Genomic DNA, 72,089 nt, shown 5'->3' on the forward strand with positions numbered 1-72,089 from the left:
GCCATGGTGAGAAGTGGCTGGGTTCTGGATCTGTTTTAAAGGCAGTGTTAAACCAGATCTATTGACAGAATTCATGTGGTATGTCAGTGAAAATCAGAATAACTCCAAGTTTTTTGACCCAAGCAGCTGGAAGGATTAAGTTTCCACTAACTGAATGGGGGATGTTGCAGAAAGGACCAGTTTGGGGGGTTGGACGACAAAGAGCTCAGTTTTTACACATGTTGATTTTAAGATATCAGAGTTCCAAGTGAAGATGTCAAATCAGCAGAACATTGTAAGAGTTCAGAGTTGGAGAGAAAAATTCTAGAGGGAGGCAGAAATGTGGGAATCATGGGTCACACAGGTGGTAGAGGAAGACATGAAACCCAGATACTCAAACATTAAGATAACCTGGCATTAACCATAGAAGTTGTCCTTGAGGGCCTGCCTACTAGGTGTGGATATCAGTCCTATTTCCCAACCACTCGAATTTTATAAAGGAACTTACAAATGAATTCGTGCAAGACACTGCCTCCAGTGGGTGGATCCAGAGAAGGAGTGGGAGAATGGGATGCTGCACGCTACTCCTTACGGCAGAATATATGTGTGTGTGTGTGTGTGTGTACGCATGTTTGTGTGCACAGGGGGATGAGACATACCTAGCTTAAGAAAAAGAGCTAGTAAGTCTAGAAGCCGAAAGATGAAAGAAAATCCAGATCTGGTAGAGGGAAGAGGGGAAACACTGTGTACTGAAACACATATCCCCATACTGCCATTTCCCACCATCCTATCAGGAACACAGTTGGAAAGGGGGGAATTATGTAGATACGTGTGATGTACACAAACTTTCTGACTATGTAACACTGAACATCTACATATGTAGCAAGTTAATGATATTTATATCTGCTTCAAGTTTAATAACAAGTTCACAACAGAGGGAAAATAAAATATTGAGGACTGGTAGGAGTATCATAGAAGGACTTTCAACGCTCAGAATGGAAGCAAAATCAGCTTCACCCCACAAAGAATGTCATTAAGTGTCAAGAATGTTTATATTTGCTTAAGAAATTGAGAGTTACAGCTTCCTGCTTTAAAGAATTAACTTTAAGACAGATACCATACTATAAGCAACGTCTATACTGGAGCTTTCTTAAAGCTATTTTTAGTTTCTGCTTGTTCTGATGTACTCCAGACACTCTGCAAAGAAAACCTTCTTTTCAAAGGCTTAAAGGAATAAAAAAAGAAATAACACTGCATTCTTTTCAGTGTTCTATGTACTGAAAGACACTTGCAAATGAAGCACCCAGCCACAGGTCTACATTTTTAACAATAAAGTCGTTTGCGCAATTTTTCAATTGCTATGTGGCTTTGTGTCAGTCTCTCACTAAGAAGCAGAATGGAGTACCAGAAAATGACACATCAGGTCTAAAACTACAGATGTGGGAGATGAACCTACACCAGGAAACAGCTAAGTGGGAGGGTAAGGTTTACCTTTTAAGTTACCGTAAGTGCAGTTACACCTGCTCCCTGCTTCCCCTGTGAAGTGAAGAGCTAGTCTTTTCCAGAAAAGCTCTCATTCTGAGAACTGTCTTCTTTAAAATATTCGAAGATTCTCTTTTAAAGTTCTTTCATTTTTAAGTCTTTCCCCAACTCTACATCCCATAACAAGTGTAAAAATTATCCTATAGCCTATTGTTACAGAACATACTCTACAAAAGCTGAGGTTTCCCAGGGTTTGGATCCCAGAACTCTGCTACCAGATAATCCTAAAGCTTTCCTTCCATAACAGAGTCTTCTGCCAATTCCCAGCTGCGGGCAAATTCGGCTTCTCAGACCAGGTAACTTTCTAACTCTGCCTACGAACACTCTACTGCCAGGAAAGGAACTCTCAGACCGAAAGCACACAAAGCCCCTAGTGAGGGTTGCCTCCTTCAATCAATCAAGATGCCATCACCAAGCAAATATTTAAACCAACTGCAAAACCTCTGAAGACATCTTACAAACAATATACTTTCTATGGAGGCATACTATTTGCTCTGGAATAGTGATTTCCAATGGAAGGAACAAAGGACCACATGACCCAAGCAATTTTTTAAAACTGCACATAACTATCCCTCTTCATGTGAGGATTCAGGCAAGCCCGTCTTACAGGCCTAGGTGTAACAGAATGAGAGCACCTCTAGGAGTAGGATGAAAAGCATCGAGGTAGACTTCTAGTGAAAGGGGGTGATGTAACAGGGCCCATCGCCCACTTACCTCCCACCACAGGACAATCATCTCAGATCGAGAACAAACACTTTGGGAAACAGAGGTTGTTTATATTTTTATGGATTTCTGGTGGAAATAATGCCCTGAGTCATGTGAAGTTGTGGCTGCCAAATTGAACAGGGGACTGGACATTTTCACATTCAGGACAAAAATAGCCCCCGGATAGCCAACATATCTGCTCTCCCCTTTGCCTGTTCACCCCAAGAGCTGCAGGACTCTCCTGCTTGCAATGACACCCACCAATTCTCACAAATTCTTGCCAAGTTCACGTCATCAGCTGGTGGTGTCAAAGTCACTATTTGTACTGCTATGAAGTCCCTCCATTACTTTATATCCCTTCTATTTTCTCTCTTGTCTTCCTACCTACACTTGCATACACAAGATGGTTACTGCACTAACATTGCCTCTGTAATCAATCCAGGATATAGGAAGTAGAGATTCAACTGTAACCAGTCCCAGAATACTTGTCATGCCACTCTAGTGTCCCAAAAAATACTCTGGCATCCCTCATCTCACCCAAACAACCATTGCACTACTTAGAGGTTGTAAAATTAGAGGGCTTTCTCTACTGGGAAACACTGTGGCTTGTGGTAGAGTTGTGATTTCAGTTTTTGCAACTGGTTACAGGCAAAAAGACATGGTCCACAAAATTTCTTCAAGTGTTTGGAATTTAAACTTTCATTAGATACAGAGCCGGAGGACTAACCGTAATCTATGAACATATGGTCATATTATCAAATAATGTTCATGTCTACCTTACAGACATGTAAGAACTTGGATTACACCTGCAGCCTGTAGGCCTTTGGAATTGGATGTGAAGCATCCTGTGAAATAAAAACCTCCTATCCAGTCACAGAACACCTTAGAGGCAACATCACACTAATGTCACTGAATACATTAGTATAGTCCATGTATGGTTAAGTTACAAATCCAATTTCTCAGAGATGGAAAGCAGATGTCTAGAAAAGCTGGAAAAGCCCAATTACTAAAACAGCTCAAAAGTTAATGCAGACTCCTACACCTCCCAGAGCAGAGGGCGGAGGGGGCATTGCCCACCACTCTGTCCTTCCCCAGGACGTGGCATGTGGGGAAGCAGGCATGAATGGGTGGCTGGGACTCGGAGGTGGAGAGGTGATGAAAGCAAGAGTGGAACTGCTCTGGTCCTAGAACAACAGAGCTGTAAAATGCTCGGCTTCAGTACAACCCACTCCCTTTCCCACTTTCCCTCCCACCTATGTGACAAACAGAACATAACCAAGCACTTTCTGCCCATGATGGTGACTACTAGCAGGAAAGGGACCAAGATAAAAGCATGTCTTATAAAAGATGTCTGATTTTAAGGCTATGTTATAAACAATGATCAGAACTGTCAGAGTGGGACACTTGTGAGGCGCTCAAGTAGGGAGGAGGAGGTTGAGGATCCATTTCCAGCACTTAAATGTGTTTTGTCACTCCTATTTCTGACCTTTCCTTTGCCACTATTTGTAGCACTGCCATCACTGGCAGGTAAAGGGGCAGCAATGTGACTTGGCCGTTTGGCTGATGGGGCTACATTTCCCAGCACTGGAATGAAAAGGCACTGGAAGACGATCAGCTGGATGATGTGAACTGTGGTCCTGGCCTGTGCCAAACACTAACCAGGTGACCCTGGGTTAGGCTCTTAGTCTCTCTGGGCTTCCGGCTGTTTACTTATAAAAGAAGGTTTTGTCATTGCACAAATATATCCAATATGAAATGTAACGTGAAAGTCAAACATAATGACAATTCACCTGCTTGCCTCAGGAAACTGTACAAGCACTGAACACTATGAGAATGTAAATACAGACTTAAGAAAACTATTGAGGTAAAGCGATAAACTGAACATGGAGATAAAGTTTTATGGATTTTCTTACCTTTCTTTTTTAATTGCAACACTGAATTAATAGTTATTAGCTATAATCCACACCACCACCCTGCGAATAAATAAAGTAGGTAAGCACTGCCTGGATGCATGTTTTGTCCGATGCTAAGCAGGGTGAGGGGTATAAAGGAGGCTGAACAAGGTAGTCTTCTCCAGTTACCAGCTAAGTGAGGAAAAACATTGGAAACCACCCAGGGATGGTACCAAGTCAGTACTCAAAGCCAAGATTACAGGCTACTGATCATAAACAGTGCAGGAATACAAAGAGGAGCTAGAAGTATTTGGAGTAAATAGGGAAGACTCTATGAAGGGGATGGGGCTCCAACTAGTTCTCAGGGCAATTGTAATCTGTTTTAACTGAGGACTGGATAGGAAAAGGCTGGTGACTCCTGGTTTTTAATAAGGCACATGTTACCATAGGAGGCTAAGTTACATAATAATTGGAACATATAAGCTAAGTACAAAATGATGATGGGTCTAGACTACCTGACTGAGATCTGGTTGTGTTAACTCTTTGACTTGACTCTAGATGTTGGAGAGCCAAAACTGTAGGTTGACTGAAAGGGGGGGAGAGAATATCCAAGAATTCAGCAGAAGGAAACAATAACGTATCAGGGATGAAAGCTCTTCATCAGAGTATCAGCAATCAGAATAGACACTTGAAACCAAAAACATACAGTTCAAGAAGCTGACAAAATATGGAGGGTGGTGAGAAAAAGATAACTCAAAGACCACTCCAAGCCTTTGGGTATTTAAGACCGGAAGAATGATTATCCCACTGAATAAGTGGAGACGCTGCAAGAAGAAAGATTATGAAATCAGCTTTAGACATGTTGAATCTGACGTATGAGCTAAGAGTAGGTTTTCTCTAAGAAGCTCAAAATTCAAAACTGAAGCACAGATGTAGAGTACAGGCTTAAAGATGCAGATGGACAAGACATGATAAATCTCCTAAAAGAAAACATAGGCAAAACATTATCTGACATAAATCTTAGCAACATTCTCCTAGGGTAATCTACCAAGGCAATGGAAATAAGAGAAAAAAATAAACAAAAGGGACGTAATTAAACTCATAAATTTCTTCACAACAAAGACAACCATAAGTAAAACAAAAGTAAACAACAACCTACGAATGGGAGAAAATATTTGCAAATTATACGACTAACAAAGGCTTAATTTTCAGAATATATAAACAGCTCATACAACTTAATAACAAAAAAAAAACAGCTCAATCCTAAAATAGGCAGAAGACCTAAACAAGCATTTCTCCAATGAAGACACAATTGACCAATAGGCACAGGAAAAAATGCTCGATATCACTAATAAACCGAGGAATTCAAATCAAAACTACAATGAAGAATCAGCTCACACTAGTCAGAATGGCCATCGCTCAGAAGTTCATGAATGATAAATGCTAGAGAGGCTGTAGAGGGAAGGTTACCCTCTTACACTGCTGGTAGAAATCTAGTTTGGTGTAGTCATTATGGAAAGCATGGAAATCCCTGATAAAACTAAAAGTAGACTTACCCTATGACCCAGCAATTCCACATCTGTGTACATAACTGGAAATAACTCCAATGTGAAAAGATACCTGCTCACCAGTATTCACAGCACCACTGTATACAATAGCCGAGACATGGAGGCAAGTTAAATGTAGTAACAGATGACTGGGTAAAGAAGTTGCTGCATATTTATACACTGGAATACTACTCTACCATGAATAGGACAAAATAAAACCATTTGCAGCAACATGGATGGAGCTAGAGATGGTCATTCTAAGTGAAATCAGCCAGAAACAGAAAAATACCAAATGATACAACTCATATGTGCAATCTAAAAAAAGAGAGAAAAAGACAATGTAAACTCATCTGCAGAACAGAAACAGACTTGCAGACTTAGTAAACAATCTTAAGGTTACTAGGGAAAGGGGAGTTCGAGATTTACAAATGTTAGCCACTACATATAAAAAGAGATTTTAAATAAAGTTTCTTCTATATAGCACAGAAACCTATGTTCATTATCCAGCAATAACCTATAATGAAAAAGCCGATACAGCCACCAACTGAGGAAGCAAGAGAAGAAAGGAGAGTTAGTTATGCTGGGCTAGAGCCCACTTCTAAAATTCTTTTCAGCCACTGATGCTGCCCCGAGTACACTGAGCCTTCCTCCCAGGGACAGGCTGACATGACATGTGTCCTGCAAACCTGGGGCAGCAGAGGCCGTCCACAGGTCTGGCCCTGGGGGAGATGGGAGCAAGTCCACCTGCTTCCCTTGGGGCAGCATCCCTCCCCGCAGCCTCCGCCACCTGACTGCACCGCGCCTGCCTCTCAGGAAACCACTGGCTTGAAAACAAGTGATCCACGAACCTGGGGCAGCGGCAGGGAGATGGGCAGCGACCTGGCAAGCTGCCCCCATCTTCCCCACGGCCTGTCAAGGGCTCGGCCTCTGCTGCTCCAGGCACGGTCCCCAGGTCAGCCTGCTCCCGGGAAGAGGGCGCGGTGTGGTCGAAGGGAGTGGCGGGTTATGGAGTCTGACCATGGGGGCCCGTGGATTTGCTTCAAACTCCCCAGCGCATGGCCTGAGCTTGGCCTCTGCTGCCTCAGGTTCGTGGAACTCAGGTTACAGGTCAGCCTGCTCCTGGAAGGCGGGTGCTGTGCTGTCAGGGAAAGGTGGCGGCTGCTATGGCGGGATTGGGGCTGCCCTATGAGAGCGCGGGGTTTGCGACCATTTCCCGCTGCCGCTGCAGCCATCCCAGCACACTGATCACACCGAGCCCATCTCCCAGGAGCAGACTGACCTGTAACCTGAGTCCCACGAACCTGGGTCTTTAGAGGCCGCCCCCAAGGTCAGGCCGCGGGTTAAGATGGGAGCAAATCCAGGGGCTCTCATGGGGCAGCCCCCATTCCATCCGAGGACCCGCGACCGCACCGCACCCGCCTCCCAGGAGCAGGCCATGATCTGAGGGCCAATAGGAGATGCTCCGGAGCCGTCCGGCGCCCTCCCACCTCCCGGGGCTGTACCTGATTTCCTAAACCCGGGTTTAAGCTGCGGCACAAACGCGAGGTCCAGGAACTACTAATAGCGGGGTTACCACGAACCACAGCGGCGGCTGGGACCCGCCTCAGGGTCCTAACGGGACGCGCAGCCGGGACCTCACCTCCGCACCCCTCCCTGGGCGTCTCTTCAGCCGCACAGCCCAGGCATCACCCGCCGGCTCCCCGAGCAGCGCGCCCCCACCAGCGCCCTCTTAACTGTCCGGCAGCGGCAGCCGAGCCGCGGGCAAGCGGCGGCCCAGGCCCCAGGCCGTGTTCCTCTTCCAGGAGCTGGTCCAGGAGCAACCGGCTGCCGCCAGCTTCCACGCGTTCTGGGTGGGTTCCGGCGTCCGCGCGTCTGTCCGTCTGCGCGTGCGCGCCCCTCCTCCTCCCGCCCGCAGCGCAAACTGCTCGGGTGGGTCTCCTGCTTTACCGGCCCTGGCCGCTGGGGCCGGGAGGAGCCAGGTGGGGCCCCTCCTGCTTGTCCCGCCGGGTCTCCATCCCCAGAGCCTTCACCCAGCCACTGACTGGGTCCTGGCATTGAACTAGAACCACGACTGCCCTGGGCCAGGCCACACCCCGCCAGCCCCACTTCCCCTGCACACCTTTTCCTCCCTGTTACTACCTTCCCACCCCTGGCCAGGCCCAGTCTCCCACCAGACCTTGAAGACACTGCTCCTTCTCCTCACACCGAGGTCCCTGCCCTGACACTCCATCCTGCTAGGTCCTAACCTATGGCCCCTACACCCACAAGCTTACCCCTCATATCTCAGCACAGGACACCCAACATCCTGAAATTGTCCCCCTCACCTCTCAACCAGGTCAGTTCCAATCTGATCGGGCCCCACACCTCTCAACCTGTACCCCCTCACCATGGGATCCCCTTCATTCTGAGTGCACCCCTACCCTGAGCTCACTCCCCCACCCCTCACCCTGTGGTTGAGGTGGGGAAATCCGTGCTCCAGTAATGATTACTACTGCCACCAGTGGGGGATCCAGCCTAGTGTGCACATTCATAGTTAATGTCTGAGGCTACAGGGTGAGGCAGGCTGGGCTGAAGGTGGTTCCAATTCCCGCCTTGGCACCCTGATTCCCACAGCCTGTGCCTCAACTGACCCGATGGGTCAGGTTGATCCCAGGCTGCCAGGCACTGGCCTTGGGATTTGGGTGGTTGATGGTACTGATGGTGATCTGGACCCCTAAGGCGGAGGCATTGGGCACGCGGACCTTTGGGGTGGGGGAGTTCAGAGTTTGCACTTGAGCCCAGGGGTAGACAGCAGATGGTGGGCTGTGTGCATGGGGCTGTGTGCATGGCCTGGTCTCAGCCCAGGTGGGTGCAGGGACCTTGTTCATTCACACCAGGCCAGAGGGAAGAGGGAAGGAAGCTGTCAAGGCATCAAAGTGAGGAAGCCAAAGTTTTAGAGCAAAGTAGGAAGGTGCACTGGCCAGGCCACCATGGATCTCACCGCGACGCTGGTCCCTTGCATCAGGGGAGACTGGCAATTGACTGGCCAATGAGACATCCCCTGCTGTGGTATAGTTTACAGGCAATTGAAGGGATTTTGAGAGGTAATTTTAATCCAATAATTGTCACTTTCTCTGCAGTAGATTAGGTCCAAAGTCATGGTGAATCTGGCAGGGATCCTGCCTGAACTCCAGCCTTGGACAGTGGAGGACCCACCCAGGAATCATCCACTTAGCTCTCACCAAAAGTCACTGTAATAGAGAAGAACAAATCTGACTCCATATTGGATCTGTTCCTTTTCCTTTAACACTCTGCCGTGTTTTCTAGGCTTAGACTTGCTAGTTATGCACCTTTTGTAAAACAATGTTGCCTTTAGCCTGAAATAAACAGGAGAGCCTATTCCCAAAACTCTGAGCTTTAAGGATATAAATACTTTGCACTCCTATAAAGATAACAAGTGGCAGAATAGAAAAAGTTTGTTTTGTTGCAGGTTTTGCAGAAACACCATGATCTGACCCACGTGGACAGCTGCAAAGGATTCCAAGAACAAAGAATTTCTACACCAACAAGTTTGCAACAACCAACCACAGCCCCTCCCCTTTTTAGTAGAAAAGGAGCCTGAAGTTGACATGGGGAAGATGGTTCTCCAAGATATTAGTCCGCCATTATCTTGTTTTGCAGCTGTTTACGTAGACCAGGTCATAGTGCCTCTGTAAATCCTCTAACAAAACAAAAGTAGTTTTCTATTCTACAACCTGTTGTCTTTATACAAGTGCAAAAGTGTTAATATCCTTAAAGATCAGAGCCTTGAAAGTAGGCTCTCCTGTATATTTAAGGCTAAAGGCAACATTGTTATACAAAAGGTGCAGAGCTAGTAAAACTAAGCCTAGAAAAGAGGGCAAAGGGTTAAAGCCAAAAGGACAGATCTTCTATGGAGTCAGATTTTTTTCTTTTCTATTATACTATATTCTATTTTTGTTTTAAGTATATAAGAATAAAGTTTAGCCTTTTCCCATTTTAAATTGTGCAACTTTAAGGAGCATTAATTGCATTCACAGTGCTGTGAGACCAACACCACTGGTTTCAGACTATTTCCTTCGTCAAAGTAAAATCCTGTATACAAAGTGCACCCCACGTCCTACGTCCCCCAGCCCATGACAAGCCCTAATCCCCTTTCTCTCTCTATGTCTTTACCTATCCTGGAGGTTCCCTATCAATGAAATCATATAAAAGTTGGCTTTTTTTTGTTTGTCTGCCCACATATCTTAAGTAGGGATGGGTGAAATTTTAGCTTGTTTGTTTTCACGTGAATTAGCATTTTTGTATTTTGAGAGGAAAGTCCAGATGGATTAAAGATGAGACGTACCATATGAAGCCCTTTTAGTAACTCTGTGTATAATCTCGGGGTAGGCACTGCTGTTCTAAGTGTGAAATCAGAGCCAGAAGGGAGATGCTTAGCTCTTCTTGTGGCAAAATAAAACCAAACAAAAGCAGAAAACAAAGGCCAAGAAAGACAGCTGGAAAGACAAACCACAGCCTGGAAAAACCTTTCCTCATGACCCAAGGTCGGAGAAAAGCTTCACATCCCTGTGGTCCAAAACCCTCTTAAAGCCCAGTGTTCTGAAAAGAAACAAAACACACAGAGTCAGTTCCAACGAGAGGCGGTACATGTGGCCAGTGTCTGCTAGAGATGCTCGAACTCTCAGGTGAGGACACAGGTAGAAAGACAGACTGCAGAGACAGCATTGGCCACCATCACCCTGGCAGGTCTTTAGCCCGTTGACAACCAGCCCTGGTGACAACGTGAGCAGGCAGAGGCCCCAGGAGGTACTCTGGAAGGAAGAGCAAATGGACGCTCCTCTCCAGCAGAACAAGGTGCAGGATACATCAAAATTCCACAGGTGCATTCCTTCCCTAGCAGTGCTGAGCCTTAGAGAAGATCCCTCCAAAGTGCTTGCACAATTTTCAAAGATAATGTTTCTTCAGTAACATGAATTCAAAATAATCAATATGTCATCAAGGGATTTTCAGAAGTGACCTGCCCAGGACCCGAACAATACACACACATAAATACACACATATACACATAAATATATACACACATACATACAGGAAAAGAGACAGACAGACTGAAACACAGAGAAGCATGGGGAGACAGAGAAACAGACAGAGAGGCAAGTCAGAGAGAGAGGCACTGAGAGACAGAGACAGAGAGAAGGAACACTGGAGCTGGTAATGAGTGGAACTCACATACATTTTCACAAGTAAGTCTACGTGTCAGAACCTGGTCCCAAAGTCCATCCACCCTCCAGGTGAGGGTGTGGGGATCACACAAGGGTGTGGGAACAGAAGGCAAAAAATAGGAAGCCATTGACGGGCAGCCGAGGGCAGCACAGAGGCCGAGATGGGACACTGGGCCTGTATGTCAACATGACAGAATGACCTAGGAGGTTGTATTCCAGAGCCGACTATGTCAGAGTTGCATTTAATTTCAGTCTCACGACTGGGAGTGGGGAAGCAAGCAGCAAGGAAAGTGACTTTCTCCAGACACCAGGGGAGACCCCGGCCTGTGTGGCATGTGCTCTGCGCTCCGCCAGCCCTCTGTGGGGTCCTTCCTTTGCTGAGTCTGTGCACGAGCTCCCTTTGATGCCAGCCCGTGGGGGTGGCAGATGCAGTAAGTGTTTCTAGGTCTAGAGACAGGATGGCTTCTCTAGGAAGCAGGGGCCAGAATGATCCCCACTGTGCCGATGGGGGATTGGGGAGACCCTGAGAGTCACGTGGCTTGTCTAGGATGATAACACTGCTGAGTAGGGGGAGCCATGTCTGAACCCAGCTGTGTCTTCAGAGCTGCGGCACTGGTTGCATCCAGGCCTCCCCAGGGCTATGGAGGGGCTGAGTTGGTGTCACTGTGTGTGGACATGACATGGAGAGAGAAATGAGAGATTGGCAGCCCAGAAAGGCCCTTGAGGAGCTTTGTGTCAGGAGGAAGCTTGGATAAGTGGATCCCAGGAAGTGACCTCACTTCCCTGGCAATAGAGCCCAACAAAACTTGGAACCGAAGTCACCAGGCACCCACTCAGTAGAGAAGTCCCTACTCAGCTCACCTGGTTGGAGACAGAGGCATGTTCTGCTGCAACCCAATATCCCGAGGCCGCAGCCCCCGGAAAGCCCGCAGCAAGGGTCTCTACCAATGCTGCCGGCACTGGGTCAGGTCTCACCCAAGGCACCTCTGGCCTTTTGGCAAGAGAGACCCAAAGGTAACACAGGGAGGCCCAGGGCAGGCCCGCCCAGGCTGGGCCACCACTCAGATCCCACCCAGGTAGTCACACGGCCCCGTCCTGGCTGGTGGAGGTGGAGCAGTCATGTTGGGGATGGGTTTCTGCCTCCAGAAAGAGCAGGACAGAGGCCTGGGGGGCCCGGTCGCATAGACAGCCCAGGACAAAGCTGGCTGGCTGGGATATGGAGAGCCGGGGAAGGGTCCTGCTGCCCGAGGTGGAGCCCATGCTCTCTGGGTATGTATTTTCCCTCCCTGATGTCTGAGCTGAACAAGGTTCCGGTCTGATCTAGCAGCAGAGGGTAGAGTCGACAGAATCAGGAGTGTTCCTGGCCGGGCAGGGCTCTGAGACTTCCGTGCTGGGTCAGCTGCTGGTCACTATCATTGCAGAGCCAGATACCACATATTGAACAGAAGCTGATGAATAAGAACACCAACGCCCCCTCCCCAAGTGAAGGGCTAGTGTGCCACTCTTCTGAGGGCCAGCGCAGACTCCTGGTGGGTCTGGATATGGAGCGGTCCCCACCAACATGGCCCACAAATCAGTGGGGCAGGCCTCCGACCAAGACATCACCCAGGGCTCTCCCAGGGACCTACCCGGGGCTGACGGGTAGCTCAGCACACCCGGGTCTGACCTGGAACACCGTGCCCACCTCGCTGCAAGTCAGGTGGAGGACCAGGAGCCCCTGAAGCAGAGACCAAAGGTCAGAAAGGCAGGACTGGTGTATGAGTGTAGGTGAGGGAGGGGCGAGGGCTGGGCCACACAGGGAAGTGTCCCTAGAGGCTACTGTTGGGACCAGAAAAAAGAATGGCCTCAGACCACCTGTCTGGAAAAATTCAGTCACAGAACACATCCTGTGGGCACTTTCTGGGTGGGAGTTGTCTGGAAAGCTCTGGGAAGTTTTCTGTCCTTGAAGAGGCACATGGAAAGGGAGGTAGGTGCGTAAATTTTTCCTCTTTCACAGCATGAGCTCTTCCACAAGACTTAATACTGTCTCCACATCCAATAGTTACAGAGGAGGCAGGGGCAAGGGAAGATGTCAGAGGCCAGAAAAAGGACGATCTGGATCCAGCAGGAGACACCGAGCTCCCTCCTGCCTCTCCTGCAGCTCCTCCTGAACCTTAATCTGCAGCTGAACTGCTGGGTAACGGAGAACCAGTTCAGGAAACACCACCACTTGGGGCAGAGCCACCTCTGCACCCACCCACAACTTCTTCTCCAAAATGATCTCCAAAATCCCATCATCAGTCCCCTCCCCCTCTCAAACTTCACGTCACTTCCGCTGGAGATGTTTTTGTTTCATTTTCTTTAGTTTCCTTTGCTTCTTTCACATGATTTATGACATCCTTTATTTTTCTTTTCAGAGTTTCATGTAATAAAATATAGACTTTTCCCCTTTTAAATTGTGCAATTCAGGAGCATTAGGGGCATTCACAATGTTGTGCGACCATCACTATCATCTAGTTTCACACTATTTCTTTCCTCAAAGTGAAACCTTGGATCCAGAGCACGCACTCCCCTTCCTCCTCACCCAGCCCCTGACAAACCCAAGTCCTCTTTCTCTTTGCGTGTCTTTACCTCTACTGGTTCTTCCATGCCAATGAAATTTTAAAAAAGGGTTTTTTCCTCCCTGCCCACATGTTTTAAGCTGGGGCTGAGGACTTTTGTTTGTTTTCACTTGAAACAGCATTTTTATTATTTTCAAGGGTTATCCAGGGGGATTAAAGATGTGATGCACAAAATGAAGCCCTTTTAGTAACTCTGTGCATAATCTCATGGTAGACACTGCTGTTCCCCCTGTGACACCACAGCCAGAAGACACAAGGGAGATGCTTAGCTCTTCCTGTGGCAAAAACAAAACCAAACGAATCAAAAAAATTAGTAAAAGCCCAGAAAAATTGCTTGGAAGACAAACCACAACCTGGAAAATGCATTCCTCATAACGCAAGGTTGGAGAAATTTTTCCCATCCCTGTAGTCCAAAATCCTTTCGAAACCCAGTGTTCTAAACAGTAACAGAACAGGCATGGGCAGTTCCAATGAGAGGCAATGCAGGTGGCCAGTGTGTGTTAGAGATGCTTGACGTCTCAGGTGAGAACAGAGGCAGACGGAAACACTGCAGAGACAGCATTGGTCACCATCACACTGGCGGTTCTTTAGTCAGGTGACAACCAGCCCTGGTGACAATGTAAGCAGGCAGAGGCTCCAGCAGATCCCCTGGAGGGAAGAGTGAAGGGACGCTCCTCTTCAGGAGAACAGGGTGCAGGACGCATCAAAGGGCGGCAGATGCATCTCTTCCTCAGAAGATCTGATACTTACAGTTCATCCCGCTAAAATCCTTACACACCTATTCAAAGATGCCTTTTCAAGGGTGTTCATCACAGCACTGGTTGAAACAGTCGGAATTAAAGCAACAATAATATTGATGGAGAGGGGATGGGGTCCATTCTTTCTGGTTCATGTGGATGAATGAATGCTGTTCAGTTGGAAAAGTGGGTGCCTGGTCTCAACCCAATGTCAAGGGAGGCCTCAGGGTGGAAGTATGCAGACCCACTCTCTGCATCCAGGGTCCCATCTGCACGACCACATGTGTGTGAAATCAATATAGATGGAAATTGATCTGATTGTGAGTGTGTGAGAGACAGAGATGGAGAGAGACATACTGAGAGACACAGAGACTGAGACATAAGCACCAAATCATTCATGACAGACACCGCTGTGGGTGGGAATTACAAATCACTTCTTTTTTAGGCAATATTTCAATTTTTTGTACTGTGTCTGTATTACTCTACTAATTCTAAAAGGATTAAAATCCTATGCTAATGTGACCCATTCATTACTCATCTATGGAGTAATTAAAGTACATTAATCCTATTTTTAAAAGAATTTAAAGCCTTCTCAGGACTCAGTTCCATGTCAGCTCAGTGGAAGCAGAGGTTCTCCAGGAGGTCGTGTCTCTTCTGAATCAGCATCCAATACAGGTGAGCAAGAAGTACCCGACTTGGACACTGAAGACTACAATAGATGAGAGAGTCTGTTGAGAGAAATTAAGACCTAAATTCAAAGAGAATAATCCCATATTCATGGAGCAGAAGGCTTCATTCTACTAAGATGACAAAGGTCCATGAATAGATCTAAGGATTCAAAGAATGCCTACCCAAATCCCAGGTGGTATTTTGCAGGAATTGACAATCAATCTAAAATTCACGTGAAAAATCCAGGGGGTCAGAATACATGAGTGAATCTTGAAAAAGAAGAACAAAGTTCGAGGAATGGAAAGTCAGATGGAACCCACGGTTAATACAAAACCTCTTTAAGCTGAAAATAACTGAGATTCAAAAGATGCAGAAGAAAACCTGTCATGGAAGCCAATTCTCTCCTTTCCCTTTTCCCTATTAAGTTAGGTTGATAAAAAAGCCTTTAACTTTCACCATTTAACATGGTAGGTACTTTTCTGGTTGGCTCCTGCGTGTGTATAAATAAAACGTTTCTCTCGATCATCTCCTCTTTACTTCTGTGGGCTCTTTGGGAGGGACTCTGGATTATGGGGACCTGCTCTTTTCTCACCTTCTTTAGTGACATCTTTTGCCCATGGTGAAGTTCTTAAAAAAAAGAAAAGTCTCATTGGTTTTGGGTCAGATTTGGAACATGTATACCTTTGGAGACCCCCTGGAGGAACAAGGGGGTTCAATACTGCCTGGAGAATTCACTTGTCAAAATGCCTAACAAGACGCTATTTGCAAGGTTTTTTTTTTTTTAAAGATTCTTACCCTAAAACAAATCCCCTATCTAAACCTCTTGGATGATCAAATATAAAGAAAAAAGGAGAATCATGTCTGGCCTAAGAACACTTGCTGAACAAAACAGAAGGACAGAATCAGTTTCAGAGCAAAAATTAAAATGCATTTATACCATCAACCCTCCCACCCTTTTGTACACTGTCCTCATGTAATCTGCCAGATGGCCCCCTGGAGAAGGCCTTTTGCCCAGAACTCGTGCTCATTTTCAGAGCTCGGCCAAGTGGGAGGTTGGTCCCCAGGGCCTGAGAGGGGCTATGTGTGAAATCTTCTCTGCTGAGACCCAGTGGGCTGAAGGGAACTGTGTTTTCTGAGGGAGAGAGAGCACACCGAGCCTCTGTGGAGGCATCTCTGAGATCCACCCAAAGGCACACATCTCTAACTCTGGACACGGGAAATTTTGATTAGCATCTTAGTTGGAAATCTCCTCCTGGATAGAAAGAAGCAGATTCAAGATGTTGCAATTGGATGGGCAGGTCGGCCTCTCGAATTAGTCGATGAGGAGGACACGCAATTCTCTGCAGAAGTAGGAACACCCATCCCTGCTCGGCTGACGTCATGTACAGAGAAACAGACGCGACTCTAGGGGGAATTCAAAACCCACCAACCTTTCTTACCGACGTCAACATCCCCACTTTATTCTCCTGTCAGGTCTCTGCACAAAAACTGTGGCTCATCCCCAAATATCACATACCCATCACCCTGTACCACTCTGTGTCTGTGTCCAACTCGAGCATTAAGGCCTGTGACCGTTACTGTTAATTCGTGTCCCCCTTTCTGCCCGTCTCCCGCCATCATCCCAGTCCAACCTCGGTGTCTCTCTCCAGGTCAGCAGTACTCTTCCCACTGGCTTCCCATCAGCTTACCTTGCCCTGCTTCCATTGCTTATTCCCCATACGTTACCCACAACGGTCTTATTAAAGTATGAATCAGATCAAGTTGTTCCGCATTGCAAAATACTTTTGTGATTTTCCATTGTATTCAGAAGGATATCCAGAGTCCCTACCAAGGCCCTATGTGATCCGGGCCCTCACCGATCTCTGCAGCCTCAGCTCTCACCGTTCTGCTCCAGCCCATCTTCACCGCCCCGATGGTCCCCACCAGGACAGCTGCGTTTCTAACTCCAAGTCTAGTACTTACACTTCTTCCGGCCTGGGAGGCTTTTCTTGTCTGTTACATACGTGGCTTATTCTTTTGCTTTATTCAGGACTTTGTTCAAATTATTTACCCTCAGAGAGGACTTATCTGACCAGATTATTTAGAATAGCATGCACATATTTCCTATTCAAACATTTTCCCTCCTAAAATGCTTTATGTTTCTTTGTGGCAATTATTAGTACCTGGTAGTACATCATATATTTATTTGCTTATTGGTTTACTGTCTGTCTTTCTTACTAGACCTATATTCATGGAACCACAAATAACTGTTTTAACCAGTAACTTTCAAACCACCTTTAAATGAATTCTTTTATAAGATGAGAATTTCAGAGGCTTCCACGGGTTGCTTAGGGGAAAAAAGAAAAAGGATTCAGGTTGAAATAATTTATTAAGGACCTGAGAGTTGTTTATTTATTTTATACATAGTAGTGTGTACCTGTTAATCCCAAACTCCTAATCTAGCAAAAGACCTAGCTGACTACTATTTTTAAAGGAATTTTTTTTCTTTTTAAACTGGGGTTGTTTGAGATCTCTTTTCTTCTTCATTATTTTTCTTTTTTTAAAGATTTTTTCTTATTATTTTTTTACATTGAGGTTCCGCAAATTGAATCCAGCATGTACTCTACCCCTTGAACTATACCATCCCCTCCAAAGACAATTATTTTTATACTTTGACAATACCATATTGAATTAAGATTTTTGTTCCATTTTCCCTTCATAAAGTTTATAACTGAGGGAGAGAGTCAGAGGAAGCCCTGGGCCAACCCTTCCTTCTCAGCGGGTCACTACACAGCAGAGGAGCTTGGCTGTCTCCAGGCCCAGCTCACCTTTCTGCTCTGAGGGCCGACTCAGGCCACTTCTCTTAAAAGCGGCGTGTTAGAAGCAGCAGAAAGCCAACTAGCGAGCAACAATGACAAAACTGACCCACCTGCAGTTGGACATCATCTGCTCTGAAACGAACCTCTTAAATTTCTTCTTATTAGTGGATGGTTTTCAAAAATATTCCCAAGGAGATGAATCTCACTCCATTTTTCTGGATTTCTTAGGCCTTCTATGACTTTAACTGCAGGCTTCATTTTCTGCACAACATCTGCAGGGAAGCCAGGCAGAAAACGTGAACAGACCCTGCAGGCCGCGGCTGAGGCCTCCCGTCAAACATCCTTGTTGTGCAGAGCCTACGTTCATGGGACCAGTTTCATTACTGCTGTAATTAGTTCTTGTCCAAGTGTCCCACCGGAAATGTTTCTAGATAGAACGTGGCCTGACGCAGATGAGCAGTGGGGATGTGGGGTGCAGATGACACACAGACTGGAAGGAGAAAAGGGAAATGTTTCTTCAGGCTTCAGTTTGGAAGAGTTCTGATTTTTATATGGACATTAAACTTGGTCAGGCTGAAGCACCATTTGCTCTAAGACGGGGTGATGTACACGTATCCCTACAACTTCAAAAAATATGTTGAAGCTGGGCGTAACAGCCTAGGGGACAGACAGCTTTGAGTGACACCTCCGTTCCAGGATGCCTATGATCTAGGGCTCACAAAGAGGAAAAGAATACACATATTTTGCCTCTGTAGTTCTATGTGAAATTATTTTGACCCTTGCCGGATGGTGTAAGATCAGAGAGCATGTAGTCTTTCGTACATCGCAAAGACGACAAGTCTTCTTGATGAGTCAGCAGACTGTTCCCGATGGCCCGGGGTCTATGCCAGACATTAGCTGTCTAGACAAATACCACACAGCCCCCCATCCCTCAAGGAGATCACAGTTTGTCGTGGAAGATACAAATTTAAATAGATTTTCAAAACAATGTGGTAAGAGTCACTTTGCATCATATATACTATATGTTCAGAGGGGCTCTTGCACTGCCTGGGGCTGTGTTCTAGAAGGTAGGGAAGGTGTCAGAGAGGAAATGCTTTCTGCACTGACATCTGACGGATTCCAGCAAATCTCTAGACCAGGAGAGTGCGTGGTGGGGACGGGATTCTCAGCAGCTTGCGTGTCTCGTGCAGACCCCTGGTCATGTCTAAGACCACTTTGCACTTAGGGAAGGAAGGTCAGTGAGGCTAGAGGCTGTGAGGAACTAACGGAAGCTGAGGCTGAAAAAAAGCAGCAACGAGGTGATGAGAAGGTGTGACGTTAAATCAGAGAGCGTGGACTTCCTCACACACGCAGCGTGGAATTCTTTGCGGTTTTAAGGAGGAGAGTGACACAGATTAGTCATTAAAAGTGAGCAAAGTGGATTGTTCACTCTAAAGTACAGCACTGGGGAGACTAGAAAGGGGTGGGAATTAATGCAGTGGGGAGCGAGGAGCAGGGACTTAGTTGGGGGACATTAAGGAATAGAATTGTAGTACTGATGGGGGTGAGGGAGTGGAAAAGTAAAGGAAAACTCCCAGATGTTTGGCACAGAAAAGAGATGGGACAGTGATGCCATTGTTTGAAAAAGTAAAACTAGTTCTGGGCGAGTGTAAATCCAGACAAACAGAGCTTGAGATTTTTATGTGCTAACCAAATGTGAATGTCTACTTGTCAATTAGAAATATATTTCTGGGACTGAACTGAGATGTCCATGCTGGAAAAGATTTGACAGTTAATCATTGGACAGAGAGCAGTTGAAGCCACGGGAATAAATGCCACCCACTGACAGTTTACCAAAGAAAAGGGAAGGAGGGCACTTCTGGTTCAGAAAATATGGCAGACCAGAATCTTGAAGACCCACTCACTTAAGACACATAAAAACGTAGGACAAAATGCTGCCAGTGTTTTCCTGTTTTTTTTTTAAGGGCACGTTTATTGTGGTATGATACCTGTACAATAAAATACACATATTTCACATGTACTACTTGGTGAATTTGATAAATGTCTACACCCAGAAAACCATAACCATGATCAAGATAGCTAACATTTCCATCACTCCCCAAGAGGGGCACTTTTCGAATCCCCATATTTATCCCTTCCCATCCCCTTCTCGCCCTGTGAACCGTAAGTTTGTTTCTCTATGTCTGTGGGTCTGTTTATCTTCTGTATTTAAGTTCATATGTTTCTTTTTTTGATTCCACATATAAGTGATATCATATGGCATTTTTCTCTTTTTCTGGTTTACTTCACTTAGAATGACTATCTCTACGTCCATCCATGTTGCTGCAAATGACATTATTTGTTTTTTCATGGCTGAGTAGTATTCCATTGTATAAATATACTACTACTTCTTTATCCAGTCACCTGTCAATGGACATTTGGGTTGTTGCCATGTCCTGGCTATTATAAATAATGCTGCTGTGAGCATTGAGGTGCATGTGACTTTTTGAATTAGAGTTTTCTTCTGATATATGCCCGGGAATGGGAAGGCTGGATCATGAGTTAAGTCCATTTTCAGTTTTTAAAGGAACCTCCACACTGACTTCTCTAGTGACAATGCAGCCCATCTTGTGAAAGCAGAGCCATGCTCAGAAAGTAATGGGTATTTCTAAGGGCCAGACATGAAGTGCAGTGAGTGTGGCCTGTTCAAGAATCAGAGGGCAGTCTGCCAGGGCTGGAGGAGAGTGACAATGGAAGTGTGGTACAGGTAGGAGTCAGACCATGTGGGGACATGGCAGGCTGGGATAAGGAGCCTGGACTTCCAGTAATCCCTTGGTAACCATGGGGCACTGGTTCCAGGACTCACCCTGAAGTCAACATCCATGGATGCTGACGCCTCTTGTATAAAATGACATAGGACTTGCATGGGACTCATGTACATCCCCCCATCTACTTTTATATATATATACAAACTTTTTTTATTGAGTTATAGTCATTTTGCAAAGTTGTATCAAATTCCAGCATACAGCACAAGTTTTCAGTTATACATGAGTATACACATATATTTGTTGTCACTTTCTCTTTCACTGTGTCCTCCTGTGTACTTTAAGTTATCTCTAGATTACTCATGGTATCTAATACAACATGAATGTTATGTAAGTAGTTGCCAGTGTATGGCAAATTCAAGTGTTGCTTTTTGAAACTTTCTGTTTTTTCAACAATATTTTCAATCCACCGTTAGTTGAATCTGCTGGATAGGGAGGCCCTAGATATGGAGAATCCCCAAGCTCCTCCTTCCCACATCCTATATTTTCACTGCAAGCACTGAAGGGGTCCAAACATAGAAGAGACCCATCTACCTGCTGGAAACCCTGAGGAATTCCGTCAGCGTATGTAGAGCAGGAGAGAAGGTTTAGGGCCAACTAGTGGGAAAGGAGGGCCTGCCTGGAGAGGATGGAGGAAGGACAGTAGTGGAAGCCATCACGTACTCTTACTGGAACTAGCTGACAGCAGTGAGGGACGCCAAGGAACTGGGTACACGTCACGTGTGGGGCGATCCTGGCCACCAGGTGCAGGGTTCACATAACTGGGACCCAGTTTGCAAGATCAAAATAACAAGGAGGCAAAGGGGCTGCCTCAGTCCCAGGATCCTGACAACGGCCACAGCGACGTGACCCCAGCTAATGCGGTTCCCCTAGTAAGCCAGAAAAACGAAACTCTGAGCCAAGATATTGCAGATTCCACTGCAGCCACATGGATAACTAGATCTCTAACCTGACAAAATGTAACCACCAGAAACAGGAATCTTTCCTTTTCTCTTCCTTTGGAACTTTGGACAGGGAGTCACAAATCTTTGACGGGAACCACCTATAAACCAATAGAGAGCTCACTTTTTCAGGAATAAGCATGGAGAAAAAGAGTGGGGTGATGGTTTAAAGCAGAAGTCAAAGTTGAAGCCCATCTGAGAAATGGTAAAAACATGTTTCTCAATGAATTCGAGTTATGGCAAAAAGAAGGAGGAAGGTTAAGGAAATCTCTATTAATATCCATTCACCATAAAAGACTAGCCAGCCATAAAAAGACAACACCTTAAATTAATAATTTTTTTTTTTGGTGATGAAAAACAATGCCTTAATTTAAAACAAGGCTTGGGCCATCAACAACACTCTGAGAATTGTTGACGAGGAGAACATAAATCTGCATATAGATATGTAAGTGTTCCAAGTCCACCACTCAAAAACAATTAGTCAATCATGTGTCCAGTTGATTGGGAAATCCCAATAAGTAAATAACTCAAAAGTGGGAAAGACATGGGATTAAATAGTGGTAGTGAGCAATGAAATCCAAGATGTATATACCTATATTTTCTTTGTTAATGTAACAAACTTAAAGCAACTGTCTAAAAAGTAGTAACTGGAGCACACAAACACACACACACACACAATTTATAACAACAGAGAGGTAAAATACGCTAAATTTATCATTATTGAGGAACAGGATCTAATAGATTATTTCATTTTTGAGACTCTTATAGGAATACTGGTCCAATTGCATAAAAATTTATGAACTTAGAGATGACTTATAAAGATTTAGAGAGAATTTTCTTTAAGAGGCAATATAGCTTCCAAATCACTGAAGAGAAAATTAACAATAAAAAAATTAATTAATCTAGGTAATATGGAGTAACACTGACCATATTTACCACCCTAAAATAAACCACAAAATGGATAAAATATATGAAGCAATGATTTTTAAGACACGTGGAAACGATCATCCACTAGGACCTTGCCTTGCCACCTCGATACCAAGGCTCCTAGGCCTCCTACTGCCATCACAAAGGATGTCCACCAGGAGGCGACATTTCCTTCCTCTGCTCCTACTGCAGAGCCAGTCCTGAGCAGTCCTTTTCCAGGTGTTGGCAGGCAGCTCCCAGAAGTGCTCTCGTGGGCCTTGGTCCCTTTTGGCCACCAGCAAAGGGATCAAGGATGAGCAGTGAGCCTCCTTCCTCATCCAAGACCTAGGAAACTATCTAACTTCTGAGCAGCCCTTCACTCTTGTCTGCTGTCTGGTACTCTCCACCCGGCTTCCCGAGTCCCCGGCACGGGCAGCCTGCACGCTGGCCACAGCCCATCAGAATCTGTTCCCCCGCCAAGAGGCCACGCATGATCATGAGCAGGGCTCCAGGCCTCTGGAGCAATGCGCTTTGGACTGGGTCCTGGCCCTGGGCACGCGAGCTCCATGCCCTTGGTTGAGTCAGTCAACATCTCTAAGCTACAGTTTCCTCATCAGTAAAATGAGGACATAATCAATATGGAAAAAAACCAGAATCTGAGGGGGACTAAATTTCTGGTGATTGAAGATAATTTTAATTTTGATTTATACAGCAAAGGACATCATACAATTTTTACTACATCGTATTTCTAAAGGACAGCTTCTACTATTAAAAGTAATGCATGCACGTACACACAAACACACGTGCAGACACACTGGCTCTAGTCCACATACATCCCCACGGGCACACACACATGGAGTCATGTACCACCCACACACCCATAACATACGCACAACCACACACATCCTCAGGCGCACACACACACATAACATACAGAACCACATACATCCCCAGGTGCACGTGAGCACACACAAACACACAGTCATGTACAACACACGTCCCCAGGTGCGCGCGTGCACACACACACGTCTTACACACTTTGGCGTTATTCTAAATCAATTTACAATTGAGGGTCACAGTGTCCATTGTTTTATCCACTCAGAAGGTCCTGACTTTGGAGCGTGAAGCAGGAGCTCTCCTCTCTGGAGATGGTCTTTACCAATTACAGTCTCAGTAGAGCCAACATAACTGCTCTGGACCTTTGGAAGTGCAGGCCAGAGCATACCTGGGAGCTCACATCCTGTACATGTAAACATGTTAAGTGCAGTAGGTTCTAAAGTCCTGCCTTTACAAATATACGTTCATTATAAGGGGGAAGACCAGGTTCAAATTTAGAATTCCAAGACACAGGGGAGTCCGGCAAAGAAAGTGAGCGTGTGGGGAGAGCTGATTCCCAGTCTCTGACCACTAGCCTGATCCTTTTCTTCCCAATGCTGGGTCCATCCCTTGCCACAAGTGGCCTTGGATGTTCACAGGGGGACACTCAAAACTCACATTCGGTATCTGCTCATACCCTCCATACATACAGCTGCCCTTTGGCCTCTCTGTGAGTCCTGGGAATCTGAGCTTCCGGGAGAGCCGGTGCAGGCACTAGGAATGGGTCAGGGGCTGCTGAGACAGGGCATCTGGGGTCCTGGGCTTCTAGAGCATGGGATGGAGCCAATGACCCTGCCCCCTTGGCCCTGCTGACTCCACCCCATGGAGGGCGTGGCCAGAGGAAGTGTCAGGGCCAGAGGGACCCTCTGCAGTGCAGGACCCAGGGCAGCGGGCCCCCTTGCCGGGGTCTAAGAGCAGCAGGCCTAAGGAAAGGTCTGAAGAGGCTGTAAGGTATCTTCATTCCCATTAATTAAACAAAAATAAAAGCATACCACAGGCGTGAGTGGAAAGGGATTTGTTAGAACAAGGGAAGGCACTTGCCAAGGTCTGGCCATAGAGGGCTGGTGGGTTTGTCAGGTTGATGAGGAACCAAGAGGCTGTTAGTCCCTTCTGGGTCTAAACACCTCTTGAATTCCTCCGGGTGACACTGAAATGCAGTGAGACACGGAACTCTCTTAAGTTGTTAAAATCTTCATGGTGAACCATTCAACTCTCTCCTCATTCTTGGCTGCGAAAGCACGATAAACACAGGCCAGAAACTCATCAGCCTGTTGGTTGGTTCACTATCCGTCTGGCGCCTCCTCTTGTAGGAGCCTTTATCACATCACCCAGGGCTGACCCGGCTTAGGATTATAGCTGATTTTCCGCAGGTGGCATCACTGCTAGTGACATGAAGCAGGCACATTAGCCACCTCCCAAACACTGAGGCTCCTCCTGGGAGGAGCCTTCAGACCCCCAATCCAGCCTCTGCACCACGATGTTCCTTAGTGTCACTACCGGTTTGCTGCCTTGGCCTCTAGCTTTGACCAGATCCTCGCCAGATTGTCGATAAATATCACCCATATACCACATCTAAGCTTGCGGTCCAGATGTGACCATGGTTCTTATTTTCTTCCCATCGATGGATTGTTTGATCTTTGTGTAATCATGTCGACAGCAAGGCCAGTACAGCCCTCTTGAGGCCTCCCCGAGCCGCCTCTGTGTATAACTGTCCTAGCACCCCAGGGGATCGGGTCTGAAGCCTGGCACTCAGACACGAGGATGTCAGCTGGAGAGACAGGAATCCACTCCTGCTGTGGCTTCTGCTGTGGCTCAATGTGGCCATAAAAACGGATCCCACAGGCCCTGACGTCACTTGACTCACTGCAGGGATGCTCCCACACTGCCGCGTTCCCCCAGAGACTGAGGGCTTTCTGCTTGTTCCGGAAGGCCCCACCCCCGAGGGGACACTGGGTCCAGTGGAGCGTCCAGCCTGCTTCCCCGCCAGCCCTTAGGGCCTTTGTGGGGCCTGGAACATCAACTAACCTCCCCTTAGGGACCCCTTTGTCCTTTGCAGCCAACAGACCTAGGTCATAAGCACTTTAACTCACCTGAGGGTGTTTTCCTCACTTCAGGGGCAGTGAGGACTGGGCTTCTTCACACTCCAAGTGCCCCCGGTCTGGATGCAGACAGTCTGGCTCTCCCCCCAGTCCTGCAGGTTCCGGCCACACCTCCTGCTGGTCACGGAGTATGTGCTGTATTCTCTTCCAGGACAACAGGTGCACTCTGCCCCCCGCCCCGTCCCCACCAGCAGTGGCAGAGGTGGAGGACAGGCGGGTGAGCTTGGGCCTGAGACACTGCCCTGAAATCAGTGCCCCAGAGGCCGCTGGTGACTAGAGGGACCACGGGGAAGAAGGCAGCATGGGATGGGAGGGGGAGGAAGGTTCAGGATAACGAGATGAAAAGGGGAACAGATAGCACCGTGAGGACCTCGACCATGAAAGGGAAGAAGATAGACAGTGACAGCTGGAGCGGTGTTGGCGTTAAAAGCTGCGGGCATTTTCATTTAATTTTATTAATTACCATTACATATAGTGACATATTTTTATTTGATTAAAGATTAGGTGCCATGTCATATAACAGGATATAGTATATTATTTATTAAATAATACATAATAGTAGATATACTAGCATGTTATGTTCTGTTTATTTATTATCAGATAGTATATAATACATATGTAGTTATTTATATACATAATATATAATTCATGCATCTATATAATATATAACACATAACAATGTAGGATTATGAATATTATATTTTATAACAAGATTACATAACAATAATGATGTAATATTATCCATTGTATATCTTGGCTCATGACACATTCTCACCTTAGGTGCCTGTTAGAAGTATTTATGTATTAAAATTAATATTATAAGAAACAGTTGTGAACCTGTCACCCAGCACCAGAGCAGGACTATTGACAGTGACATACTGTGTCCTATCCTGCCCTAGGCCTCTTCTCACAGGAAGTAACCAGCATCCTGAATCCTGGCTTACACTTGCCTTGTGTTACTTTCACACACACAACATTTAAGATCAGTTAAAACAAATGAACTGCAGGTACATGCAACGAAGTGGATGCATCATACACCCTATGTTAAATTGAAAAAGTAAGCCCAAGAAGGTAGCCTATAGTGTGCTAAGCTTTTAACTGTGTATATATATATCAACTAAACTCACTAAATTAAGAACAACTACAGCTAGAGTCCAGGTGGGAGAGGGACAGATAAAAGGTGAGGTGAGCAGATTTGCTGCAGGTGAGCGAGTTCCCTTCAAGTAACATGTCATTCTCTCTGAAGCAGGAGGCAAGGCCATCTGCTGGGAGTCAGGGAAGAGACAGAGGGAAGCTTAGAGGTGTGCAGAGAGCATAGAATGTTGACACCACTGTGTGGCAAGTGGGGAAATGTGCTCACTAGAGAAATCCTGGAGGATTGCCTGGCAGTGGCAACATGCTGGGCATTGATTTGTAGTCTTAGAAATCTGTGCTGGGAGAGCCTGCTGCCTGCAGGCTCAGAACAAATAGAGCTGGGTGAACCGAGATGGAAGTCATCCTGGTGAGGAAATGAAAAGATCAAGGGTCAAGGGAGTTTTGTTTGTCATAAAGAGAGTGCTGACTGTGGATGCAGAGGTGGAAGGTGGGGAAGTGGAAGTAAGAGGAACGTGGACAGGTAGGAAAGCAGAGGAGTCAGTGCATGATGCCCCAGTGAGGGTGAAGGAGGGCCAACGAGGCTGGTGGAGAAGCAGCTGGATGGCTAGAGTTGGGCACATAAAGGAGAGAGGCTGGACCTGGGGTGGAGACACGCCCGGGTATGAGCCCGGGGGTAGGGTGAATGGGAGGTGTCTGGCTCAGGCTGACGGAGAAGAAGACCCTACAATGACCATACTGGGTGGTGGAGGGAGAATCAACAATGACGTCTTGATGGTAGGCGGTGAGGCAATACAGAGTTGGTGGTCCAGCTGCTCCTGACTGAGGCAGATGAGCAGGGAGGCCAGGGTGGCAGGCACTGCTAGGAATGGACTGGGTTTTCCAGGTGTTCCCAAGAGAGGAGGAGAAATCACCTCATGGGGGAAAGTGAGCACAAGGAGGTCAACCCAGGCTCCTGATCAAACAGAGAGTGTGAGGGGGCAAATCGTCAACTCCAGAGATGGTGGCCTAGGAAGCAGGGACCATGGGTGAAGTGAGGGGACACTCAGAGAAGAGAGAGAGATGAGTCTTCTGGGTGTAGGGGGAAGAGAGGCCCCAGGACAAAGGAGCACAGGGGCACAGTGATGAGGATGGACTGGCTCTGTTGTGACACTGCAGGAATGGCTGGATCTTTGTCCTGAGGGCTTAGTTTGGGGGGGCTACTGGCCTCATGAGGGCCCCCCTCTCAGCAGCCTGGACAGATGCTCCCGCTCCTGATAGCTCTGTGGCCACCACTGTTCCCGGAAGGGCTCTGCCTCCATCTTCTATCAGACATTCCTGCCCAGTCCCCGACTGCCAGCGAGGGAGCCTGGGCCTCAAAGCCGTTTGCCGTGGAGGGACACAGGCTCCTTGGAGAAGCAGGCTGATCTTACTTTTCTCCGTAACCCACGGCCTAGCAAAGCGCCAGCCTATGGGTGGGCCATTCAGGGGCTCGGATACTTCTTAAATTAACTCAAAGCAGTAGAATAGCAGAGCTGGAGGAAGTGACCACTGAGCTCACAGAGTTCACTGCCCACACCCCCATTCTACAGATGAAGAAACAGAGGCCAAGCAGCCAAGGTCATGCTGCTCTTTAATGCTGGCCTCTGTTGGGCATACCAAGTGATGAGCTGCACTGAAGGGCCTGAGAGGGGGCTCTGGGGTCAGACAGCTTGGGTTCAAATCCCACCCCTGCCATTTACTAGCTGTGTGATTAATGACTGTCCTTCCTGTAAAGTGCCACCTCATTTGTTTGTCATGAACACAGAGTTCCTTGAACAGCAGGACAGAATTCTTTAAAGGTTTGCTGTTGCTTTTGTTACTATTATCACCAAGTGAACCCTGAAATGAAGAACAAAGACAGCAAGATTTTTTATTTTAAAAGATTTTAAAATACGATGATGACTGTTTGATTTAATCTATTCAAGTTTGCATTTGACCCTTATTAACAACTGCACAATGGATGACTTTTGAGGAAATGTTACTTCATGTCTTTAATTCTCACTAACTACACAGGCTATTCAACAGGAAGCAATTTTTTTTCCAGGAAGAGGGACAAAAAGTTAACAATATCTCTGTACCTCTCGGTTCCCAGTGAGTTGGTTGTGATCTGTCAACCCAACTTTGGGGAAATGCCCTCTCCTCCTGGGCTCGCTGCACTGCCACGTGGCCTCCAGGGGGCGATTTACCCCCACACGAATCCAGTGTCTTGGTTCATATCTTTGCTTCAGATCCCTCAAGGACTGCCCATGCACCAGGGCCCCATCTGCCCCGCCAGTCTCACCTGCTGGCCTCCAGGAAACTATCCTGGGTCTCAACCATCCTCTGTTCCTATGCCCGCCCCACTACTCTTCATTTTGTCCTTCAAGTGTGGGCTCCTGTGGCTTGCCACCAAGCAGGGGTCTCCCAGTCCTCCACCTTGGGGAACTGCATCGTCCTGCACAGTGCCTAGCGAAACTGTGTGGAGGCCGGAAGAATACAGAACAACAGGTGCTCAGAGGGGCTGCCTTTCCCACTGCAGGGGCCCTGGAGAGCTTTCTCCCAGCTGGTTATTCACAGGCGCTGAAGCTGTGGAATCTCGATCTTACCAATTTAAAGGGCATCATCACTAATTACAAAAGAAATCATTTTTTCAGTAGCAAAAGGAGAAAAGACTTTGTGCCCCATGCCCCCATCTTTCTTCCTCCGCCTTCAGAGGTGATTCTCACTCTCTGGGCAAGGGTAGAAAGCAACAAACAGAATATTATTTTTCAATGATTCTTCTTTCCCACTCTGAAGATTGCATCCCAAGACTGATGAAGGCTAGGATGGTTTGGCTTCCCTGTACTGAGTATTCAGAGGCTCAGGGTGGAGGGGGTTAGGGAGATAATTCAGCATTATGGAACCAAACAGAGACATTAAAAGGTTCTACTCTAAACAGAAAGGAAGCAGGATGCTATAGAAATGGGAAAACCATCATTGGAAATGAAATAACGAGTTACAAGACAATAAACATGAAGATGTAAAAAAGAAAAAGTATATCAAAATACAAAAAGGTGGGAAAGGGAGATGGTAGCAAGAAAATATAGATTTTTTTCTCTTTCTTTTTCCTTTTTCTCATTATTCTTAGGATGTGTTGGAGCCTACGTGATTATCAGTCTAAAGGAAATAGATATGATAATGGGTTGATATACTTGAAAAATAGGGTAACCACAAATCGAAAGCATATAATAGAGTTGAAAAAAAAAACCAAAAAAGAAACAAACTCTAAATGGCTTAAAGACTTAAACATTAGACAAGACGCTAAAAAACTCTCAGAAGAAAACATAGGCAAAACATTATTTGACATATATCTCAGCAGTGTTTTCCTAGGGCAATCCACCCAAGCAACAGAAAATAAAAGCCAAAATAAACAAATGGGACCTAGTTACACCTATCAGCTATTTCAAAGCAATAGAAACCATAAGCAAAATGAAAAGACAACCTATGGAATGTGAGAAAATATTTGCAAAACATGAGACTGAACATGGCTTAACTTGTAGACTATAAAAATAGTTCATACAACTTAATAAGAAAAAAAAATAAACAACCCAATCCAAAAATGGGCAGAACAACTAAACAAGCAATTCTCCAATGAAGATATACAAATGGCCAATAGGCATATGACAAAAAGGCACAATATCGCTAATTATCTTAGAAATGCAAATCAAAACTACAATAAGTTATCATCTCACACTACTCAGAATGGCCACCATTCAAACATCCACTCACCATAGATGCTGGAGAGGCTTGGAGAAAAGGGAATCCTCCTACATTATTGCTGGGAATGTAGTTTGGTGAAGCCAATGTGGAAAACAATATGGAGATACCTCAAAAGACTAAAAAAAGACATCATTTGATCCAGCAATCCCACTCCTGGGCATATATCCAGAGGGAACCTTAATTTCAAAATATACCTGCACCCCAATGTTCACAGCAGCATTGTTTTCAATGACCAAGACATAGAAGCAACCTAAACGCCCACTGACAAATGACTGGATAAAGATGTAGTATTTAGATATAAAAGAATATTACTCAGTTGTAACAAAGAAGGAAATAATGCCATTTACAGCAACATGGATGGACTTGGAGATTATCACACTAAAGTGAAATAACTCAGACAGAGAAAGACAAGTAACATATGATACCACTTATATGTGGAATTTTTAAAAAAGATACAAATAAACTTATTTACAAAACAAAAACAGACTCACAGACTTAGGAAACAAACTTAGGAGTTTGGGATTAACAATTACAAACTACTATATGTAAAACAGACAAACAGCAAGGATTCACTGTAGAACACAGGGGAAAATGTTCAGTATCTTGCAACTTATAATGGAAAAGAACCTGAAAAAGAATAGACTATGTATATGTACAACTGAATCACTATGCTGTATACCTGAAACTAACAAAACAGCTGTATATCTGAAACTAACTAAACATTGTAAATCAACCACATTTCAATTAAAAAAAAAGATAAGCTCTAAATAGCTGTATTCAAAGAAAATCTTCAAATCTTACCTCCTACAAAAAGTAAAATGGGAAGCTTGAGCAGGACCAAATTATACTGAATGAGAGGTTACATACCTTCTCCAGCACGTGGCCCATGGTACACATACATCGTGTTTTCCTTCAGGTAAGAATGGCCCTTGCTGCCCAGGGAGCGAGTCCTGCTGGGACAAGGCCTCTGTGGCAGTGGCCTCCTTGTCACCGCTCCATCTCACCAGAAGGCCAGGGTTTTCAGAGGGGAGGGAACACAGAGCTCATACACTTCAGATATATTTCCTGAGAAAAACTGTGGAAAGACCAAATTCACCTGCAGTGCAGGAAACATGAGCACGGCCCCTAAGCAGACTGACAAACCCGAAGCAAGACGGCCCGATGTTCACATCGGAACCAGAACAAAAACCGTCTGGCCCCAGTTAAACGATCACCATCTCACCTGCAATGAACTGTTCGTACTCATTGTCAGGGATGTTTCTGTTGAGACTTGAGAGATCAAAAAAGTCAGACCAGGGAATCCGGACCTGGTGGATGTCCAGGCTCTGCTAATGGTAGAGGCGGCCCCAAGGGGGTATCACCAGCACCGACTCTTCCATTTTCAGCAGGGTCTTCAGGAGGAAGGCGATGTGGATACAGACGCCCCTACGGAGGCTGAAGCCCTCCGGAGGGTTGACATAACACAGAAGGTACCTGGCAGGGAGCAAAGGAGAGCGGGTCTTCAGAGCCAGGTCTCTGCACAGGAATCCCGGCTTAGATAGAACAGATACAATGGGAATCTCTGCACAGCACATGGCCTAGACTCAAGACACGTTCAGCAGCTTCTGGTTTGTATAGTGGAGGCACTGCCCACCGATCTCTGTGTGGCCAATTATTTCGAGTCCGGGAGCACATGCAGAAGACATCTTGGCATCTGTCTATCAACGCTAAGCACCTGACTAGTACCTGAGCACCCGTTCTCCAGGGAATCTCAAACTTCTTGGCCTAAAGACCCCTGTACACTCTTAAATACTGAGGACTTCAAAAGGCTGCTGTTTATGTGGGTTAAATCTATCAATAGTTCCTGTGTTAGAAGTTAAATAAGAACTTTAAAAAATGCTTATGAGTTCACTTAAAAATAATAACAACCTACTACATGATACCATTAATACTCTTAAGCAAAAAATAAGTATATTTTTCTAAACAAAAACCATTAATGAGAGGAATAGCAGTGATTTTAATTTCTGAGGATCTCTTTTGGACTGGTGAGAGCTTAATTCTATCTGCCTCTACATTACCTGTTTTGTGATATCACAGACTAGGTTTTCCCTGGAAAACCCCACAGGAAACTCGGGAGTGCAAGAGTGTGCAAAAGGCAGGTGACTTCCCGGCGTTCCTACGAAAATAGTCTTGCATCTCAGGGGCCTCGGACTCACTTTGATAACTGCTGCCCTACCCTAGGCGAGACTCTCCTACACAAGAGCCAGGCAAGTGTCCTGGCTTCTTTAATGAGTTACCGCAGCAACACCCCTCCCTTCTCTGTGTTAATGTTTCCCACAACCTCCATTACTGCAGATGAGGATGTAATCCTCAACTGAGGCCTCTAATCCCAGAAGACTACCAACCTTGAAAGGGAGGGCCCATCTACCATCTCTACACCCCGCACAGTCTATTTTGAGTCAAGCCCTAGATAACTGCTAATTGACACTGACCCTTGTCTTATTCCTGAGTTTTAGCGAAGGAGCCAACATCTGGATGGAACTGAAATTTCCCTGCTGATATACAAGGCTGATAAACCACCCTATTCCAACATCTGATTCTGGGGCTCTTCAAAACGCGGGTAAGGCCCCGCTTCATAAAAGACGGGTCCTCCACCTGCCCTTCCCAGGGGTTCTGGGAGGCCGCGGCCACGCAGGGCTACCCGGACTCGCGGTCCAAGCCCCAGAGTCCGAGGGGGAGGAAAGCCGGAGGCTGTGCCCCAGCCCTGTCCCCCCCGCCCCAACCCGCTCCCCGGCACCACAGCCCTCCCCGGCCGCCACACCAACCCGGATCCCACCCCGGTCCATGTCCACTGGCCCCGCCAACGGCGCTGCCGTACGTTTACCGTCTGTGAGACGCCGCCCCAGAAAGGATGTCGGCCGCCGACTGACGCGGCCAGAACTAGTGGCCCGGCCAAGCAAGCCGCCATCCCCAGCAGCAAACACCGCCATGGTCCCGGGCAGCTGCACACTTCCGGAGCCCGCTGCCTGCCCCAGAAGCGCACGCCAGCCCGCGAGGAGCGCGGCGTCTGTATCCATGGCAACGCCGCTGGGCCCTCCCCTAGCGCTTGCGTCTGCGTCCTCCCGAGGCTAGACGTGCGAGAGCAGAACTTTCGGAGCCAATGGGAGCAAGGGCGCGGCCAGGACGGGGGTGGGGGGAGGCTTATGGGGCAGCTGGGTGGGGCCGGGGCGGGCGGGGCCGCGCGGAGGTCCTCAGCTGCAGGTGGCACCGGCCGGAGGCTGGGGCAATGCTGCCAACAGTGGGCGGGGCGGCGGGGCAGCGGGGCGGGGGCACCCTCACCTGTCTGTGTGCGGGGCTCAGCCTGGGCTCCGCGGCCTCCGCTTGCACCGGAAGTGGACCCAGGGTACCGGTGGGCAAGATAGAGGACTGAGCCCAGGCAGGCACGGCTGGCCAGGTAGGGCACCTGAAGTGCAGATCCGCCAGGCCGGCTGCCGGCCTTGAATACGCGCTGCTAGGCAGTTTCCAAGAAGACGTGATCTGTCCCAAGAGGGGAGGTAGGGCAGGGTGCCAGATGCCTGGTTGGGTGCGGTCTTACAGGAGAGCCATGTTGAGAGGGTGCAGAGCAGCCCCTGTGTTGGCGGGGCTAGGAATTTGGGGTATAGGGTGGGGATGATGTGTGCCATTCCCTGTGGTCTCCCAAAGAACTCGCACCCCCAAGCAAAGGACCCTGCTCCCTCCACCCTTCACTGCATCCCCTGCCTTCCCCAGCACCACCGCCCCTGCCCCCGAGGGTCCCATGACCTCTCCCCACACCAGGCACCGTCCCTGTTACAGGTACTTATCTCCTGGTGGTTCCAGCCCAAGGGTGGGGGCTGTATCTGACCAGTTAGGATGCCTGGAGCCTTTGTATGAAACCTCAGACTATAATGCAGGCGTGCACAGAGGCCCCTCAAACAGGATTCCCTGCATTCCCTCCCCACCACGCACCCACAGCGCAGCTGCCACACCAGGCCAAGCCTGCTGGAGGACCGCTGTTCCCTCTCCACCTGTCCCTGATCAAGAGTGCACCGCCCACACTGCTGGGTATTTAGTGGGCCTTAGAAGAGCAGCTGGTATTTTCATGGACAAATATTTGCTCTTTTGGGAAGAGTTGAGTGCAAAGGGATGTAGGGTATGCCTTTTCTGTTGTCCTGGAACTGGTGACTAGGATGCAAACTTAAGTCAAAGCAGTTTTTAGAGAGAGCCGCAATATATCTTACCCAAAGATCACTGTTCCCCTACAAAGGCAACACCACCTGGCGGGTGGGGTCCTGGTCCCTCTTTCTGGAGGTTGGGCTTTGCACCCTCCAGCTGGGACAGAGCCCGAAACAGCTCTGAACACGCTCCAACAGGCTTTCCCAGCACAAACTGCCTTTATTTTGAATCTGGCTGAAGGAAGCAGCTGAGAAATCTGGGTAAATCTTCCTGGGTGTAACCATGCCTTTTGTGCTGAATGAAAGAGCGGCTCTCCACATGCTAACAGCTTAGAACTGAATGTGTGTCGAAGCCTTCATGCATGTAGCATGTTGGGAACAGCGTTTCATGGTGAGGGGAACTCTATAACTTACATGTGTATGGGGAAGCCCTCACTCCAACAGGGTTTTCCTGCACAAACTGCCTTTATTTCGAAATTGGCTCTTGCTGAGAAATCTTGGTAAGTGTTCTTAAGTGTAGCCATGCCCATTATGCAGGATGAAAGAGCGGCTCTACACTTTTTCACATCTCAGAAATGAATGTGTGTTGAAGCCGTCATTCATGTAGCGTGTTGGGAACACAGAATTTAGTGGTGAGAACTATGTAAATTACATGTCTATGATGAAGCACTCTCTCGAGCCGGGTATTCCAGTGCATACTGCCTTTATTTCGAAACTGGCTTCTCAGAAGCCTGTGGTCTCCACTGCAGGTCTGTCTCCAAACCCAGGGCCAGCATGGTAACTCTGCTCCCCCTGTCTATTCTGGAAGTTCTAGGTGTCCTCCATGGCCCTTCCACCATTATGCTTTTGGAAAACCCCGCAGATGGAATGGGCCTGAGAACAGGAGAGCTGGATGCCAGAAGCCACTGCCCAGTGTGAGGCTCCTGGGAGGGGCATCTCCTCTCCGTGGGCTCTGATCTAACCTCCCCTCTCCCCCACTCCCACCCCTCTCCTCCTGCATTTCCTGATTGATCCCTGGATAATGGTCCATACCAGGAATGACCTGGGAGAGGTTTTATGAGTCTTTAAGTGGAAAAAAAAAAAGAAATCTTTAGACAAGTTACTGAAAGTAACTTCCAGCTTTACCGGGAAAGACCTCATTCCAATGTTTAAGGCTAGTTGACAGGGTGTCAAATTGCTTAACCACTCACATCTGAGCAAGTGCTACCTCTCTGTCCAGCTCCCCGCAGCATCCACCTGTGGCAACTTGGCCAAAAGAAGGCAAGAAAGCTCTTTCCCCTCGCCAGCACCAGCGTGGCTTTGGAGTCAGTGGAGGCTGAGAGAAAGAGCCCCGCCCTGAGGTTTGAGGGGCCTCCAGCCACAGCCAGAGGAGCGGGGGTTTTCAGAGTGGCCCAGCAGGGAAACCAGGCAAGGCCACCTGGCCCAAGTCTTCCCTGCCCAGAGAGCCCCATGAACTGCTTTGGGCCACACTCCCCGTTTGGGCCCCCTGCAAAAAGTTACCACGGGAGCCACACCTGAGAAGGCAGAAGGACAGCCCTTTAGCCTGGGGTCCCAGCAGGTGTGTCCTGTGAGACCTGTGGCCACATATGTTACTTGTCTCTCCAGGTCACTGAAGGGACTGTGCTGGGCATCTTGGTGGTCAGGGACATGGGAACACCTCTAAACTCTGAAGAAGGACAGAGAGACTCTTCCTGGAAGCAAGGATTCCAGGGAGACACCTTGCCCAGAACTGGGGGACTGTGTCCTGAGTAGACCCCTGGGAGGCAATGTGGGGCTGTGGGGTCCTCTTCTGAGAAGGGAGCAGGTGAGTTTTCCGGGGGTGGGGTCCTGCTTTGTCCAGACATGTCCTTGTGTAAGACTCATTTACAAACACCTCCAAGTCCACCTAGGGGTGGCCCCAGAGGTGGGGGTAGAGGAGGAGAGTGAAGGGTGCAGACTTAGGGCCCCCTGAGCCACCCAGGGAGCCAAGGGTCAGTGGGAACATCTTGGGAGTCTAGTGCAGGGGTGGAGGACGAGCACTAAGAACATGCCAAGTCATGCAATAAAGTGACCCATGACCATGAGACACAGGTGGCCGTACACCAAAAGAGGCAGATAGAAATTTAGACCCAGGATCTGAGAACCTTGAGAGGGGCTGGAGGGTCCCAGGAACCCTTAGGAACAGCTCTTCTAGGGGCACAGACATCCCAATACACACATTTCTCATGGAAGCTTTTTGGGGTGCAGAGTGAGTTACCAGGATCCTGAACTTAGTATGGAATCACGGTTCCTGGCAATAAATTGCTGTCATTTGTCCCTGGACATGCACAGGGGAGCTGACTGCTGTGGGGGTCACTGCAGGACTAGAATCTTCTGGTGTCTGCTCTGTGACCATAGAAACCCAGGGGGATTTCTCAACAGGAGAACCTGGAGACCATGCCTGCAAGGACCACCCTCATGGGATGGCCAAGGAGCTCGTGGTACCCAGGTCACCAAGTGACGAAGTTGTGAGGTTGCCTGGGGAATCGTGGGGGCATGTAGATTTCTGAGGTCAGCACGTGGGCCCAGCACTGCTGGATGGTCTGCACAAAGAGGGGCCTGCCCTCCTGATGATGGCTCTTAACACCTGCAGGGAAACTGCTCCCAGGGCTCCTGGAGGTCCATATTGAGAGTGTCCTGCCAGCCTTGTGGGGTCACCTTCCCCTGATGCAGAAGCAGACCTCTCTCCCTTGAGGCCCAGGGGACACCTGGCTCAGGTGCCACCTGTGTGCCCTGGACACGCAGAGCCCCAGAGCTCTGGCACAGCCTGGGGTGTGGTGGTGTCCGGGCAAGAAAGGCCCTGGGAAGGGGGTCATTCAAGGGCAGAGGCCACTCTGCAGGGATGCTGGACCTGGCAGCAATGCACTGCTTCAGTACTCCCTTGGGTTGGGTCTCCAACCTGTGGGATGGAAGGGCCACTCCTTCCTGTGTTGCAGTCGGGGGAACTAGATCCATCGTCAAGGTCAGCCCTGAAAATGGAGGCTGCGCTACCTCCATTCCTGGAAAGAAAATCAGTCCCCTCCAGTCCAGGTGATTCAGAAAGTCATTCAGCAATGTTCGGGGCCCCCACTTTAGGCTTTGAATTAGAGCTGAGCGGCTTAGGAGGCCAGATCCCTGACCGTGGCTCCAGGAGCAGGTTTTCTGCTGGGGGACTGGATCCTCACAAACACCTGTGTCTTTGTGGGACACTCCCCTCTGACAAGCTGGGAGGCAGGGTGCAGTTGTGGGAAATCGTGTTTACATGAGCAGAGGGCCACCATGTGGTGGGGGCACAGGAGACTGTGAGAATGAGTCCCACAGCCTTTCTGGAATCAAAAAACTGGCAAATGTGAAAAAGTGCATAATTTGTTTTATTGAACAGGCTGCTTATGTACGTTTGGAGGACCAGGTTCAATGACTCAGCATCCCTCCAGGACAATAGCCTCAAGAGAAGAACAGACAGAGCAGGAGGAGATCTGGGGTTTCTCCCAGGAATGAGGTGGAACAGGGATTTCTGCAGATTTGCAAGGAGTCCCCGACCACTGAGCATGGGGTTACAGCCCCACGAGACCCCTGTCATGTTTGGCTTGGGCTCTGGTTCTGGCCTGCTCATGTATTCTTCCAGCAGAGTTCCAGAAACTCAGAGGGTGGACTTAGAGGGGCTGCGTTTGGAACCTAGTGAGGAGTTGGAGGGTCCTTTATATTGAGTCCCTTCATCCTAATCACCGTAGCTGAAGCCCAACACCCCACAGGCCCCCATGGTTGCCGTGGAGGGAGAACAAGCCTGGCAGGCGACCTAGGGGTCCCACTACTGTGTCCTTCCCTTGTCTTCGTTCCCTTTCACCCCGGAAGGTGTGATTGTCTCGTGTCATGGTGGCCTCCACAATGTCCCTCCCAGTAATCTCTCTTCTCCATCAGGTGGGGTTCCCAACCCCGCTCAGCCTTCTCTGCATGGATGCTGAAGGACCAGGCCCACCTGAAGTTCTGAGCTCGAGCAGTAAGGTGGAAACAAAGAAACCAATGGAAAAAAGAAGCAAGTGATTGTGGCAAAGCTCCCCACCACAGAGAAGCTGCCCTGAGTGGAAGGGAGAGTGTGGGCATGCCCGTTTGTTTCCTATCTCCCAGTGCTCTTAGCTTTCTTATTGCCTACCTGCATGGTTACAACAAAATGATCTGCAAAACTGAAAATATTTACTCTCTCGCTTTTACAGAAAAGGCTGGCCAGCCTCTGGTCCGGTACCAGGCAAGAGATTGGAGTTCCTTTCCAGTTTGGAAACATCTTGGCAGGCCCAGGTTTGCAAAGGTCTTTAAGAGTAGTTACGGAGTTTTGCTTTTAAACTTTTTTACGGCTGTATATACTTGTGAGATGTGGTTGTGATGTATAATTCTGAGTCGGGATTTTCTCAAACTGTTTCTCACTTCTTATACCAGACATTCCTAAATTCCAAGTGGAACTGCATATTAAGGAAGCCATGGAATTTAGCAAAAGGATACAGATCTCATTTCCTTTTAAGCATCGGTGTACCTCCATCATGGCAGTATTTGTTATGTGTTATTGATAGGGGAACTAAGTAGTAAACAGATTAATAGAAAATAGGGGATTTTAGGTACACAGGTTCATCTTTTCAACATTGTTTGTAATATTTGCAGTTTAAGATGACCATTCCTGAGAAACAGGCAGCCTCTTAGAATGAAATAGCATTTCCTCTGAACCATAATTAATTTTTATTTTGTAGACAGCAGGAAGGGTAATTACACGTCACACATTTGGGGACGTCAAAGAGAAAATGTAACTTTCTGGGAGCGCACTCCCCCGCCTCCCCCTGCCCTTTTTACTGTCCCATTCTCCCTGGAAGGCTCTTTCTTATCTTCTGCTCATGGCTCCAGTAACTCTTTCTTCCTCCTTGTTCCTCAGCTGGTAAGGTTAGTTTTCTACTTTGAACAAGCAAACAAGCCAACAGAAGAGAAATTTCACAAGCAACTCCCAGCACATCCGCTCGCCTTCTGATGTCTGTGACCTCACTCTCGGTGCCCCACCGCTTATTAAAAGTGGCATCGAAAGCCAGTTCCTCCAAAAGTCCCCGAGGCCCCATCCCTCCCATCTTCTCTGGGTTGTCACTCCCAAAACCATCCTCTCTTTCACTGCCTCATCTATTTTGTTCTCCTGCTAGTTGGCACCATCAGTATATAAACGTCCATCCTCTTAAACCAACAGCACTCCTTGACCCTAATTCACCCCCACCAATTGCCACCCTGTGTCTTTGCAGCAAATCTTTAAGGAGTTGTTTAAACTCACTGTCTGCATCTTCTCTTGAGCCATCCCCTTTTACACCCATTCTGGCTTTTCGCCTGATCCCTCGCTCTATGGAAACTGCCCTGTCAAGGCCATCAGTGACCCCATGTTGCTAAATATAGTGGTCAATTTTGACTCCTCATCATGCTTGGCCCCTCGGCAGCATTTGACCCAGCTCTTCCATCCCTCCTACCCCGTGTTCCTGCTTCACTCAACCCCCAGCCCATCTCTCTGTCTGTTTCTGCTTTTGGCCTGCTGGCTGGTCCTTTGCCAATGTCTCCTGTTTTTTCCAAACATATACTGTGGGTGTTCCCCAGGGTGGGTTCCTGGGCCTCTCCTCTCTCTCTCTGCTATTCCTTTGGTGGAAGCAACCCAGCCTTGGAAATTGGCATGCCATCAATTTCTCGATTTCTCCAAAATTCCCTGATTTCCCCTTTCCATCTGAGCCTTTATCCCTGAGACTCACATCACATTCTTTTCCTTTCATTCATCTTGCTTTCACATTCATACATATGTTCTACTATGAAATTACTTTTCCAAATTTTGAATCAGTACATATATATCATGTAAAATGCTCAAATATGTATTATTTCCACTAAGATGCTAATTCTACCTTAGAACATTTCTGCACTTCTGTATTTATGTGAATAAAGCGAATAGTATTTCTACAAGCCTCATAGTTAAACACTGTTAGTTTGGGGCTATTATGTAACATGAAATAATGGTACATCAACATAGTCGTTTTTCATTTATTTTTATGTAACACCGAGATGAGGTTTTTGCCCTGAAGACTGGTTTTATTGAAATTTTACCTACGTTACGGACAGTCAGTTTATGTGAAAGCCCTCATTTCTCCCCTTTTTGATATATGCTCCATTTGGCTATATATAACATATAACTTGGCATGAAACAAAATTCCCAAATCATTCACATAATACAATTAATATGTTTAATTATATTTTTTAAATGTTAAAAAGAAAAAGAAAACAGATTCCTCTACCTATTAGGCACTTCTGTGGCAATATGTAACACACCCCTTAACCATGACATTGAAGAACTGAGCTGATACCAGCCCCTTTCCACCTGCTCAGCCCCACCTTTTCCCATCCCCTTTCCCATCCGGAGAGGACATCCCTCCCATTGTCCAGGCCCAGATGTTGGAACCATGTCCTTTCTCTCTCTTTCTTTTACACTCACAGACAGCAAATCCAGCTTGTTAGAAAATTCTGGATATTCTGTCTTAATTAAATACCTGCTCTCTGCTCCCCGCCCTCCTAAGAGCCACCTTCAGCCTTTCCTGGATACCAATAGCCTTCTGTTTCCATCTTTGCTTTCCTACAATCTCTCATCCACACAGAGTCAGAGGGAGCCTGTAAAAACATACATTGGGGGTGGTGGGTGTTGCTCAGTGGTAGGGCGCATGCTTAGCATGCTTGAGATCCTGGGTTCAATCACCAGCACATTCATTAAAATAAATAAATTACTTCCCCCCAAAAAACACAAACACAAAAGCATAAGTTGGACTACATCACCCCTCCCCTCAAAACTCACTAAACGGGTCACCATGTCATTAGGAGCCAAAGTCGTCACAAAGGCCTCAGGACCCGGCGTGCTCTGCCTCTCTGCCCACACTCTCCCCCTCACTCTGGGGGCCTCTGGCTCCGGCTCTTCCTTCTTCCTCTGGATCTATTCTGCTTCAAGTTCATTACTCCGTGAGATCTGCTAGGATTGCCTTATTCTCTCCTGCCTGCCTCCCACCCCACCGCCATCAACCGAGTTTGCTCATATCACTCTTTTTTAAAAATTTATCCAAACTCTTGCTACCCCAACATGCTGCCTGTTTCCTCTGCTAAAATTCTGAGCCCCCAGTGATGGGGAGTCATGTCTATTTTGTTGACTGATAAAGCCCGAGAGCCTTGGGAACGGTCTAGTTAGGAGATTCCCGTATGTAGTAGGAGCTTATACACATTTGCTGAATGAATGTAGATGCCCTGGTCCAATCCGATGGAGCACTTCTGTGACGTGCTCAAAGAATAACTCTCCTTTCCACCTGAGAGGGGGTGACAACTTCCCTGGTGATTAAAGGCAAGAATTTTTTGCTTTATGCTGTTAACCTTAGGCGGGGAGACTGGGGGATCTTCATATATATTTTTAAATTTGGTTCACTCTGCAGTTGGTCTTTGGTCTCTGTATAATTTTGAGAAACTCTTTATGAGTGATCATTCTTTGATCAGATTGAACAGGCTCCAGGGGGAAGGACCAAGCCTGTCCCATCAGCCATTCTATGTGTCTTGTCCTGGGACCCAGTGGATGCTCAGCATGTAAGTGAACCGACAGGAGTGAGTGAAGAGATGGGAGCATCTCATTATTGTGGCGGATCTCTGTCCAATGCCTTGAGATTTGGGGAAGGGTTTACGAGTGCAGAAGGGAGAGGTCAGGTCCTCTGTGCTTTTCCTGAGTGCCCTGGCCTTACCCATTCCCCCAGCCCCCTCTGGGCAGCCAAGCCAAGGAGCTGGGCCACCAGGGGTTGTGCTGATCAATAATCCACCTTCACCCCAATTCCGGGGGTAGGTACACATGGTTGTAGACACTGGAGTCAGGTCCTTGGAGGAATTCCTCACCAAACTATGTTTTGGACCTTTTATTTTTCTCTAGAACCTCCAGCTGAAGAAGATTGTTTTAGACACATGAAAGTTGAGGACACCTTCTGTCCCCTCGCAACCCAGGCGGGGCTGGGAGTCTGCTGTTTCTATAGCCGGTGGGCTCGTGTTGATTTGGGCATCCCTGTGCCTGAATTCCTGCAGTACACTCGGTGGTAAGGTTGGGGGTGCCTGGCAGGGAGGGAAGCGGGTTGGGAGACTGTACAGCTGGGCTGATGTTAACCTGGGGTGAGCGGGAGCTTGCTGATGCATGGCATCTCGGGGCAGGGAACTCTCCACACTCAAGAGGGGTTCCCACTCCCGCAGGGTCCCTTTGATCAGGGTGCTGGGCTGTCAGGGGACCACAGGGGTCCCAGTGAGGATTAGGGTGCCTTCAGGCAATGGGAAGTGTGGGGTCCAGTGGCAATTGAATTAACTGTGCACCCAAACCCAGCCCCCACCTCTTTCAGCCTGTTTCCTAATCTGCAAAACTGGAATGTTATTAAACATCTCACGGGGTCATTGATGGGCTGAGACAGACTAGACAGTCAGGAGCTGGAATTCCTCTGTCCCCTGATTGTTTGCCTTCTTTCTGACTATTTGCTCTCACAAGCTCAGTCTCTCTGTCTCTCGCTCTTTCACTTCTAAGTGTCTCTCATGCTCTGGTTTCATTTGATTTCCAACCACCGCCCCTCCCCTCCGCCAAACTCCAGATGAGTGAACTTGATTTCTATGTGTCAGTTCCAAATTCCCAGGAAAGATGCTCTGTCACCCTCTGGATCTGCTGTCCAACCCATGAGTTGTGGCCAGAGGAGCGAGTCCTTCTGGGACCAGCAGAGGGTCTCTGCCGAGCCCCCAGCCACCACTGTGGGAGCACATAGCTCTCCGAGGAGGAAGTACTGGCTGTGACCTTGTGTCACTAAGTGTGAATTTATGTCTTCTCTTGAACCACCTTCATCCTCCTAAACAAAGATGAAAATTAAACACTCCCGGGATTTGTGTCATGGAACACTCAGGGTGGGGGCTAATGGGGCTGGAATTTCTGCTGTATTTAAGGGGCTACACTGAATCCCCAACGAGAGCCTACAAAGGGAACAGCACCGGCCCCACCCGGCACTTAGGGCGCTGAGTCTGCGTGACGGTGAGCCAGGCTTCTGACCACAGCTCAGGGGTCTGGTCTGACCAATTAGCCTTTGAAACCAACCAGCTTTGGATTCCTCAATCCCACCCTGAGGTTTTACCTGAACCATCAGCTTCTGTATCTCTGAAGACAGATGCTGAGGACCCTTCACGTAAGCCGTTCGCACAGCCCTGTTCAGGCCTTTGTGCTGCACGGTCTGCCCGGCGAGCTGACCGAGGTTGGTATTTTACTGATGTTAGAAGTAGTCTGGTTTCCCGATGTACTGTTTCACTGAACAAGCAACAGAAGCCACTTCTCGCTGATAAAAGCAGAAAAGGGACATAATGAAAAGATACTGGGAGGGTGTGTGGAGTGGCCAGGACCGGAGCCAACCCAGGAGCTGTAGGAGGTGTTAGGGAGCCCCAGGCACCAGGCTGGGAGGGGTGCTACCGGGCCCCCTGCCACCCCAGAAGGGACCCCCCTCCACCCGACCCTCCACCTCACTCACTGCAGGTTCATGTCCCGGCAGGGCCAGGTCACACTGAAGCCACCAGCACACACCTCAGTTGGGGAGCTGGCCCCGTCTGAGCTGCGGGCGTGCCTGGTGTGGGGAGAGGCCCAGTTAGAGGAAGGCAGTTCCCCTACTGTTCCGAGTTAAGGTGCAAGTCAGTGCCCATCACTCAGGAGAGCCAGGCTGGACGGACCTCATTGTGGTGACTAGGCTGTCTGAGTTCACTTATTACTTTCTACGTTTGAAGGCCCTGGAGGGAGAAAAAGTGAAGGTTCTAGTACTTATTTTGTGTTTCCCACGTACCAGGTGTGGTAAACAAGCCACTTCAGACAAGGCCCGGAGCAACCACGTAAATAGGCCACGGAGCACGTCGTGCAGTCAGGCCTCTGTGGTCCCGAAACCCGTGTCCCCATCGGCTCCATAGTTACCAGTGGAAACTAGGGGGATTTATGGGACTGTGTGCTCCTGTGGGGGCTGGGATATGTGTGTTTAAGTCCACATCTTCAGAAACTCGGCTAGAACCACAGCCACTGATTGCACGGTGGCAGAGGAAGGGAGGATTCCAGCCTCTGGTCCAGCTCGTGTGGAGCTCAGAAGTTCTTCCTCCTGTCCTGAAAATAACACCAAATCTGAGGGAGCTGCAAACCCACTGCTCTTCTTAGATCCCAGAAGACTGAGGGGGAAAGCTGCTTCCAACCCAGAGAGGTTGCAAAGGGAACAGCGGGCAGGCTTGGAGAGTCACAGCTCCCAAGGCAGAACCTGCTTTTGTAAGAACCCCGGGGGCAGGCAGATTTAACAGGTCCCTGAGGCCAGCAGGAGGCTCAGTGTGGGGAAATCAGAGTGTGACAACTCCAGGGGGCCAGTCAGAGGGGACCCATGCTCTTTTTCATGTATTTTACATCCAGGACCATATCCTGTTCTCAGAATGAAGGTCAGAGGATAACTCCTCATGCTTCCTGCCTGGAGAGGAGAAAATAACTGTATTGAAATACACCCAGAACATTCTGTTTCACTGGGGGAAGTTGTTTTTTGTTTGTTTTTTTAATGAGAAATTATTTTACCAGAGCCTAACCAACCTGGGAGAAGGGAAATCCCTTCTGTGTCACCCAAATTGGGGTGGGGGGAAAGAGACACACTTGTGGAGGTCACAGCTCAGGGCACAGGCTCAATGAGAACTAATCACAGGACTGCAGATGCCCTGCTCTGTCCCGCTCCCCCAACACCTTACCTCCATGTCAGTAGGGCCCGTGTGTAATAACAGGAATAATACTAACAGAAGTAAATGTCTCAGGAGTGTCTAGGGAAAACCCAAAGACAGCGGGGAGATGAAAACAAGGACACACAGGCTGTTTTAGCCTCTCACACCAATAGCTGTAGCAAACTACACACAGCCCAGCCCCAGTAGATAAACAGACAACCTCACAGAAGAAATTATTTATTTTGGTTCTCTTACCCAGTGCATTCCATGGTGCATCCTCGCCTAGAATTGAGTGGAAGCAAGTCCATCTCAGAAGGGACATAACTGAAGAGGGATGGCTTCCCAGACTCTGAGAGGCAGAGAGAGCACCAGCCTGGGTTAGAGAAAGGTGAGGGGTGGGGTAGGGTGTGGGCTGCCTTCTTCCCCATATAAGGAACCTTCCTGAGGCCAGCACAGTAGGAGGGAGGGCCATGGGGTGGAAGCAGCCAGACTTCATCCTGAGAACTGTTGGGATGCCTCAAAGGGACCATTCAGGTGCCCAAACTGGGCCCTGATTGAGGGAGCCAGTCGGTCTGACTCAGAGCCCAGGACTGAGGTGGGCTCACAGCAGGCCGGTATTACTTGGCCGGATCCATTTCACTTCTCCGAAGCCCTGTGTAAAACATGAAGTGTGGACGGCCTGGTGAGCACAGCTCTGCCCTCAAGACCGGTTTCAACTCCTCTCTTCCCAGAGAACAGCATCTCTGAACCCGTCCTGGGTGACCTCACAGAGATCACCCTAGTGGCCCAGGCTAGTGACCGGGAACATGTACCTTCCTGCAGGCAACCCCTGACGTCCACTGATGCATCATATACTGGCAAAGAGTGAGTCACTGTGCATTGCTCTAACAGCAGAGACTCTGCCAAAGGCCCAAGAGGTGGTGTGTGGGACATGCAGGGGTGCAGGAGTGTAAGCAGCGCAAAAGTGTAACTGGTGACAGGGGTGCAGGGGCTGTGGAGGGCGCAGGCATTTCAGGGGATGTGGGGGTGGAGGGATGCAGAATTGCAGAGAGTAGCAGGGGTGCAGAGGTGCAGGGAGTGTAGGGATGCAGGGAGGTGCTCAGGGACCTGGCCAGGATAAGAAGGCAAGTGCACATCCTTGCAGTCAGCCTGACCCCGGTAGGCTATTGCAATGCTTTTGGGCGGCGGCGGCGGCGGTGGCGGTTGGGAGGCTGCCCGGGCAAGCCAATCGATTTCTTCTCTTCCCTGCAGCCTGGCCTGGGGTGGGGCTTGGCCGCCGGAGATTCGCCAGATGTTGCACTCCAGGTAAGCTTGCTCCTGGTAGGTGGGGCGGTTAGGTCAGAGGGCGGTGGCAGCGGCAGAGGGGCGGAGCGGGTCTACCCCTGGTGAACGGGTGGAATAGCTGCCTTGTCCCGGCTGCTGGGCCTGGGAGCGGCCTCTTCTTCCCCAGGTCGCCGGACACTCCTGTCCCACTCAGCTTGCTGAGTGCGGAGTGGGGGCGGGGCCGTTAAGGTACGGGACCCACGGGGGGAGGGAGGCTGCCGCGGGGGAGCCGATCAATTCGCTCCGCTCTCCCCGGAGGCGGAGCCAGGGGCGGCTTCTGCTGCCCTAGAGGCGGGACGCGGGTCTCCAGATGAACTTGCTCCTGGGAGGCGGCGGCGGAGGCGGCAGGGGCAGGGGATGTGTTCCAGGGAGTTGCTCCATTTCTTCTCTCCCCCACGGCCTGGCTTGGGGGCGACGGCTGCCGCCGGAGATTTGCCTGAGGTCCGACTCCAGGTGAGCTTGCTCCTGGGAGATGGGTGCGGTGCGGTCAGGGGGCTGGTAAGGTGGTGGCTGCAGGCATAGGGAGGCTGCCCCGGAGGAGATTGTGGATTAGCTCCATGTCTGCACCGCGTGGCCTGAAGGCGGCCTCTGCTGCTCCAGGTCCCGGGACACCCCTGTCCCACTTTGCCTGCTGGGTGCGGGAGGCAGGGTAGTCAGGGTGCAGGGGTGGCGGTGGTCGGGGGCCTGCAGCGGGGGAGCGGACCATTTGCTCCCATCTTCCCCGCGTCTTGTCCTGGGGGCGGTCGCTGTTGCCCTGTGTTATGAGACGCGTGTATCCTAGTCGGCCTGACCCCGGGAGTTGGACTTGGTACTTTGGGGGTGGTGGCAGCAGCGGCAGGTTTTCCCATGGAACTTGTCCATTTGCTCCCACTTCCCCCCATGGTTTGCCCTGGGGGCGGTCCCTGTTGTCCCAAGTTCGTCGGACGTCCATCTCCAGGTCAGCCTGCTCCCTAGAGAAGGCCACTGTGAGGTCATGGGCAAGAGTGGTGGCTGCTGCGGGGGTAGGGACTGCCTTGGGGAGCTGGTGGATTGGCTCCCGTCTCCCCGATGGCCTGGTGTGGGAGTGGCCTCTCCTGCCCCAGGTCACCAGACGCACCTGTCCCACTCAGCCTGCTGGGGGAGGGGCGCCCTGGGCGGTGCCTTTAAGGTGCGGGGGTGGCGATGGCGGGGGTAGAAGACCTGCAGCGCGGAGCCTGTCAATTTGCTCTCCTCTTCCCCGTGACCAATCCTGGGGGCGTCCTCTGCTGCCCAAGAAGCCGGATGCCCGTCTCCAGGTCAGCTTGCTCCTGGGAGACGGGCCCGATGTGGTCGAGGGGCAGAGGCAGTTGCGACGGCCGGCTGCCCCGCCTAATGGGGCCACTTCTTCTCCTCTCCCCTGACCTGGCCTGGGGACGTCCTCTCTGGCGCAAGATTCGCCTGACACCCCACACCTGGTCTGATTGCTCCTGGAAGGTGGGCGCGGTGAGATCAGGAGGTGGAGAGGACAGGGGCTGCCCCTGGAGAGCTGGAGGATAAGCTCCAATCTCTCTGCAGGCCTGACGTGGGGGCGGCCTCTGCTGCCCCTCGTTCCCAGGTCACACTTCTTCGGGTCATATTTCCCCGGGGTTGCAGTAGGGTGCGGGGGCGTCGGGGTGTTGGCGGGGGTATGGAGCCTGCCGCTCGGGAGCTGGGGGTTTAGCTCCCATCTTTTCCGCAGATTGGCCTGAGGGCAGCCTCTGTTGCTCCAGGTCGCAAAGCAATTTCTCTGACAGCTTAGCCACCGGAGGTGGGCAGGATGGGCTGAGAGGGCTGAGGCAGCCGCCAAGGCAGCGACGGAGGGGGCTGTCCCTGGCCAGCTGGTCAATTTGTTCCCATCTCAACCTTTGCTGCCGCAGTTTCGCAGAACGCCCTTCTCCAGTTTATTCTTCTCCAGGGAGGTGGGCGCAGTGCATGCAGCCCGAGGTCTGGGCTCTCCCTTGGGAGGGGCAGAACTCTCTTGTTCTCCTTTGTCTTTATTCTTCAGCGAAGTGGTTACTGGACGCAATTCTTAATTCTGAGAAAGTGTAGCCTGTGTTATGGAAGAGCTGCTGGACAGTGAGGTTTCTGGGTGGATTTTCACATCAGCTGATGCCCCAGGCAGGCAGGAAAGCTATTACTCAGAGCTTCTTAGTCTGGGGTTGGGGATGGCCCCGCCATCCTTACCATGCTTTTTAAAAATGTGTTACTCCCCTCTTTTTCCTAGGTGACATTTTAGGTTATTGGGTCTCAGATTGCTGACACACTCATCCCTGTTCTCAGACATCTTTTAAACTTGGGTGAAGTGATAAGTAGGGGAAGATGATTTACTGAAAGGTAAGAATACTTAAATTCACATTAAAGCTACATTCTGTCAACCTTTCTAAAATGATTTTCCTCTGATTCTAAATCCACGACCTAGTGAATGTTGTACTCCTGTGTAAATTATTGATCTTCACATCACATTTGTTGAGTGGTCAACGAGATTTGTTAATTAGATTATTCCTGAAAGGAAAAGTTCAGGCTTTTCAGAATTCCTTGTCTGATGTCACCCAGGCAGTCACAGTAGAAGACAGAGCTGATATAAAAATCCCTCAGCTGCCTGAACTGCAAAGCTTCTGGGATTACTGATCCCTGAAATGCAGGTGACTCTTGATGATAATCTGGGGGATGGTTTAAATGATCAGATTCTTCCAGTCCTATAAATGGGTTCCGTGGCCCCAGCCCCGGGAGAACTGGACATAAGGGCCATATCGTGTGTGGTGGGATGGGAAGGCAAGGTGTAAGAGCTGGAATCACTGAGATTCCACACTCGCTAAACACAGACTCCAGAGCCTAATTGTTGTCAGGTTCTGTTCTGGATTTGAGAGTGTGTTCATACATGATTCTTGCCCTTCTGGAGTCACTGCCTGGGTGGAAGTAACCTTTACATAGATCTGTGGAGGATGACATTTAAGTAGATGGGCTGTTATGGTTCTCAATGTGCCCAGGCTTGCTCTTCCAGGCACTCGTGGGACTAACGCGAGTCATGTTATTCACTCATTCACTGATTTATTACCCTTGAATTGATCACTCGTCCCACAGTAAGTGAAACAAGGTAACAGGAAGCTGAGTTTTGTCCCCTCTCCTATCACTGATTGTTTTTCAGTCGGGCGCCCTGCGTATGCATTGTGAAACGGTGGTATTTCGTGCCCAATGGGGCAGCACTGTCAGTTCTGAGAATCAGGGGAGACACATGGGTAGGACAGCACCCTGACACACATGGCACCCCCCATCCCGTGAGACAGAATTGTCGATGCTCAGGTGACCCGATGTAGACTGCGGTGCTAAACCTGAGCATGTTTAGTTATCCTGGTGGCTATGAAAATACAGACTACCAGTCGCTACCTCTGGAGACTCTGAGGGTGTGCACCCCAGAATTCTGCATTTTAAGAAGCACTTTAACGAATCCTGATGAAGAGATCTGAGTGTCCCACGGAGAAACACTGGTGTGCGAGGCACCAATATTGAGGATTCTCAGGGAACGATGTCTTTTTAGGATGGTCCATGGGCCCTCACTTTAGACTTTTGCCTTGGGTTTAATTGTATGTGTTCAGAAGTGATGTCTTTCAATTCCAGTGCATGTCAGCATGCTCTGTGCAGGGATTTACTCTCAGTAGATGGCAAAAACTATGATTCTTCAGGTCACCGAGCTACACTGTGAACGATATTTTATTTTGGTTTTCTTTGTAGCAATGCAGAGTCTCCCGAGAAGAGATTTAGACTCAACAGCTTTGTGTCAGACTTTGGAAGACCGCTGCTGCCCAAGGTGTTCTCTGGCAGTGCAATGACGAATCTAGGTCCCTCTTTCACTGCTACATCAATGAAGTGGACCACTTGGACAAGGCCAAAGCTGGTATCCCTACCATAGCCCTTTACAGTGTTATTCGGCTCCAGGAAGCCATCAGATGCAGCAGGTGGCCAGAGGAGGAGCCGAACAGACTCATGAAATGTGACATCCCCAACTTTATCAACACGGACCAGAACTCTGCCTTTGTGGAAGATGATTTCCTGATTTTGTAACTACCGATTGTTCTAGAAAATAAGCCAGTTGCCCAGAACTCACACAAAGACTTGAATTGAGAAACGTGCTTTCTCAGGTATCTTTCTGAAGATGTGAAGTCTGTCTTTGTATGGAAGGAAGTCCCCTTTCACAAAACTGAATGTGTTTGTGTCTGAGAGAGGGAAATGGAGACAGAAAGACGAAGAAGCAGAAGAGAGCCCCCTCAGAAGAGATCTAGTTAAGGTGAGTTTTTGTGCCTTTAAAAAACATTTGGGGTTTTAGGGGGAACAAAGTATTTACACTGTCTTATTCCCCTCATTGGAAACCTTGGCCCTGTCGTCAGAGTCAGCGGCCTTGAACGGGGGTTGCACGCTGCGTTTCATCTGGCACTGCGACTTCCACGCTCTGCCTTTAGCACGTTGCTTTGCCTGTCAGGGTTGCCACCCTTTTAACTGTAAGGTGAGGAGTCTGGAGTAGATGATCCACCCCAGCTCTGCTGTTTTGCAAATTTCTGATTTCGTATTCGGATGAGTCTGGGATACACCCAGAGCAGTATAAACCAGGCCCTACCTCCTGCCTATTGCTGGGGCATCCCTCAGGTCTGTGCCTTCTACTCAACCCTTTACTGAGCCCAGCTTTTGTCAGGAGCCCAAGTGCCTACCGGGATGGCAGGGGACTTGTCTTTCGTGGTCACGGTGGCCAAGAATTCTATTGGTGTGCTGAAACAACTCTTCTGAGATCCTCCACCCACCCCTGCTCAAACCTAATGACAGCACTACGGTTCCTTTCCTAGGAGGAGAATCAATCCATGGTGCATTTTATGACAATCCTGTCCCCAGGGATGCACGGAAGTTTATCAGCTGAGTGAGGGGAGGTGCCTCTGTGTCCCTGTATCTCTGTCTGCTCACAGTTCGCTGCCACCGGCTACTGAACAAGAAAAGTGCTATTCACCATGTTGTGTGTTTTCCAAATGTGTAGGTGATGGTCTTGTGGCTCGTGTGTGGGCTTTGATTTGGGATGGTGAAGGGCTTATAAATACCTCATCAACATGTATTCAAGGTGGCCTGGTGCCACACAGATTTGATTCATGAAGGCATCAAGCCTGCACACTGGTTTGGAAACAACTTGGTTTTGATCATTCACACTGCATGCATGACTTGCTGCTAATCTCTGGGTGGTTTTTTCATTTCAGATTTATTCACCCCATGTCTTGCTTAAGCTGAAAAATACATTTATTTCACCAGAATATTCTCTGATTCTTTGTTTACACACATCCAGTTTTTTTAATTCCTTTAAAAATGATTCTGTGTTTATAATGCCTCCTAATTTCTATCATCTCTATGTTGCCAGTGGCCTGAGACATGCACCAGATTTGATGCCGGAACAGTTCCACCAAAAGAAATCCCTTTGCCGTAATATCTTTTGAGGAAAATATTATTCTTTAAGGCTCTAACAGTAAATCGTAGAAGAAAGCATGGAACATTTCTTGTAGTTAATACATGTTCATGCGAAAAGAAATGATATTTTCATTAAACAATGTTGATTTTAATAACTTTTACAAATGTGAACATTATTATTCATAATTTAAGTAACCAGATAAAACCACAGTTATTTATTATGAAGATTGAAAACTATTTACACGGTCTCTTAATTAGAAGTAGCTTTATTAGAAGACTGAAGGGTATTTAAAAGATGGAAAAATACCCATGATGACAGCATCATTTTTATTAACTAAATATCAAGAACTGTGCAGGGATAAGATTTAACCCTCTGCAAACTGCCAAGTTAGCATGAGGTAGTTTGTGGATGCTGCCAGAGGACAGGACACTCCCCCAGGATCAGAGACAAAGGACTTCCTGCCAGCACAGCAGGCAGCCTGTGGTTCAAGTTCATATTGGTTCCTGAGTTCCTTTCCTATTGCTGTTGTAACAAAGGACCACAGACTCAGTGGCTTAAAGCAATACACATTCATCTTCTCACTGTTCTAGGGTGCAGTAGTGCAAAGTCAATGTCAGTGGGCTAAAACCAACGAGTGGCCAAGGCTAAGTTCCACACCGAGGCTCTTGGGAGGGATTCGTCATCCTACCTTTCCCAGCTTGCAGAGGTGCTCACACTCCTTGGCCCAGGGCCCTGTGTCACTGTGACCTCTGCTGCCACTTTACATCTCTGTCTCTGACTATATAGATATAGAGGAAGAGTCTTCTACATCTGGTATGGACCCTTTTTCCTACATGGACATTGTATCCCTATTTATGTGCAGATGAAAACCCCTTCCCTACAGGGTGCAGTGGCATCAGCTCACAAGATGACCACTCTGGGCTTTAAGTGTTCTCTTTGTATTGTCATCAGGGAACTTCTCTCTCCATAGTTAGCTCTGTGTTAATTTGTTGTTATATTTTACCCAGAATTACTGAAAGTTTTACTTAAAAGGGATCCTAATTAGCTCTGTTTACCTGTTTCCAGAGCTGAAAGCTTCAGTTCTAGAGTATCAGTTTGATTTTTCCTAAAAATACATTCCAGTATATTTCTCTGGTGAAAGTCTCTACCCTGTTATCTATTGTCCCATCATTTCCTTATTTTCTTGAATATATTAAAAGTATTTTATAGCCTTTATTGGAAACTCTGATGCCTACATCACCTGGGGTTAGCATCCTTTGTCTAATGCTCCTTATTCTCATGTTATCTGTCATATAGTCTGGACATGTTGCATGTCTAGAAATTCTTTACTACATGGCAGACATTGCAAATGAAAAATCCATGTTATCTTCCGTGAGAGCTTTTCTACCTTCCCGTTAGGCAGACAGTGTGAGGGACTGATCATGTCACTCCAATCAGGCGCTGAGGTGGATCAGGACTAAAGTGCCTTTTTTCTTAAAACAGCTTTGAGGTATACTTGGCAAAATAATTTTCACACGTTTAAAGTGTACAGCTTAATACGTTTTGACGTAAGTATATCCCCAAGGAACCATGACCACACTCAAGACAGTGAACATACCCATCACCCACAAAGCTTCTCTCCTGACTTTTGTTGTCCCTCCCTCCCTCCCCGTCTCTTCCCCTGGGAACCATTGATCTGCTTTCTATCACAACATATTGGTTTGCATTTTCAAGATCCTTATATGAATGGATTCATGCAGTATCTACTCTATGTTGTCTGACTTCTTTCATTCAGTGTAATTATTTTGAGAATCATCTGTGTTGCTGTATTAATAGCTTGTTTGTCTTATAGTAGAGTATTGTTTAGTGCTGAGTTTTTACTGAAGAGTTTATTGTGAGCAGTGTTTGTATAGACCATCATTTCTTTCTGCATTTACTTCTTGATGGATGCATGGGTTATTTACAACTTGTGCTATTATAAATAAAATAGCAGTGAATATTTGGTTACAAGTCTTTGTATGGACATATGCATTTCCTTTCTAAAGCACCAGATGAGGAATGTCTGGATTATATGGTACACAGGTGTTTACCTTTTTAAAAGAATCTGTTAAAGACTTTTCCAAAATGGTTGTACTATTGTAAATTCCTCGTGGTGTGTATCAGTTCTGGTTGCTCTACTTCCTTGCCAGCACCTTGTAAGGTCAGTCTTTCTAACTGTATTCATTCTAGTATGTATGTGAACTAGTATCTCACTGTGGTTTTTAAAAGTATTTCTCTAATGACTAATGACACCTTTAATCAGCATCTTTTCATATGCTTATTATCCATCTGGATATCTTTACTGAAGTGTGTTTTCTGGCCTCATTCATTCAGGTGTTTGAATTATTATTGAATTTTGAGACCTCTTTATTCTGGATCAGATACAAAGAGAGAACTTTATCAGATATATGATCTGCAAATAGCTTCTGTCTATGGCTTGTCTTTTCATTTGCTTAGCAGTGTTTAGAAGAGCATTGAAGAGTCTTCATGTTCATAAAGTTCACTCTATCAGTTTCTTTTTAAAATAGATGATACTTTTGGTGTCATAGCAAAGAAAAATTTGCCAAACCCAAGGCCATAAACCTTAAGCCTATGCTTGTTCTCCTAGCTGTTTTATAGTTTTAGATTTCCTATTAAGATCTATGATCCATTTTGAGGTAAATTTTGTATATTTTGTGAGGTGTGGATCAAAGTTCATTTTTTTTTTTTTGCGTATCACGATCTAATTGTTCCAGCACTACATGCTGAAAAGATCCTTTCTCCACAGCATCCTTTTTGAGAATCAATTGTCTGTATAAGTCTTGGTTTAGTTCTGAACATTCTATTGTGTTCCATTATTCTATTTTCCTGTTTTACACCAACACCATAATTTCTGATTACTGTAGCTTTATAAAAAAGTTTGAAAATCAGATAGTGCAAGTCTTCCAACTTTGTTTTTCTTGTTCAAAGTTGTTTTGGATTTTTGGGATCCTTTGAATTTTTATATGAATTATAGAATAAGTTTTTAAATTCCTTACATCCTGTTCTGCCAAAATTCCACCCATGTCTTTGGCCGTCTCCAAAGCCACATTTTCTGAAGAAGTCTCTCTAGATCCCAGGTGAAAGGAATTTCTCTTTCGTCTGTGCTCAAATCACATTTGATATTATTTGATTACATTTAATCATATTTGCCTGTATGTACTTGTCTGACCTTTCCAGCCATTTAGTAAATCTCAAAAGATTAGGAATCTTGACTTGGTTCCCTCTGTGTGCTGAGAAACTAGTTCTATGCTTTGCAGGAGTGAGCCCTGCAGTAAGAGGTATCTGCAGCACACATCTAGCTCATTGCTTGAATGTTGTCAAGGAATTCTGCAGATTTAGAATTGTTTATTGATTGTTGTCTCCAAGACGGCTCAGTCTTTTTTATTTCTATTGCTACTGCTGCAGTTTCAAAGAACAATGGGCTAGTTATTTTCCAAATATCAAATCATACTCTAATTGTGTTGTCACGCAAATTATGTGCTGCTGTGTCTTAACAACCTGCTTAGTGTTCACAGGCTCCTTCACTCATGGAAAATTTGGGAGAATGTCATATCCTTAGAGATAGCAATGCTGTCTTTGGCGACCTGAGCAGCAGTATCTGCATTCACTCCTGCTGTTTTTCCAGTGTCCCCTCTAGACCTCCTCCAGCCCTCCATGGGGGGCCCTGCAGTTCTGCCCTAGAAAAGCCTGTTGCTTCTCAGGAAGACTTCCCTATGAAACATAACCATGTCCTTCTTGTGGGGACATTCAGTCCAGAGACCTGAAAGCAGGGGAAAATATTTAGCCTGCTTTTGGTAGAACCTAAATTCTTCCATACTTGTTAGAAGCAATTTCAATGAGGAAACTGTTTTGGCATCTAACAAATCAGCATAAATGACTGATGAGGAAGATCAGCTTCCCCATCCCACTCAGTCGTCATGTTGATGTGACACACACATTGGCAAACATTTTCTCCTGTGAGCAACATAAAGTTCAAGACGTTATGAATGGCTTTTTGTTTTTATTTCTTAGTCTTTCCACATTCACTGTGTCTCGTGAGATTATATGAATCCTGCTTATTTTCAGCCCAGCACTAAACTTTTTAAAAGGATCACGTGTTTAAAAGGCTAGTGGACAATTTTTTAGAAGACAGAAATCCTTAGATTTTGGTCCCAGAGTTGAATCTTGGTTAGTGGTGAATGAAAATTCCCGTTAAAATTTTAAATTCAGTGATATAAAGTCTTAAAAATAGTTAAATATTAGTCAATTTCATTAAACACTATAAGAGTTATTTACCTTTAAGCCTGTTTCTGGGGCAATTTTGCAATGATTCCCTCCCTTTATCGATTCCCTCTTTATCAGAATCCTTGAGAGGCCCCTGTCATCATTGTCAGTATCATCATCATCATCATGGAACTGATTCTTCTGGAAGATTCTAGGAAAATAAATAGATGGACGGGATTATGTGTAGGTCAGTGTGTGCATATACAATAAGAACAGCTGTCAGACATTAGATGCAAGATACCCATTTCATTTAGGGGAGAATGTGGTCATGAAATCCTGATGTGGTGAATGAAGGAAGCGGTGGGAACAGGATAGTCAATGGAAAGGGGGAGGAAGTGAGTGAATTGGAGAGCATAGATCCTTGGTTAGTTGATCAGCACATTGGTGAGAATGAGGGGAGTGTGATGGCAGAATCATGTCCCTCCCCGGCCACAGGGTAGCCACCTGTGACATGTTACTGTACATGGCAAAAGGGATGACAGATATTTTAGGATTAAAAATCTTAGAGGATTTCTGTCTCCTAAATTGTCTATTAGTTAGCCTTTAAACCCATGATACATTATTATAGATTAGTGCAGGGGCACAAATAAAAAGGATTCATATAATCTCACCAGACAAACTGAATGTAGAAAGGATAAGGAAGAAAAACAAAAAGTCACTTATAAGTGCCTTGAACCATAAATTGCTCATGAGGAAATGTTACACAAGGTGAATGTCACAGCCACATACATACTGCCTGAGTGGGATGGGACAAGGGGATCCTGAGATGAGACAATAGGGTGAGTAGTCTGGATTGTCCAGGTGGGCTGAATGTAATCACAGGGGTCCTTAAAATGGAGGATATTTCCCAGCTGAGTTTAAAATCAGAGGGAGGTGTAGCGATGGAGCAATGTTCAGAAAGGCTGCTGACCATGAAAATGGAGGAAGTTGAGGGGCACAAGCTAAGGAAGGTGGGTGACCTCTGTAAACTGGAAAAAAAAAAGGAAACATTCTCTTCTAGACCCTCTAGAAGGAAGGAACCCTGCTGGTATCTTGAATTTATCCCAATGAGAACTGTGTTGGATCTCTGACATCCACAGCCATAAGCTAATAATTCTGTGCTGGTTTAAGCTATTAAGCTTATGGGAATTTGTTACAGTGGTAATAGGAAAATAACATAGTGAGTGGTAGTGTAAGGGATTAAAGGTCTAGGATGGGGTGTGGAGAGAATTCTGACATTTACACCTAAAAACAACCAGGTGAAGTGGGAAGGTGTTTTAAGGAAGACCTACCTGGCAGGGCTGTCAAGCAGACTGGAGTGAGCGAATCCTTGGAGTTAGAGGAATCAATTAAACCTCACAAGGAAAATAAGAAATAAAATGTAGCAGGGCTTCAGTGTTAGTAGATGTAGGAATGGAAATGGGCAGAGAGATATAAACAATATTTTGAAATTAGCTACAGGTTTGATGACTGCATGTTTGGGAGAGTTAGCTGATGTGTGGACTGAATGCATCCCCTCAAAATCCATATGTCGAAACCTCATCTCCCAGGGTGATGATATAGGGATGCGGGGCCTTTGGGAGGTGATTAGTAGGATAAAATGAGGTCATGAGGGTAGAGCCCTCATGAATGGTATTAGTGTTCTTATACAGGGCCCCAAAGTGCTTGCTTCTCTCTCCTCTCTGGGCCATGAAGATAGTGGGAAGACAGCCATCTTCGAGCTGGCAATCCTCTCCCAGATACATTGACCTTGAAAGCCTCAGCCTCCAAACCATAAGGAATATGCTGGTTTTTTAAGCCACCCGACACACGGTAATTTGTTACAGAATCCCAGACTGACGAAGACAGTGGAGAATGCCACTGTGTTTTGCACTGATTGCCTGGAGAATGCTGAAACCCAGGGAAGTGGGCAGCACAGACGTTTACTCATTTAATCCTGCCAACACTGTAGGGGATAGAGTCTACATTTTCCTCGCTATTTAAAAGGTAAGGAAAAAGAGGCACAAATAATAACAATGACAACGACAACAACAACAACAACAGCAACAATAATTTGTCCAAGATTCACACAGAACTCCCTGGAGGGAGAGTGAGAATTAATACTTATGCAGGCTGGCCCCAGAGCCCCTGCTCATAACTACTAAGTCAGATCACCTTGCTTATTTAATCAGTTTTTTTCAACTGTGATATGAGTGTACTGTGTCCAGTAACTTATAATTTCAAAATACCTCACTGTAAGGGAAACATTAGTCGCAGGCATTACAACCCACAGAAAGCTAGACATACAAAAATAACTTGTTAAGGCAAGATAACCAATAATGTTTTTAAATATTATACCTGCTGACCCTTTGCAATAAAGTGTTTATTTATAATTCTGTCTGGCTACAGAATAACATCATAATCCTGCATGTGGCTGGTGGCTCCCGTGTTGGACAGCATGGGTCTAGAGAATTTAAATGACTTGCCCAGCCTTGCCCAGGAAGCTCGTGGTGGGATCAGAGCTATAGTCTGGGACTGTTCCTTCCTATCCAAGTCCCTCATGGAAGTTTAGAAGCTTCTCCTTTGGTGCCCAGCTGTCTATCCGTACTTATGACATCTTGTCAGGTGCCCCGGCCTGCTCCTGAACATCAGCCAGAACCCACTTCTGCTCTTTTTTAGCCAGGTAATACCTTCTAGCAACTTCCATTGCCTTCTTGGCATCAGTTTTTACATGGAAGGGTAGTGGCTAGAGAAGGAAATGTGTCCACATGACAGGTTTTTCATAAATATAGTAGGAGTGGTCAAGAGAAGAAAACCTCAGGAATACGAGTGGAAGCAGGTCATTTAATATACCAAATGCGTACTTTCAATGTATGTTTGTGTTTCCGAGTCCACGCTTGTTCTACTCGTGCATTATAGGCCAACACATCAGGAGACAAGGATTTGGGGCAAGAAATAGCGGCTTTAATTTGTAAAGCCAGTGGAGAAGATGGTAGACCAATGTCCTGGAGAACCATCATCCCAAGTCAGAATTCAGGCTCTTCTTATATTAAAAAGGGGAAGCGGGAATGCTTGGTTGATGCAAACTTGGTGTATGAATTCTTTGTTTTTAGAATCCTTTGTTCTTGCAGCTCTTCACCTGGGTCAGATCCGTGTAAACCTCCAACAAGCAAATGTTATTTTCTATTCTGTATCTTGTTATCTTTATACAAATGGAAAAGTGATAATATCCTTCAAAGTCAGAGCCTTGAGAATAGGGTCTCCTGTATATTTCAGGATCTAGGCAACATTGTTTCACAAAAGGTGCAGAAACAGCAAGACTAAGCCTAGGAAACAGGGCACAGGTTTAAAGTCAAAGGAACAGATCTAATATGGAGTCAGATTTGTTCTTTCCTATTTCAGTAGTGCCATGGAGAAGGCACTGTGGGCAGCTTTCTGTAGGGTCCTGGAGGCTTTCTCTCTCAGCCTCTGTGCGCCTCTATTGAAAACCCGTCATCGCTATCTGGCCTGCTGGAAAACCAGTCCGCCTGTTTTGCCCTGAAGTTGTGTTCTGTTTATAACTCATCTCTACTCCTTGGAAAACAACTCAATAAAAACTCAGTTGGTTTCCCACCAGCCCTGAGCAGGGGTGAGGGATAGCATGTTATTATTTTATAAAAAAAATATATAAAAATGTTTTAAAACAGCACTGGGCACATAGGAGAGAGACAATCAATGCTTCCTGGCTTAAATCGAAAATGATGACTCAGTGAGTCTATGGCTGCTGTATTTGCTGAACTAGTTACTCCTTTGCTCCATTACACATTTATTTTAACTGAAAAAGAAATATATGCATATGGTTAAAAAAATTCAAACAGAGCAAAAAATACTCAAGTGAAAGAAGTTTTCCCTCATCCTCTGTTCTTACACGCCTCCCTGGAGATGCCAATGTTTACAATCCTTTGTGTGCTTTTCCAGATATGCTATGCAAGTTCCCACCAATGTATGTAAATTCCTTTAAAGTTTTACTTACTTTTAACTTTAAGGGATTTAAATCCTCATGTGGCTTCTGCCACAGTAATAGAAAAGAAGAAATCTGACTCCATATTAGATCTGTTCCTTTGATTTTAACCCTGTGCTCTGTCTCCTAGGCTTCTTCTTGCTTGTAAAACAATGTTGCCTAGAGCCCAAAATATACAGGAGAGCCTATTCTGAAGGCTCTGACCTTTAAGGGTATTTAACACTTTTCCAATCATATAAAGATAACACGTTGCAGAATAGAAAATAACGTTTGTTTTGTTGGAGGTTTACAGGGATCTGACCCAGGGAGATAGCTGCAAGAACAAAGGATTCTAACAAGAAGGAATTCCTACACCAAGAAGTTTGCAAAAACCAAGCACATAGGAAAGCAGCCTGAATTCTGACTTGGGGAGATGGTTTTCCAGGACATTAGTTTGCCATCTAGGTCTACAGAAACTTGCTATTCCATGCCCCAACACTTGGTCTCCCAACTTACTGGCCTGGCCTGCACTGAGGAGAATGAATTTGGACTCAAGAACACTTCTACCTACCTAGCAAGTTGGACACTGGGACTGAGGGCAGCTCTCCCACACACAGGGGCCTACGGTGAGCCCTTGATTATTCCCCGAGGTTGGGGTGTGGTTTACCCAGGAGGGATGGGGACTCTACACCAACACTCAGGCAGTCTGCTCCTTCTGGGGCTCTGACATTTTACCTCCCGCTCCCTGCCAGCCCAACATTTGGGACAGTGGAGCTAAGGCAGAGATCGTGCCTGCCTGTTTCCCAGCGTGTAAAAGGGGAATATGTACTCTTCCCAAGGTAGTTCTGAGAAACAACACCTGCGGGTGCTTGGTTCCCTGAGCAACAGTAAACCTAGCTCCTTGTGGGGGCAACGGGTATGATACCCGTAGGGTTTCTGCAGAGACCTTAGCTGGAGGGCTGGGCCAGGGACGTAAAATATGAGCTGTGGGCAATGACGGGTAAGAGAAGGGTGTATAGGCAGGACTGCTGCCTCCTTCGGGGTGCCACAAGAGGTAAAACGCTTTCTCCCCATCTCTGTTACTCCCCTCCCAATTCCAGATAACTGCCTTCCCTCTGGTCCTCCTGTCCATGTGTCTCCCTCCACTTTTCCCCGCCTCCCCTCCTCCTCCCCTATTCTCCCTCCCTCGGTTCCCCTTCTCTCTCAGGACCCAGAGCGGATCGCTGGCCCTCCGGCGCATGCGCAGTTGCTGCCAGCTGGACCGCGGGTTGGAAGCTCCAGCTTCGAGCCGGGGATCGGCCCCAATGGCTTCTCAGCTCTGTCGCCCTGTAGGCCTTTGGCTACTGCCTGGGGCCGGGGCCTCTGGCTGTGGAAGTGCAAGGTGAGGGGATATCGGGAAAGGGGTGAGGCGGCTGCGGGAGGGCGGTCGGCGTGTCACAGCCCCCCAGGGCGCCAGTCAGCGTGTGTTCAGCTGGATTGCTCGGGCCAGACCCCTCTGCCCGCGCCACCTGCCCCGGCGCCCCGGCCACAGCTGTCCAGGGCCAGGTGTGCCCCTGCCGCCTCTTGGCCCAGCCGGGCTCCCCTCAGTCCGCGGCTGGCGTCCGCTTCCCCTCTCCCGCCCGCGAGTCCTCCCCTCCCGGGCTTCCTCTCCTAGGCCGCCGACCCGTCCCCACCACTGGGCGGGCTGTGTCCCGGGCGGGCGGGGTCTGCACACCCGGACGGGGCGGGCGGCTTGGGCTGGGGCTGGGGCTGGCCTCCGAGCGGGGCTGCAGCCCGCGTCCCCCACCCCGCTCTCCCTGCCCCGCGACCCCGGGGCTGCCTTCCTCTCCCTTTCCCGATCCCTGAGGTCCAGATTAGCGGCGTGGGCGCTGCTCCCCAGGCTGAGAGCCCGCGGCTGTAACTCCCAGCTTCTCCTGGTGGAGTCGGGAAAAGGGAGCGGCAGTGCTGAGGGAGCTTCTGTCTCCTTGATCTGGATTTCTGCCCCAGGTAAGTACCTTGAACACTTTCAGGTGTTATGATGGCGGTGCTTGTTGATGTCACATGTTTTTATACTGAGAGGGATTACAGTGGTGAAAGCAGGGCTTGGTTCAGTTAAAAATGAGCTGAAGGCATGAGGCTGTCTCATCCTCCATCATTCACTCTCCCAGGGTGAAACGTGAGACCGTCGATCTTAAAAAGATACTTATAGTCCCTAACTAGTCCAGCCCAGCTATTGTGTGTTAACAGGAACAGCACAACCTGAGGCGTTGGAGACCCAGGGACATTGCACTCCTAAAGAGCTCCTGGCAAAATCTGGTTTGTTTTGTTTTTTTTGTTTGTTTGTTTTACTTAAATTGTGGGACAGACTAGTAGTATAGAGGGAAAAATAATTGGCAAGAAGGATTTTTTCATATAACAGCTTTATTGTGATATTGTTCACACACCATGAAGTCCACCCACTTGAATGTTACAATTCAGCAGCTTTTAGCATATTCACATTTGTGCAACCACTATTATTCCAGAACGTTTTCATCACATCAGAAAGACCAGTTGAAATGCATGACCTATCCACCCCTTCCCAGTGGTGGTTCTAAAGAAGTTTCTTGGCTGTTCCTGACCATAAATTAACTTGTTACATTCCATGAAATATCTGGGAGGAATTCTAATCAGAATTGCAATGAATCTGTCTATCAAAGCAGGAAGAATTAATGTCTTTATGGCATAAACTTCTTCTACACATGAATATATCTGGGACCCTATCTTTTCATCTGTCCAGAGCCAGGCCTATGGGAAATCCTCATTAATTCTTGGGTTTGTGAATGATGAGATTCAATACATCATTAGATGCAACTGTAGCCTTTCACTGAAGAGAAAAGTAACCTCGTAGAAGCCAAGTGATTCTCTGATGGTTAGAATGAGTGACCGCCAGTGCTGGAGTATTCGAGTGGACTTGGTGCTTGCAGAGTTCTCCACCACCTACAGCTAAGGGGATTACCGTGTTCTTTTACTTTTTTTTTTATGGCGTTGCTTTTATTTTTACTTATTATATAAAATTATTTTTTATTGAAGTGTTGTAAATTTACCATGTTAGCTTCAGATGTACAGCAGAGATTCAGTTATAAGCTTATGCATATGTATATAAATGTTTTTCAGATTGTTTTTAGTACAACTCATTACAAGAAATTGAAAATAGTACCCTGTGCTATATAGTAGGTCCTTGTCATTTATTTTATATTTATTAATGTGTATCTGTTAATCCTCCCTTTCCTGCCTGCTAACAACAGTTTGCTTTCTATGTCCATGAGTCTATTTCTAGCAGCACCGTTTTTGCTAGCAATATATGCTGGTTGGCTCTTTTCTGTTTCAGTAGTTCCATCTTATGTGTGGGCGTTTTTCTTCTGGTGGGCCTGTGTGTGGTTTGCACACGTGATAATAGAGATCTGTATTTGGGAGAACTCCAGGCCTCGTGTAGTCCCTCGTATGGAGCGCCCACTGAACTGATGCTTGAACTTGGGAAAAAACAGTAAATGTTGGAATTTCCACTATGGTTGAGACTTCCAGGTTTCTATAACCTCTTTAGCCCACCTAAATTTTGGCTGCACCCAATACTGGATAATTTGGTGGAACTTCATGGTATGGTGGTGTAGAGACAGGGCCTTGTATGCTTCTTCTCTTTCCTTTTTCTAACAATCATTTTCCTGGGCCTTCCAGGTACTCCCCCAGAAGGGCCCAGGGCTGGCTTGGTGCTGCACTGAGACAATATTTGTTAATAAGTCCCTTTCCTCATCTCTTCTGAGCCTCCATTTCCTTCTCTGCACAATGAGGGCTTAGACTAGATAAGTGCTTTTCAGTTTCTTTTAAAGCCATGTTTCCTTTGAGAAACAGAAAATTCAAATCTCTCCTCCCATCACAACCCTTTAGATTTTGACACGTCCTCCAAGGAATCACATAGCTCTTTGTGGTAAATTGATGTGATTGTGATTCCACGTGGCACAGAAAAGACTCTTCAGAGATTTATTGCAGGGAGAGGGCAGGAAAGGGGCAGTATGTCACACTTTCTTGTGTGAGCACTGGAGCAAAGGCTTGGGTTTAAATACAGTGTCTGATGTGGCAACTCTCTAATCTTGCACAATGTGATAAACCTCTATCCCTAGTTTCTTAATGTGTCAAGTTGGGGTGGTAATGTTTTAAGGCTTTTGTGAAACATTATACACATAAGCCATTTGTGTCTCGGTAGATACAAGACCTGCTAGAGAGTCGGAATTTCTTTAAAAATACATATATATTGTCCACATCACTCTGTCTGTGTGTATTTTGAAGTTCCTGGAGGGTGAGGGTTGAGTGTAATGTCCATCGTGGGACAGGTGGCCCATGGGTCTGTGTGCCTCAGATTGCCCCCTCCTCCCTCCCCAGTCCTCTTCCTCTCAGTCCAGGATGAAGTTCCCTAGTAGATTTACACAGAGGTCTTGTGGAAATGGCTTTTCATTTTATTATTTCACCAAGGAGGGTTGCCATCATGATCTCTGTGGTCAGGTTTTGGTGACCTGAAGGCTATGCAATTGGGGATTTCTATTTTATAAAAAGAAAAAAAATTACAAATACAAAATTAGACCTAGGTTGGTGGCAGGGGCTTTTGAAAGTGGGGACCATTAGCTTTTTTAGCTTCAGGTGCAGTGGCCTCTGGCCACGAGGACACATCCTCATGCTCTGAATTTGGAGGGACCAGTGGGTTCAGTGGGAATATTTACTGAGTGCATCTCATGGGCTGCGCATTGTCTTATTTGTACTGTGTGTTCCTTATTTGAGACGGTGAGCTGATTTAAACTCAATAGCCTCTTTAAAATAATAGACTTTTTATTTTTAGATGTAATGTAGATTCCCATGTAGTTGTAAGAGATAATATGGAGAGGGCCTATGGACTCTTTGCCCAATTTTCTTTAATAGTTCCATCTTGCAAAGTTGGGGTACTATTCATTCGTGACTCACTAACCCTTTTAGGTTTGTGTTATTGCCCTCATTTCTATTTATGAATAAACTGGTGTTGAGAGAAGCACACAGGTCTGCCCAGGTCACCCACGTGGTTAGTGAAGATTTGGGTGGAACGTGGGCTTGGCATTTCCAAGCAGTACCATTATGATGGTCTGTGGCAGGGAGCAGCATTCACTTTGCTTGTTTATACATTCATTCAACAAACATTTATTGAATAAACTCTGTGGGTCAGATGCTTTCATAGGGTTATCTGATTCTTCAGCAGTATGGAGAATCAGGTAATGTTTTCTTTTTCTTTTTTTTTTTAATATGAGAAAAATATCTCTGAGAGGTTATAATCTCCCCAAAGGAAAAATAGCTCATAAATGAGGGATAGTACATTTGTACAGTTCCTTCTTCTTATGCAGGTGGTACCCTAGGCATTTTACATTTGCAAACTTCCATAATCCAGATATATTCTTGTAAGGCAAGAAGTTTTTTTTTTAATTGAAGTATAGTCAAGTTTACAATGTTGTGTCAATTGCAAGGTGGTTTTTTTTGAATTTTGAATGGAGAAAATATTTTTTGAGGGGGTTAATTAAGTTTATTTATTTGTTTCATTTTTCTAAAATGAGGTACTGAGGATTGAGCCTAGGTCCTTGAACATGCTAAGCACGTGCTCTACCACTGAACTGTACCCTCCTCCCCAAAGCAAGTTTTCTTACCCATTATTCTGCACCTTAGGAGTTCAAATAAATTGGCGTTGAAATCCAGATATTTTGATCCTATTGTGGTTCTTTGCATTATATCCTGCTGAGGGGTGGGGAAGCAGTTCCTTTATTCATTCATTTATTCAGCAGTTTTGAGCACCGACTTTGCATCAGGGCCTGCCTAGGTGCTTGGAAACAGAAAACAAGAAATGATCCTTTTCTGCAGGGGATGGAAGCCTAGACCAAAAGCTGGGTAATGTGATCTGAGCTTCAGTAGCCATGTGCAGACGCTGAGGACAAAATTATCCCCGATTTGCTTGGACTTCCCTTGCCTTCTGGCTGGTGCACACCAGGTCGCCTCATCCCAGTGAGGCCCGCAGCCCACAGCACAGTGTGTAAATCGATTTACCCTCCCTTCTCGGCAGGGCCTGCAACATGAACGCCCCTGACTACGTGCAGTGCCCTGAGGACCACCAGACTCTCCCGATTGTGGTCCAACCCGTGGGGATCATCTTAGAGAATTTCTTTTGCATCTATAATGGAATCTCCTTGGTGAGCCAGATCAGACCGTGCGGCTCCCAGTGGGCACTCTGTATCTACTATAGGTATCTCTATGTGCCCGAGAATGGATGGAGTGACTTCCAGACCCACCACAATGTCATGGGCCTTGTCACCATTACTGACTGCCTCTTGGCCAAGACCTTCTAGAAGCTCCACGCACAGAGGAGCTGTATGGCACCACACTCTACGACTCTCAGCTCTTTGTCTTTGTGCTGTATGGGGAGGTGGCCGAGCAGCCGCACACCGATGTGGCCTTCAATCTACGAGGACTGCAGGGTGGTAGAGAAGAGGATCGACGACTTCACTGAGTCACTCTTCATCTTGCCCAAGTCCAAGTGGCTGGATGGCGACCCCGAAAATTCTGGGGAGAAGACCCCCCTCCTCTACATCCTATTTGAGAAGGAGGACTTCGTGGGACTGGACACAGACAGCAGGCAAGTCAACCTGAAGGCCGGGCCACCCTGGCTGTGTGACAGATTGCTTCCCTACATCCAGAATGGGATCATCAAGGAGGAGGGCTTTCTTGTAGCCAAGGCGGGAAGGAGGTGTAGCCCGCCGGTTTTCAGACGTTTAAAACTAAATCCGCCTTTGTTTCAGAGAGATCCTTTTAGGGTTAGTGTGGACACTTACTCCCCCTTTTCAGCCAGGACACTTGGGGGGACCCCTGGAGTTGCTGTCCAATAGAGTAGCCACAGCTACTGTTGTTAGTAGTGCTGGGGAGGAGGCCGGTCTGAGCTGAGATGTGCTGTAGGTCAAATGCACATCAGACGCTGAAAATTGTCTAGTAAAAAGAATATAAACTATCTTGTTACTTTCTATATTGATTACACGTCAAAATGATAGTGTTTTACATACAGTAGAATAAGTAAGGTCTGTTCTTAAAATCAGTTACTTGGTTTTTTTTTTGTTACATTTTAAACGTGGCAACTGGGAAACGTTATTTATATGACTCTCATTTCATTCCTGTTGGACAGCCTGTCCTGGGACAGTTTCATCCCTTTGCTTATAAATGAGACTCTGAATCCCGAGACGCAGAACGAGGTGCTGGTTGAGCTCAGGGTGGAGCCGATGTCTCCTGCCTCCCAGGCCCAGCACCAGCACGGCTCAGGCCCTCTCCCCTGCCTGACAGCCACCATGCCAAGTTAGGACATCAGAAACACTGCCAGGGGCTTCCGAATTAGCTCCTTACGCAGGGAAAGGTGTGTCACGGTGTATGGGACACAGCAGGGAAAAATTCGTCCTCACTTTGTCCCTGTGATTAGGTCAAAGGCCCCACTCTGCCTTGGAAGTGCAGACGATCACTTCTGGGCTGCCTAACCCCTCACCCTGTACTATGTTTCCCTGTGTATCTTTCAAGCTGTCCCTCGGGCAGAAGAGGGTGAGACGTCTTTGCCGAGAGGTGGTCCCCCTTTACTGGGGAGAGTGAGGTGAGCTGTGTCCCCCCGGCCTACGGCCTCGGGCCTTGAGTCTGGAGAGCGCTCATGGCGGTCCCACAGGTGACGGTCGGAGGACATGGCACGTGCTGCCGGGCCCGCTGTGCAGGAGGGGCTCTGTGATTCTCTGTGATTCTAAGGTCAGATTCTACTTTCTTGTTGTTGGTAAGATGGAGGAGAAGATGCCAGAGAATTGATAAAAAGAAAATCCACACCAGTCCTGTGAATGACAGACACAGGGGATCCGTGTCCCACCTGCGTGTGGTGCCTGGCGGGCTCTGGAATAATTTTCACTTCCTCCCCGGACATTCCTCTATGGCTTAAGGAAGGGGAGAGGCATGTCGTGGCCATGATCTGTACTTGTCCTCACAGGGCCCTGTGATCTACATGCCCACACTACACTTCTGCTCCTTGGAGATGAGGTGTCAGGTTTAGGAAACTGGGCACTGCTGAGGGCATAGCTGCCAGAACCGTGCTACACCAAGGCTGGCTCCGTTCACCTCACCTGTCACCTCCTGTTGAGTCCTAAGGCGTCATTCAAGGTAGGTGCATCGGTGCAATGAAAGCAGGGACCTCCTTCACCCCCTGGACAGACTGGTGGGTGATCAGTGGAAGCCTGGAGCCCTGCCCCAGCCCCACGCCAGTGCCTCCTATTTTGTCATAGGAGGCACTGGTGACATTTTTGCTCAGCAACTGCTTGGCTCTGATTCTGCAGAGCCAACAGAGAATGCCAGCTTGTTTTTGCCTTTTGAAGTCTGCCCTTGGGATTTGGCGGAGTAGCTGGATGTGTGCTTAGCCCATAGTGGTTGACACTGTCACCATTGTTTACCCAGAACCTCGTGTACCAGGTATGGCTGCCGGCATCAAAATACAGCAGCACATTAAACCTCCCTCCTGGTGGGTCTGTCTGTTCTGGTACCATAAGGGCTCAGCCAGCATCTGAACGTCAGTGAGATAACGTGGCCAGTGAGCTCGGGTCAAGCACGTTCTCCTCCAGTGACTTTTACTCCATTGTTGCTTTTACACAGTCATTAATTTTTTAAACAATGCTTTGGTTCAGGAGCAGAACCTAATTCTCCCCTGTTCCTCTTGGTGGGAGTGAGTAAAGTTGTCCAGCTTGAAATGCGACCACATTTTGTAGCTCAAAAGCTGTCTACACGCATCTAGGTGAAGTTTTGGTTTGGGGCGCTGACCACGTTGGGGTCCCCCGGCAGCATCGCTCCCCTCAGGCCCCTGCCTCCCCTGGATCAGGAGGTGAGGGTGGGTCTCACCGTCCCTGCGTCCCTGTCCTCATCACACTGACGTAATTTCTTGTAAATGCTGTCAAAGTCATTTTTGTTCTCGTGTGTTTCTAATTTTGGCTGTTCCTCTATTCCTTTTTCTATTTTCCTTTTTCCCTTATACCACCCCGTGAGCTTGTTGTTCGGTCTGAAAATGTGGGCTGTGCACACCCTGCATTGGAATAGCCAGATCGCCCTCTGTGCCGTCTCCATCGCTATAAAAAGCAAAAACTTAACAGTTGCCATGATTCGTATATTATCCTAGTCATCTTATTTTCTACTTTTTTGGAATTTTTGCTATGTTAGCACATCACCCACTGGAGTTTGATATCTGTTAAAGTCCTTGCTTTGAGGAACCTGTTAGTTCGTCCTTATATTTGGTAACAAATGCTCTCTTACTAATTTTGTTTATTTGTTTTGAAGAAGTGAGATGCGAATTGATTTAGGCGGCTGCTGAGGGATTTTTTTCATGGAGTATTTAAACTTGGAAAGTCAAAATCTGCAGCACCTTGCTTGATTCTGGCTTTTACACAAACGTGCTCGGCACACGGTTCCTGGCTGTCGCTGTGTGACGTGCGTGACGGCGCTTCCTGGCCGGCGGTCACTGGTGAGGAAGTGGCCGCCACAGAGGTGACAGCTGCAGGGGACGCTGTTGGAGGAAGCAGTCACCGGTTTTTTGTTTTTTGGTTTTTTTTTTTTTTGCATTCACCTTCCCAGTGCCATTTACTTTACTTTGCATTCATAGAGGGGCAGGAGCGGGTCTAAAATACATGCCACTCTTTTGTTCACTTTATGAGGCTGGTTTTTCTAAGCATCAGGAAAACATTGCCTTGTCCTAAGTAACTGGTTCCCTTGGATCTGGTGGACACAGGGACCGCTAAAGGGGACCGTAGCTTCCTCTCTGCTTCAGCCAGTGGGCATTCAGAGCCAGGTCTGTGGTTTGCCTCAGCAGCCGTGCAGGCCTCCCTGCACCGGCCTTTACTTTTACCCCTTTTTGGCAGTAAATAGCTGACTCTGTGTCTGTTGCAGCTGATGTCCACCACTGACGGCCGTGTGGTTATTTTGCGGTAGTGAGTCTCCAACACCCCTGTCAGCCGTGAAGGGACCTTGCATTCTCACCCCGACCCTGGTTCATCTCACCCAGGGAAAGGGCTTGGCCACCACCGTCATGCTGGACATGAGGCCTTGTTTCTCCTTTCATGCTCTGGTCCAAATGTGGACACTTCATCCTTCACTGACTTGGTCTCGCTTGAGACAGTCCAGACTTTCTGAAAGAGTCCATCACATTCTGGGGGGGAACAGAACAGAAGTAAGAGTCGCAAGTAGGAGTCTAGGCTGTCTGGGTTGGCAAATGCAGGCTGGGATCTGTGATGGCCGGTCTGTGCCCTGGAAACTGGCCTTTCCCGTGGCTCCCGAGAGAAAAGGGGTCGGAGCGAGAACAGACTTGCCTGGGTTCCTACCATCCTCATCTGCTCACTGACAGGAGTGTCAGCTAACTAGGAGCTCCCCCAGACCTCGGGCCCTTCAAACCTCAGATCACGGGAGATCCTTGAGTCCCTTCTTCTGGTCCTTCTTTGTGAGAATCCAGTGCCTTCTGAGGTGACTGGCAGCAGGAGATGCCTCCCCCTCCAGGGAACTCCCTTCGGAGGACTGTGACTCAGTGCACCTTGCTGTGAGCTTGTGGGTTTCCATCGTGCTCCCTGCAGAACCAGACTTGAGACTGGCTTAGCGACAGAAATAACAAGACTGATTCCAGGGCAGGGCCAGGTGGAGGGAACAGTGGAAATTGAATGTGACCTCAAACACCTAGGTGGGTGCTGGGGCTGTTACTTAAATGGGGAGCCTGGGAGGTACCTGCCAGGAATCGAAGTCTAGAGTAAATGGTGGACATAAGGCCTTTTTTTTTTTTGACATATGGCATTTTTAAGATGCCATTTGTCATCCAAGTTAGGACTTCCAAGAGGCACTCGTGTCTATGAGCCTGGGGCTCAGGTGAAGGAGCCGGACTAGAGATACATATTGGGATTCGTCATTCTTAGCTGGTGTTCACAGCCGTGCAAGTGGATCAGCTCATCTCAAGAGGTGCAGACTGTGTCTGAGGGGGGGCAGGGCTGTGCCTGGTTTGGAGGAAAGCCCGGACCATGCAGCTTTGGTGTGTCAGTCAGCGGCGTTTGTGATTTTCAGAGCAATGGCATTTATCCTTAAGGTTCTGGGGGGTGGGCAGGGCCACACAGGAAGAAATCTGAAGAGAGGGTTTTGGCCACGTGTGCGCGTCTTGGGACGATCCAGAGGCTGCAGGGTCCAGAAGGGGAAACTCCTCAGAAGCTGGAGTCGGAGTGGGGAGTTGGGAGAATGTAGTCACACTCTCCTGTGATGAAGGGAGGGAGGCCTAGGGAGTCCGCACCCTAGCGGACTCTCTTTCCCACGAACAAAAGGCAATCAGACAGAAGATTTGAGGTAAGAAGGGATGGGCGTTGGGAGAGGAGCCAACCTGGAGAACGGTGGTTGAACAATTCTTGAATAGTCTCCCTGAAACATAGAGTTAAAAAAACCCAGACTCTTAAGAATATTGATAGTGACTGGGGAGGAGGCAGTTGTTTTTCTGACCTCCTAAGGGTAAGGTATGTATCCGGGGATATACAGAAGAATCGGGCAGTCTGTTCCTGGGGCTTCACCCTTACCAGGGGGAACAGTGCAAGTTTAAAGGGGGAGAAGGGCAGCGGAGGGAAACTAGCCAGGTCCCGTGTCACATACCAGTCGGCCGCCCTACTTGCGTGTTGCATTCACATCCATGCCTCCCAAGTGGGCGGTGGCAGCCCCGTTTTGAAGATTGGGAAGCCTCCTCAGAGGTTTAAGGAATTGGTTCATTTAGCAGCTAGTAAATGCTGTAGCAGGATTCCAGCAGGGCCTTGTCAGACTTCAAGGGCATGTTCTCTCTACTAATTCCGGTTGTACCTGAAATGGTGAAGTGAGTCAGTTTCGGAGCCTTTCAGAGAAAGTACGCTTTAAGTGCCTCAGGACTGTTGCACAAAGCTCAGTGTTCTTTCATGGTTCGGAACCACCG

General features: G+C 47.5%; 2 long non-coding RNA genes across 2 annotated transcripts; both read left to right on the forward strand.

The window, feature by feature from the left end:
• Window positions 1–35,212: 35,212 nt before the first annotated feature.
• On the forward strand, window positions 35,213–38,933 carry LOC140694732 (uncharacterized). The gene is made up of 7 exons (XR_012070345.1): window positions 35,213–35,254; window positions 35,560–35,680; window positions 35,946–36,144; window positions 37,720–37,836; window positions 38,256–38,430; window positions 38,549–38,630; window positions 38,769–38,933. It is a non-coding gene; the product is annotated as an uncharacterized lncRNA (long non-coding RNA).
• An 11,492-nt stretch (window positions 38,934–50,425) lies between these two features.
• On the forward strand, window positions 50,426–58,770 carry LOC140694754 (uncharacterized). The gene is made up of 3 exons (XR_012070372.1): window positions 50,426–50,700; window positions 57,963–58,122; window positions 58,525–58,770. It is a non-coding gene; the product is annotated as an uncharacterized lncRNA (long non-coding RNA).
• Window positions 58,771–72,089: the final 13,319 nt, after the last annotated feature.

Source organism: Vicugna pacos, unplaced genomic scaffold, assembly GCF_048564905.1.
Source record: "Vicugna pacos unplaced genomic scaffold, VicPac4 scaffold_103, whole genome shotgun sequence".
In the NCBI taxonomy this organism is placed as follows: domain Eukaryota; kingdom Metazoa; phylum Chordata; class Mammalia; order Artiodactyla; family Camelidae; genus Vicugna; species Vicugna pacos.